This window comes from Eublepharis macularius, chromosome 13 (assembly GCF_028583425.1).
Source record: "Eublepharis macularius isolate TG4126 chromosome 13, MPM_Emac_v1.0, whole genome shotgun sequence".
NCBI classification, from domain to species: Eukaryota; Metazoa; Chordata; class Lepidosauria; order Squamata; family Eublepharidae; genus Eublepharis; species Eublepharis macularius.
In genome coordinates this window covers 56298665-56365632 of record NC_072802.1, presented here as the reverse complement: position 1 = coordinate 56365632, position 66968 = coordinate 56298665, and the positions used below count along the sequence as shown (strand labels likewise).

Genomic DNA, 66968 nt, shown 5'->3' with positions numbered 1-66968 from the left:
AATCCAGAGTTGCAGAGGCAGGAAGTGGTAAACCACCCCTGTTAGTCTCTTGCAATGAAAACCCCAGCAGAGGTCGCCTTGAGTCAGCTATGGCTTGAGGGTGCTCTCCAATGCCACCATTCAAAAGAATTCCTTAGTACAAAACTTCATCTTGGTATTGAAAACTGGGTTGGGGATTAAAGCCTGGTTTAAACTAAGCTCTTGTTTTGTGTTTTGTATATAGAAATGTTGCAAACATGTACAGGACACACAGCTCTAAATCATCTGTGGCTGAGTCAGGCATGGGGAGAGAGAGAGATGAGAGAAGGACACAGCTCCAGTTGAACAAGCTGGCCCCCAGTCCACCAGTGAAGATACAACACATTTCTTCACCTGACCCCTTCAGTTTCAAACAGGCAGAAGTTTTCAATTTTATTTCTTCATCTTTTAAGTATCCAATCTCTTCTACTGGATTCGGGGGTGGGGGGGGGACATAATTTAAAAAGATTTCTGAAAGCAATCCCAGTTTCTTTTTTATTATGCAGTAGAACCAGTGGAGTATAGACTGTTAGAAGGACTAGCAGCCTTCGGGTAAATTGAACTGAATCTAAAAGCCATTGTCGTACATTGTAGGGGAAACAAAAATGGAGTCTGGAGGAGGGGAGGAAATGTTATGTGTTATCCATGAAAGGAAGCAAACCATAGCATATCCATACACCATTAATTGTATACCAACAAGTTTATAGTTATCATAGAGCAACAAATGTACATCGAGGATATACTTCAGGCTACTCCTTATTTTAAAGCCCTGCACTTAGAAAGCTAGCATGACAGGGAGAAGGGGTTTAATTTAGCCTCCCTGTCGAGGTAAGGATGCAGAAGGATTTGGGGGAGTTATGGGGGAGCATGTGATCACTTCAGCCCTGATGGCATCCTGAAACAGCGCAGCCCAGGCAGAGGTGAGAACTAAAGCAGTAGAATGGCATGTGTTCATTAGACTCGCTGCTTTGCAGAATGGGCAAGATGTAACACAAGTTCATATGTGCAGGGGGAAGCTACTTTGAAAAGGCTGCAGAAATGAAGAGGAACTAAAATTATAACTTTTGCACACAGAGCAGTTGGATGCTGCCCAGCCGTATGATCCATAGAGAAAGAGCCCAGCAGGTTAAAATTAGGAGAATTCTGCCTCTGTGTGCAGAAGGCATCACTTTCCTGGAGTCATATGCATTACTGCAGTTCTTTCTGACCCCAGGAAATGTCGGTCTCGCTACAAGTGACATTTTACATGTGAAGAGACAGAGAAAGCCTACGGCAACAGCAGCTTTTGCAAATCGTCTTGCTCGGGGAGGAGGGGGGGAATGCTCTGGAGAAAGCTGAGAAAGTTGCAGCTGCCCGCCCCCAAAGATCGTTGAGAGCGGGCTTGTGACTGGAGGAACGATTTGCAAAAGATGCTGTTGCCACAGGCTTTCTCTGACTTTTCAGGCAGCAATTCTAACAGAGAGGGGAAGGACACTAGGATTCACCGACATGTCAGCTTTCTCCAGAGCATCTCCCACTGCCCAGCAAGACAATTTGCAAAACCTGCTGTTGCCATAGGCTTTCTCTGTCTCTTCAAGCAGCCATTCTAACAGAGAGGGGAAGGAACAGAAGGAAAAGGGGTGGGGGAGAGGGACTTCAGTTCCCAGAAAGACTTGCGAAAATGATCAAGTGCCCTTCACACGTAAAATGTCACGTAGCGAGGCTCTCAGAGTCACAGGGCTTGCATGGAGGAATAGTCACTTAGGTGAGAGAGCAGGGCTGGAGAGAGAAGGGAGAAGGAGTTGAAATTTCTCCCCTTTCCTGTTTGGCAAGTGCTTCTCTCCTGAGGGGAGTAGACAATTTCATCCATTCCTCCAGCTCCCTTTAGTACATTTAAGGTTGCCAACCTCCAGGGGAAGCCTGGAGTTTTCCTGAAATTGCAACTGGGCTACAGAGATCACTTCCCCTGGAAGAAAAGGCAACTTCAGAGGATGTACTCTATTACAGCCTTGCTGAGCTCCCTCCACTCTTCAAACTCCGCCCTGCCCAGGCTCCCCTACCAAATATTCTGCAATTTCCCAACCTCAAGTTGGAAACCCTAACAGTGAGACTCATGGCTGCTCTCCAGCATTGATCCTGCATCCCAGGAATGCTCAGGACCGACTTCAGAAGTGCTCCTCCTGCCCCATGGTTCTTTCAGTGTTTCAGACATCAAAAACAACATGGGGAAGAAGGCAGGAATTCCTTCTCCTCTTGTTAGCCAAACTGCCACAAAGATGGGGAATTAACAGGCAACTGGCATATATTAAGGGATCGACCTGTGTATACTAGGGTCAGAGATTCTGGAGTACACTCAACAAGAGACTAATACGTTGAAATGAATCAAGGCTTAAGAACTCTTCAAGCTTACAGGGTCTAAGAATCATACACACCCATTCAATGCAAGGCTAGGAAATAAAAGGGTGGAAAACATATAGAGACAGTTGCATTAGCAGGAATATCATTGTTGGGCAATATGCACCTGTCCTGACGAGAAGCAGAGATTCAGCAGCGAGGGTGCTTAGTGTAATGGTCTGCAGTACACTAGGTTGAGCAGAGCAGGAGCGAGACAGAGGGAGAGATGGGGAGGGGAGGGTTAGGGTTAGGTTAGGGGTCTGAGCATCTCCCTTAAATAGCCAATTTCTATCCTGAGGCAAGACCAGTGGTGGTGTTCATGCCCCATTGATGGTTCTCAGGAAATTTAACAAAAGTTATTAATGTGACACTTTAACAGGGCACAAGATATCTGGGATGGATAATTTGGAATCTAATGTTTTCCTTTGTGACACTTCAAGAGAGACAGGAAAGTAGGCGGGGAGAAACCAATTGGGGGTGACTGAGTTTTATGATAGTCCATGTTGACACTTCCAGAGGGATGAAAGAACAGGGAGGAAGAGCAGCTGGAGAATGATCTGCCTTTTACAATAGTCCATGGCTTGATGAATGGAAGCCATTATCTTGAGGTGGGCTTTCCCAAGATCGGAGGCGCCTTATCCCACAGTCTTGGCTTCTGGCATCTGCACATCAAAAGGTACAACGTGAAAACAGTTGGTGATAGCAGTGCTGGAAGGTTATGGCATCCACAGGAAAATAGTTGTCCTTTTAAAACTGCTTCTGGAACATGGCTTCTCTTTCACTGCTAGTCCTGGTTCCTGCAGGAATCTCAGCAGTAGCTGGCATCTTGGCAAGCAGGCACATCTATCTGGGTGTAGAGTGGCCACTCCAGAGTGTTTGCAGAAAGGGCAGCTTGTGGGTGCTGATCAGGGAGTTGCCCTGCCAGTCCCATGACGTTCCCCTCTTTAATATTGGCCTTAGTACCAAGTCCTGCTTAGTTCATACAAAGTCCATGTTCAGGTTGTGAGAGAGTGCTCTAGGCAACACTCTAGTGGACTGGCCCATATCCTAATTTGGCCCTGCTGCTCTTTTACTCTTCAGAGCCAACAGGAACTAGGAGATACAGTATAGTTGCAAGCCCCAGCAGCAAACTTGTGCATTTGTAACATCTAGTTAGGCTCAGAGTAGGGTTTTATCAAGGGAGAACTTGCCTAAGTCTGACTGGTTTCAATCTCTGAGCCTGAGTCAGCAGGAAAGAGACCAAAAAGAGAGGTGCTTCCACTGAACAATTTCCTGTTCTGGAGATTGGGCAAGGGCTGCCCAATAAATTAATGCTAAAAAATGTGAAGAAGATGGACCACCATCTCCCCCGGACGGACAAAGGAAGAAGAGTCAGGATGACCATAGCTTGTGTGAAACATTTCACCCATCAACACTGACAATTGTACAAAGCATTGACCAGATCAGAAATGAATACAGGATGTTTATTCAAGCTGCATTCTGAATTCATTCAAGCTACAGATCTGAATTCAGGTCAACCTGTGTCCTTTTTTTACAGATAGGATTTCATCCACAACTTGTTCATGCCTCCCAGGCTGCAATGCTAAGCGTGCTTCCTAAGGAGTACGTCCTGTTGAACTTGATGGGATTTGATTCAGAGAACGCATGCCTAGGATTGCGCCGCAATTGTCCTCAATTAACCTGAGAGGTGCTCTGAAAATAGTTGATGAAGTAACAGAGAGGACCAAGAAAGCAAAAGCTTCCTTTCCATAGCAGAGGTTTCGTCTCAGTTCCCCTTCTAAATGTATCACTGTGACTTACCAACTGCTAGTACCTACACCACAGTAATATGCAGCCTCATCTTCTGGCTGCACTCCAGTGATGGTTAAATAGCGATCACTGCCCGATTTGGAACCAGAGAATCGATCTGGGATCCCACTGGGTCTGCTGCTGTCACTGTACACCAGAAGCCGAGGAGCCTGCCCCTCTCTCTGCTGATACCACCCCACAACATAGCCCTCAATGCCACTGCTCAAACGGGCCGAGAGTCTCACTGTCTTTCCAAGCACCACGGACTCTGAGGGCAGCTGGGTCAGTGAATGTTGAGTGCTGACACCTGGGAACATAAAGATAAGTGTGAATAAGAGGACTGGGTTTGCATTTTAAAGCTGTAAAAAGAAACTCTTCTCTGCACACCTGAGCAGTGGGAGAGAAGGGGAAGGAGAATGGCCCACAGCATGCTGGAAAACATGAACAGCACTGCGGCTTCCTGTGGAAATGTCACTTAGATGAGCATCTTCTCTTTCTTTCTTAAACTGATCCAGGGCTTGAGATCTGCCCTCTATGCAAATTCATTGCTTGCTCATTGGTTACAGAAGCTGCTGGAAGACCCTCCTCTTTTTGCTCCAGAAGAGCAAAACTGGATTTCTGTACATCAAACGATATTGCAGAGAATCAGTTCATCCCGTTCAAAGAAAAACCATTTAAATGTATTCCACTTAGAACAAGAATGTGGTGTTCATCATAGCGAGGAAGGGAAATGTCTTTTTTTTAAAAAAATACGTGTGTGTATGAACAGGAGGTTACTCAGCTATGTTCCAGGGCTTTTCAAATATTTAACCACCCACTGTAATTGCCAGGCAGCAATTTGGCCCTGTATGCTTGATGGTGTATTTGAAGGACAGCATTACAATATGCCCATGCTCATATTTTAAAGCATATTGAATACAAATTTGGTGACATCCAGGGGTCATTTCGTAGAAAAAGAACTGGAGGAACTCATTAGCACAACTCATTAGCATAACTCATTAGCATATGCCACACCCCTTGACATTGCTGGAAATGTGTCATTAGCATAACTGATTTGCATATGCCACACACCCCTGACATAACTTATTCTGGCTGTTTTGGACCTAATCCTGGCCATTTAGAGCTGAAATTGGGCCAAAAACAGTAAAAAGGGGCTGAAAATGGCCAAAAAGGGGCCCAAAATGGTCAGGATCAGGCCGCTGCTGAGCGGGAGAGTGATCCACCACCCATCAGAGGCCCAATCTGGGCCGTCTCAGCCCCAATCCAGGCCAAAATGGGCCCAAAATAGCCAAGAGTCGGGTGGGCGGGGCCACTTGACATGTCACCTCTTTGGGGAACTACCAGAACTGCGTTCCTGCGCGTTCCCCCTCAAAATGAGCCCTGGTGACATCATTGCTAAATGCAATACTTTCTACTTTGGTATCATGTTTGATTACTTGGTACATGCAAGTTTTGGGTATCAGTACAAAAGAACGAGGATGCAACGATTGCACACTAACTCGCCAAGAGCAGAGCAGTCTTTGTGTTCTCCAAATGACTTTCATTTTAACCCATGAAATCAGCATCTCAAGGGAGGGCTCCAGACCTTTTCATCTAGAACTGCCTCTTATTATTCTTCATGCAGAGAAATGGCTGGGGTGGGGAAGCTGCGTGCGTTAATTAGACTTGGTGCTTTGCAGAAAGGGCAAGCTGAGCACGACTTCTTATGTGCTGGAGGAGGCTACTTTGAAAGAGATTCCAAGGAACGCAGGAAAATGACTCCTACCCACAGTGTGATTGGATCCTGGCCAGCCATATTACCCAGAGAGAGATATTTCTACAGATTGTAATTGGTTTAAGAGAGTTCCGCATAATATCACAGGGTAGTATGTTACCACTCTGTGTGCAGGATGTGCCCCTTTTCTGTCTTTCTCTGCATTGCTGCAGCTCTTTATAACTCCTGGGAAGATCAGTTCCGGGTCATAAGACCTGTGTGGAGGAACTGCCTCAAGGGTTGGGGAGGTGGCTGGAGCGAGAAGGGACAGAGAGTTGGAATTGCTCCACCTTCCTTTTCAGTTAGTGCTGCTCTACATAGAGTCTCTCTACATGTTACTAAGTACCTAGGGATGCTTAAGTGCAGGATTGTATGTCTAGTCCTCAATTCACGTGCAGGCTGTTCTTGCTCGATGCACCTGAATGCCAATTTCACAGGAGCTCCTTTTCTGTGACTGCATGTGCAAGTGATTCCGGAGGGCAAAGCACCAATTCAGTTCTGTTTTCCCTGTGAGAACAAGTACTGTAGGCTCCTTTGAACTGCCAATTTACATTTCTTTAAGGTCTAAGAAAGTGACAAGATCTCTTTTCAACGAGTGGAAGTGGGGGGAACTGGGATACTTTTAGCAGTTGAGGAGGAACTGATCAAACACCTACACAGAGCAAACTGAAGTGTGACTGTGCGATCGAGTGCATGGAAAGATGAAGGGAGAACACATGAAATGAGATTCACTTGAGCATCCCTAGGTACTTAGTAACTGAAAAGATCACAGGGGGAGAAGCCAGGAATTCCTTTATCTCCTGCATAGTGGCATAGATTGGAATTAACATTAACACACATGTTGCAACCAGGAAAAGGCAGCTACAGTACTGCTGAAAGTCCCTGTGGTGAGCTTGTGTTGCTTGTAATGTCTAGTTAGGCTCACAGCAAGGTTTGATCAGGTGCAAACTTGCCTAAGGCTGACTGGGTTTTATCTCTGTGCCTGAGTGAGCAGGAAAGACCCTAAAAGAGAACATGCTTACAGTGAACAACTTCCTGTTCCACAGGTGGGCAAGGGCTGTCTGTGATAAATTGAAGCTAACAAATGTGAAGAAGGTGGACCAACACCTCCCCCTGGAGGCCAAAGGCAGAAAAGCCAACATCACATCCTTGTGTGAATCATTTCACCCATAAAATCTGACAGTTGTACAAAGCATTGGCTGCATCAGAAATATATTTAAGATCTCCATCACAAACTTAAAGGTCATTCAAGGGGCAAATCTTGAATTTGTGTCATTCTTTGTGCAATTTTTTAAAAATGGCTTTCTTGGATTTCTTTTTGGCCCATTTCCAGGTTACTTTGATATATGGGAACTTGAAAGATTGGCATTTATGAATCCAATATTTGTATGCATAGTAAAAAAAATCTAGATGTAAAGTGCATTCCCTCCCATGTGAAAAGACATTTTTGAGACAATCCCATATTTCAGAATCTTGGTTTGTTCAGCATTCTCTTTGTTCGCTTTTTTTGCACTGTTCATGATAACCAGAAATGTTTATTGTCTATAAAGATGAGCTGGTCAGGAGGTTGTTCTTGCCTTGGAGATAAGATTTGGGCTTGGTGAATTTCCTGTCCTTCCATCTCTTTGAGCAGAGATCAAATTCAGTTCTATAAAGATTTGGTTTCTGCACTGGAAAATATCAATAGCACTGGTGCTTCCTGTGGAAATGTAACTTGGATGAGCATCTTCACTTTGTTTCTTAAGCTGATCCAACCTTGACCTAGGAAGACTCATCCCTATGGCTCTTCTTTTGCATTAATCCTGCATCTTCAGGAATGCTCAGGAGCTCTGCCCTCCCTCTCCCTACCTTGGTTTTTCAGCCATCAAAAACAGCCTAGGGGAGAAGGCAGGAATTCCTCCTTCTCTGCTGCAGTTCACAGATGGGGAATGGATTTTGGCTGTTTGTTACAAATGTAAAGGTCATTGAGTAGCTCAGGCTTTGTGAGGAGGTTGATTCTGCAATTGGCCTTCAGGAGCCAAACAGCATTAACTACCCTGCAGAGGCATTTTCAAGCCCAAGGAAGCAGAAGGGTGCCACTGCTGGGATAATAGTAAAGAGTCCAGTAGCACCTTTAAGACTAACCAACTTTACTTTAGCATAAGCTTTTGAGAACCTCAGTTCTCTTCGTCAGATGCATAACTGCTGGGATAAAGCGTATGATTGGACCTTACAGATAGAAGTCTATCCATGAGCATTTCGTGCCTTCAGGGTTGAGATCACACACGTATGGAGTAAGTCTCATCAAATTTGGTGGGATTTGCTTCTGAGAACGCATGCCTAGGATTGCACTGCAATTAGACTCAATTAACCCTGAGAGGTGTTCTGGAAATGGTTAATGAAGGAAGACAGAGGACTGAGAAAGAAAAAGCATTCCCTCCTATTCCAGCAGAAGTTTTTGTCTCAGTTCCCCTTCTAAATGTATCACTGTGGGTTACACATAGCTACTGCTACTACCATGATATACACCACAGTAATATGTCGCCTCGTCTTCTGGCTGCACCCCAGTGATGGTCAAATAGCGATCACTGCCCGATTTGGAAACAGAGAATCGATCTGGGATCCCGCTGGGTCTGCTGCTGTCACTGTACATCAGAAGCCGTGGAGCCTGCCCCTCTCTCTGCTGATACCACTCCACACCATAGCCCTCATAGCCACTGCTCAAACGGGCCGAGAGTCTCACTGTCTTTCCAAGCACCACGGACTCTGAGGGCTGCTGGGTCAGTGTAGGCTGAGAGCTGACACCTGGAGACATAAAGATATATGTGAATAATGGGATTGAGTTTTAATTTTACAGCTGCTGAAAGAAACTCTTCTCCACACACCTAAGCAGTGAGAGAGAAGTGGAAGGAGAATGGCCCACAGCATGCTGGAAAACATGGACCGCACTGGGGCTTCCTCTGGAAATGTCGGCCTGATGAGCATCTTCTCTTTTGTTTCTTAAGTGTGATCCGGGGCTTGAGAGCTACCCTGTATGCAAATTCCTTGCTGGAGGACCCTCCCCTTTTTCCCCCTGAAAAATATCAAAAGGGCCGGATCTCTTTACATCAAACAATATTGCAGAGCATTTAGTTCAACCAACTCAAAGAAAGAAAATATTTTAATGCATTCCCACTTCAACGAAAAAAAGGGTTGTTCATCAGAGCAAGGAGACAAATGTATTTTTAAAATGCCTGCATATGAACTGGAAGATACTCTGGTATGTTCCAATGGTTTTGAAATATTTTACCAGCCTTGGCAACTGCAATTTTATACTTGGAGACTGGTCATTTCCTCTTTCCAATAATCTAAGAAGAGTATATTGGTGCAAGAAGCTCAGTTCCATCCCAGAATGTTGAGAGGCAGCAAGAGCCAGATCTTGGTACATTTTGAAATAAAACAATGGCAATATTACCCCCACCGCCCTAATCAGCGTTTCCTATGTGGAGGGAGAAGAGGAGACTTTTTCTAGTGCAGATAGTCTGAGCCAGGCAGCAATTTGGCCCTGTAATGCTTTCTGATGTATTTGAAGGTCAGCTTTACAATATGCCCATGCTCATATTTTCCAGTATATTAGATAGAAATTTGGTGACATTGCTTCTAAATGCAATCCTTTCCAGTGTGGTGTCATGTTTGATTACTTGCTACATGCAAGTTGTGGTATCCATCAGCATGCAAGAACAATGAGGATGTAACTATTACACACTAACTTCCCAAGAATCAGAGCAGAATTTTGGGTCTCCAAATTACTTTCATTTTAACCCAAGGAATCTGGAGCTCAAGGGAGGGCCTCAGACTTTTTCATCCAGAAGTGCCTGTTGGTCCTCAGGAAGAGAAATGGCTGGGGAAAGCGGAAGAATTGCATGTGGTAATTCAACTCACTGCTTTGCAGAATGGACAAGATGTAACACATGTTGGCAGGGCTTTTTTTCTGGGAAAAGAAGTGGTGGAACTCAGTGGTGGAACTCAGGACTGCACAATGATGTCACTTTGGGTCAGCTGGAACAAGGGGGGAGTTTTTTTAAAGTTTAAATGGCCCTCAGCGAAAATGGTCACATGGCCGGTGGCCCTGCCCCCTGATCTCCAGACAGAGGGGAGTTTAGATTGCACTCCATGCCGCTCAGCATGGAGGGCAATCTAAACTCCCCTCTGTCTGGAAATCAGGGGGCGGGGCCACCGGCCATGTGACCATTTTCAAGAGGTGCTGGAACTCCGTTCCACCACGTTCCTGCTGAAAAAAAGCCCTGCATGTTGGTATCTGCAGGAAGAGGCTACCTTGAAAGAGCTGCAGAAACGCAAGGGAATTAAACAATACCTTAAGCATACAGAGCTGTTAGATATTGCCCAGTCATAATTGTCCATGGAGTGGGAATCCTGCAGGTTATAACTGAATTAGGAGAATTCTGCCTCCATATGCAGTTGGTATCATTTTCACATGTTCCTCTACATTGCTGCAATGCTTTCTGACCCCAAGAAAGGTCAGCCTCAAAATCACAAGACCTATGAGGAGGAGCTGCCTTGTGGCTGGGGGCAGGGCCCAACGAGAGAGACAAAGATTTGAAATGGCTCCGCCCTCATTTTTCATAAGTACCCCTTTTAGAGGGGAGGGGCCATTTCATCCCCTTGCCCCTCCCACTTCAGTACACCATCTGAGGTTGCCAATTTCCAGGTGGGGCCTAGAGTTCTCCTGGAATTATAACTGACATCCAAACAACAGAGGTCACTTCCTCTGGAAGAAATGACAACTTCAGGGGGTGGATTCTATATTCCATCCCTGCTGAACTCCCTCTGTTGTCCAAACTCAACCCTTCCCATGCTCCAGCCTCAATTAACCCTGAGAGGTGCTCTGAAAAATGGTTGATGAAAGAAGACAGAGGACTGAGAAAGCAAAAGCTTCCTTCCCCAGCAGAGGTTATTGTCTCACTTCCCCTTCTAAATGTATCACTGTGGGTTACACAAAGCTACTGCCACTGCCATGATCTACACCACAGTAATATGTCGCCTCATCTTCTGGCTGCACTCCAGTGATGGTCAAATAGCGATCACTGCCCGATCTGGAACCAGAGAATCGATCTGGGATCCCACTGGGTCTGCTGCTGTCACTGTACATCAGAAGCCGAAGAGTTTGCCCCTCTCTCTGCTGATACCATGATACAACGTAGCCCTCATAGCCACTGCTCAAACGGGCCGAGAGTCTCACTGTCTTTCCAAGCACCACAGACTCTGAGGGCTGCTGGGTCAGTGTAGGCTGAGAGCTGACACCTGGAGACATAAAGGTAAGTGTTAATAACGGGATTGAGTTTTAATTTTAAAGCTGCTGAAAGAAATTATTTTCAGCACACCTAAGCAGTGAGAGAGAAGTGGAAGGAGAATGGCCCACAGCATGCTGGAAAACATGGACCGCATTAGGGCTTCCTCTGGAAATGTAGCTCTGATGAGCATCTTCTCTTTCATTCTTAAACTGATCCAGGGCTTGAGATCCACCCTCTATGCAAATTCCTTGCTGGAAGACCCTCCTCTTTTTGCTCCAGAAGAATAAATTTATAAAGAGGACTGGATTTCTTTTCATCAAACAATATTGCATAGCATTTAGTTCAACCCATTCAAAGAACGAAAACATTTTAATGCATTTCCACTTAGCCGGAAAAAAGGGTTGTTCATCAGAGCAAGGAGACAAATGGATTTTTTAAATGTCTGCATATGAACTGGATGCTCATGTATGTTCCAATGGTTTTCATATATTTTACCAGCCTTGGCAATTGTAATCGTATATTGGAGGTGGAATGAAACAACTCTGGTCGGTCTTGAATGTATCTAGAACCATTTTTAAGGCACATTTTAGCCCTCCCTAAGGGCTCGCCGGCTGCCCTGATGAGAGCTGAAACTGGAATTCCCTCTATCAGGGCATGAGCCCATTTAATTATCATAACTTTCTGGAGAAGAAACAAAAACACTAGAGTTAACACCCTTAGCCAACGATCCATAAACATGTTACTATCTAAAAATCCTCAGCGTCTTATGTTTCATGACAGTATATGTTCCAGATATTCTATCCCAGATGACTTTTTGGGCTCGGCAACTGATAATTTTGAAATCCAGAACTGGATATATGATTTTGAGGCAAAGATAGATAGCACATCAATTTTAAATTCAAAGGCAGCACCATGCTACAAATTATTTAAACACAATCACTCTAGAGCTGCTTATTTAGTTAATATCTCAAAACACACAGACTATCGTTTACTTCCTTACGTTGCCCATGGCAATTTTGGATGGCTGCTTCAACCATATCCTGCCAGCTCAGCATGTTTGCATAGGCAGCTCTAAAGAAATAGAGGATCCACCCCACTATATCCTCACCTATCCACTGTACTGTACCCCTAGAGTCAAATTCCAGGCAGCAATTTTAGATAATTTAAAGCAGTACTCAGAAGTCAAGAACATTTCTATATTGCTACCTAATATAGATGCGGATGTGTCTTATAAAGTCTCTCTATTGCAGCAAAAAAGATAAGAGTATCTGTGGTAACTAGAGGGGAATCCGGATAAATATTTCTATATCTTATGGCCCTAGGGTATTACTTGCTGTACTTGTACTTTGTAGTCCTTGGAGTTTATGGAGTATATATAAATCGTATATTTTATTTGTTAATTGTAAATTTTCTAATTACAATTGCTAATTACAATAAACTTACTATCTATACTTGGAGACTGGTCATTTCCTCTTTCCAATAATCTTAGAAGAGTGTATTGGTGCAAGAATCCCAGTTTTGTCACAGAATGTGACAAAAGGCAGATCTTGGCACGTTTTGAAATAAAACAAGGGCAATATTCCCCCTACCCCACCCCATCCCAGTTAGGGTTTCCTGGCTACGTAGGAGGGTGAAGAGGAGACTTTTTCTAGTGCAGATAGACAGTCTGAGCCGGGCCGCGATTTGGCCTCGTAATGCTTTCTGATGTATTTGAAGGTCAGCATCACAATATGCCCATGCTCATATTTTCCAGTGTATTAGATACAAATTTGGCAACATTGCTACTAAATGCGATCCTTTCTGGTGTAGTGTCGTGTTTGATTACTTTACATGCAAGTTGTGAGTATCCACCAGTGCGCAAGAAAAATGAGGATGCAATGATTGCACACTAACTTCCCAAGAAGCAGAGCAGACTCCAAATTGCTTTCATTTTAAAGAAAGGAATCTGGAGCTCAAGGGAGGGCTTCAGACTTTTTCATCCAGAAGTGCCTGTGGGTCCTCAGGAAGAGAAATGGCTGGGGAAAGTGGAAGAATTGCATGTGTTAATTCAACTCACTGCTTTGCAGAATGGACAAGATGCAACACATGTTGGTTTCTGCAGGAAGAGGCTACCTTGAAAGAGCTGCAGAAATGCAGGGGAGTTAAACAATACCTTCAGCATACAGAGCCGTTAGATACTGCCCAGTCATAACTGTCCATGGAGCAAGTGGGAACTCTGTAGGTTAAGTCTGGAGAATTCTGCCTCTGCGTGTAGTACGTATCGTTTTCACATGTTCCTCTACATTGCTGCAGCTGATAACCAGAAGACAGAGATCACTTCCTCTGGAAGAAATGACAGCTTCAGATGTTGAGCTCCCTCAGCTCTCCAAACTCCACCCTGCCCCTGCTCTACTGCCAAATATCCAGGAAATTCCCAACCTGGAATGGCCGCCATAATTCCAACCCACAGGACTCTTCTGCTGCATTGATCCTGCATCTTCAGGAATGCTCAGGAGCTCTGCCCACCCCACTCCCTTGATGTTTCAGCCATCAAAAACAACATAGGGAAGAAGGCAGGAATTCCTCCTTCTCTGCTGCAGTGGCCTGGGTGCATGTTTACTCATGAGTTGCCACAAGAACAACCCACTATACAGTATAGTTGCAACAAATCCCTGTGGCAAACTTGCGCAGTTGGTAACATCTAGCTAGGCCGAGACAAGGGTTTGATCAGGTGCAAACTTGCAGTCTCTGTGCCTGGGAGACCAGGAAAGACCCCAAACCAGAACACGCTTCCAGTGAACAATGTCCTGTTCCACAGGAGGAGATTGAGCAAGGGCAGTCAGTGATAAATTAATGCTATGAAATGTGAAGAAGGTGGACCAGCATCTCCCCCTGATGGCCAAAAGCAGAAGTTCCAGCCTCACATCCCTGTGTGAAGCATTTTGGTGTAGTTTGGTGTAGTGGTTAAGAGCACGGGACTCTAATCTGGAGAGCCGGGTTTGATTCCCCACTCCTCCACGAAGCCAGCTGGGTGACCTTGGGCGAGTCACAGTTCTCTGGAGCTCTCTCAGCCCCACCCACCTCGCAGGGTGATTGTTGTGGGGTAATAATAACACTTTGTAAACCGCTCTGAGTGGGCATTAAGTTGTCCTGAAGGGCGGTATATAAATCGAATATTATTATTATTATTATTCATCCACAAAAAACCTGACACTTGTACAACATGTTGACTGGATCAGGAATGGATTCAGCCTGTTTGCTACAAATGTAAAGGTCATTGAGGAGTTCAGCGTTGGTGAGGTTGAACTTGCATTTGGCCTTCAGGGGACAAACAGCATTAGCAACCCTCAGAGGCATTTTCGAGTCCATGGAAGCAGAAGGGTGCCATTGCTTGGCTAAAACATATAATTGGAGCTTTCAGAGAGAAGTCCATCTATGAGCTTTTCATGCCTCCAAGGCTGCAATCATACACATATGGAGTAAATCCCATTGAACTTGGTGGTATTTGCTTCTGAAAACGCATGCCTAGGATTGCATTGCAATTAGCCCCAATTAACCGTGGGACAGTGTTCTGAAAATGGTTGATGAAAGAAGACAGAGGACTTAGAAAGCAAAAGCATTCCTTCCTTCCCCAGCAAAGGTTTTTGTCTCACTTCCCCTTCTAAATGTATCGCTGTGGGTAACCAGCTCCCACCAGCTACCCCACAGTAATATGTCGCCTCATCTTCTGGCTGCACTCCTGTGATGGTCAAATAGCGATCACTGCCCAGTTTGGAACCAGAGAATCGATCTGGGATCCCGCTGGGTCTGCTGCTGTCACTGTACATCAGAAGCCGAAGAGTTTGCCCCTCTCTCTGCTGATACCATGATACAACGTAGCCCTCATAGCCACTGCTCAAACGGGCCGAGAGTCTCACTGTCTTTCCAAGCACCACAGACTCTGAGGGCTGCTGGGTCAGTGTAGGCTGAGAGCTGACACCTGGAAACATAAAGATAAGTGTGAATAAGAGGACTGGGTTTTAATTTTAAAGCTGCTGAAAGAAATTCTTCTCCACACACCTGAGCAGTGAGAGAGAAGTGGGAGGAGAATGGCCCAAAGCATGCTGGAAAACATGGACTGTACTAGGGCTTCCTGTGGAAATGTCACTCTGATGAGCATCTTCTCTTTCCTTCTTAAACTGATCCAGGGCTAGAGATTTGCCCTCTATGCAAATTTATTGCTTGCTCATTGGTCATAAAACCTGCTGGAAGACCCTCCCCTTTTTCTTCCTGAAAAATATCAAAAGGGCCGGATTTCTTTACATCAAACAATAATGCAGAGCATTTACCTCATCACAGTCAAAGAAAAAAATTGAATGTGGTCCCACTTAGAACAAGGATGGGTTGTTCGTCATCGCAGAGAAAAAATGACCTTTTTAAAAAGTGTATGTATGGAGCAAGAGAAGTTCAAATATATTCTAAGTGTTTTTAAATACTTTACCATCTGCTGCAACTGCAATTCTATCCTTGGAGACTGGCCTTATTCCCTCCTTCTAATAATAGTAAGGGAGTGTATCTGCACAAGCAGGCTCAGCTGAACCTCTCACAGAATGTTCAGTACAAACAAAGCAGCAGAATCTGGCATATTGGGCAAGGAAAACAATGGCCATACTCTATCCCCCTGTCAGTATTACAATATACCCATGCACTCATATATTAAAGCACATATAATAGAAATTCAGTGACACCATCACTACTAAATGCAATTCATCCCAATCTGATGTCATGTCTTATTGCTTGGCACGTACAAGTTGTAGGTATCCATCAGTATAAAAGAACAATGAGGGTGCAACGAGTGCACACTAACTCACTAGGAGGCAGAGCAGACTTTGTAGTCTCCAAATTATTTTCAATCTAACTCCAAGAATCTGGAGGTCAAGGGAGGTCACTTGTCCTTTTCCTCCAGTATTCACAGTTAGTTGTCAGGATCAGAAATGGCTGGGCAAAGTGGGGAAACTGTATGCGTTCATTCATTAGTCTCTCTGCTTTGCAGAATGGGCAAAATGTATGTGCAAGAGGAGGCTATCTTAAAAGAGCTGCAGAAATGCAGAGGAGCTAAAAGTATACAGTCTGCATTCAGAGCAGTTAGATATTGCTCAGTCATAATTGTCCATGGAGTGGGAACTCTGCAGGTTAAGTTAGGAGAATTCTGCCCCCTTATGCAGAAGGTGTCGTTTCCACTACATGTTCTTCTACGTTGCTGCAGCTCTTTCTCACCCCAGGAAAGATCAGTCCCAGGATCACAGGACCTGCATAGAGGAGTGGCTTTATGGCTGGGGAGAGGGACAGAAGGAGCTGGAATGGCTCCTCCTTCCTTTTTGGCAAGTGCCCCTTTGCTGAGGGGAGGGGCCATTGCATCCCCTTGTCCCCCCCCCACTTCAGCACATTAACCGAGGTTGCCATTCCCCAGGTGGGGCCAAGATTTCTCCCAGAATTACAACTGACATCCAGACTATAGAGATCACTTCCTCTGGAAGAAATGACCTCAGAGGGTGGACTCTATATTACATCCATGCTGAGTTCCTTCTGTTGACCAAACTCTGCCCCTCCTATGCTCCAAACCCAAATTTCCAGGAATTTTCTACCCTGGAGCCGGCCACCATCATTCCGACCCTCATGACTCTTCTGCTGCATTGATCCCGCATCTTCAGGAATGCTCGGAGCACTGCCGCCGCCCCCACTCCCTTGATGTTTCAGCAATCAAAAACAACATAGGGGAGAAGGCAGGAATTCCTCCTTCTCTACCAGTGGCTCGAGTGCATGTTTACTTACGAGTTGCCATCAAGAGCAACCCAGTGTACAGTATAGTTGTAAGTCCCTGTGGCAAACCTGTGCAATTTGTAACACCTAACTAGGCTGAGAGCAGGGATTGGTTAGGTGAAAACTTGCCTGAGTGAACAGGAAAGGCGCCAAAAGAGCAAATGCTTCCACTGCACAATTTCTTGCTCCACAGGAGGAGATTGGGCAAGGGCCATCTGGGATAAATGAATGGTAACAAATGTAAAGAAGATGGACCAACTTCTCGCCATGATGGCCAAAGGTAGAAGTCCGTGCATGATCATTTTGTGCCTCCAAGTCTGCAATCTTAAGCATATGGCGTAAGTCCAAATGAACTTGGAGATATTTGCTTCTGGTAACTGCAGGCCAAGTATTGCACTGCAATTACCCTTAATTAACCCTGAGAGGTGCTCTGAAAAATGGTTGATGAAAGAAGACGGAGGACTGAGAAAGCAAAAGCATTCCTTCTCCTAGCAGAGGTTTTTGTCTCACTTTCCCTTCTAAATGCATCACTGTGGGTTACACGTAGCTAGCTACTGCCACTGCCATGACCTACACCACAGTAATATGTCGCCTCATCTTCTGGCTGCACTCCAGTGATCGTCAAATAGTGATCACTGCCGGATTTGGAACCAGAGAATCGATCTGGAATCCCACTCTGTCTGTTGTTATTACCATACACCAAAAGCCGAGGAGCCTGCCCCTCTCTCTGCTGATACCACTCCACACCATAGCCCTCATAGCCACTGCTCAAACGGGTCGAGAGTCTCACTGTCTTTCCAAGCACCACAGACTCTGAGGGCTGCTGGGTCAGTGTAGGCTGAGAGCTGACACCTGGAAACATAAAGATATGTGTGAATAACAGGCTCAGGTTTGAATTTAAAACTGCAGAAAGAAATTATTTTCAGCACACCTAAGCAGTGAGAGAGAAGTGGAAGGAGAATGGCCCACAGCATGCTGGAAAACATGGACCGCATTAGGGCTTCCTCTGGAAATGTAGCTCTGATGAGCATCTTCTTTCTTTCTTTCTTAAGCGGATCCAGGGCTTGAGATCTGCCCTCTATGCAAATACCTTGTTTGAAGACCCTCCCCTTTTTGCTCCAGAAGAATAAATTTATAAAGAGGACTGGATTTCTTTCCATCAAACAATATTGCATAGCATTTAGTTCCAACACATTGCACACCAAGTCCCCAAGAAGCAGAGCAGATTTTGAGGTATCAAAATTACTTTGATTTAAACGAAGGAATTTGGAGTACAAGGGAGGGCTTCAGACTTTTTCATCTAGAAGTGCCTGTTGGTAGAGAAAGGGCTGGAGAAAGCAGAAGAATTGCATGTGGTAATTCGACTCTATGCTTTGCAAAATGGGCAAGATGTAACATCTGTAGGTATGTGCAGGAGGCGGATACCTTGAAAGAGCTGACGAAATGCAGAGGAGCTAAAACTAGAACTTCTGCATACTGAGGAGTTGGATACTGCCCAGTCATAATTGACCATGGAGTGGGAACTTGGCAGATTATAATTATGTTAGGAGAATTCTGCCTCTGTATGCAGAAGGTGTTCTTTTCACCTGTTCTTCTACATTGCTGCAGCTCTTTCTGACCCCAGAAAAGATCAGTCCCACAGGGCCTGCGTAGAGGAGCTGCCTTGTGGTTGGGTGTGGGGCCGGAGTGAGAGAGATCAGGAGTTGAAATGGCTCCTCTTTTGTTTTTGATAAGTGCCCCTTTTCGAGGGCAGAGGCCATTTCATTCCCTTGTCCCTCCCACTTCAGTACAGCAGCCGAGGTTGCTAATCTCCTGGTGGGGCCTAGAGTTGTCCCGGAATTACAACTGACATCCAGCTGACAGAGATCACTTCCCCTGGAAGAAATGACAACTTCAGAGGGTGGACTCTATATTACATCCCTGGTGAGCTCCTTTTGTTGTCCACACTCAACCCTTCCTATGCTCCATCCCCAAATATCCAGGAATTTCCCAACCTGTAGCTGGCAACCCTAACACCAACCCTCATGATGCTTCTTCTGCATTAATCCCGCATTATCAAAAATGCTCAGAATCAACCTCAAGAGCTCTGCCCACCCCCACCCCTACTCCCTTGTTGTTTCAGCCATCAAAAACAACATAGGGAAGAAGGCAGGAATTTCTCCTTCTCTGGTGCAGTGGCTTGGATCTTAATTTGGCCTAGCTGCCTGTTTCCTCATGAGTTGCCACCAAGAACAGCTCAGTATATAGTCTAATTCCATGTCCCTATGGCAAACTTGTGCAGTTCATAACATCTAGCTAGCCTGGGAGGAGGTTTTGATGAAATACAAACTTGCCTAAGGCTGGCTGGATTCAGTTTCTATGCCTGAGTGAGCACAAAAGACCCCAAAACAGAACATGCTTATAGTGAACAATTTCCTGTTTCACGGGTGGAGATTGGGCAGGGGCTGTCTCTGATAAATGAATGGTAACAAATGTGAAGATGGTGGACTAACATCTCCCCCTGAAGGCCAAAAACAGAGAAGCTGGTATCACATCCTTGTGTGAACCATTTTGTTACCCAAAGAGAAGGTCTTCTTGAGAGTTGGGGGGAATTAGCAGCACGAAAAAGGCAGCCGGGGGGGGGGGGGTAACTGGGATCTTTTGTGCCTTAACACCAACCCTCATGGCTCTTCTTCTGCATTGATCCTGCATCCTCAGGAACGCTCAGGATCAACTTCAGCAGCTCTGTCCCCCAATCCTATCTTGGTATTTCAGCCATCAAAAACAATATGGGGGAGAAGGCAGGAATTCCTTGTTCTCTGTTGCAGTAATCTGGATATTAATTTGGCCCAGGTGCATGTTTACTCATGAGTTGCCACTAACAACAACTCAGGATACAGTGTAACTGCAAGTCACTATGGCAAACTTGTGCAGTTTGCAACATCTAATTAGGCTAAGAGCAGGGGTTGATTAAGAGAAAACTTGCCTGAGTGAGCAGGAAAGATGCCAAAAAGAGAAAACACTTCCACTGTACAATTTCTTGCTCCACAGAAGGAGATTGGGCAAGGGCCATAAATTAATGGTAACAAAGGTGAAGAAAATGGACCAAAGGTAGAAGAACTGGCATAACATACTTGTGTGAAACGTTTCACCCATCAAAACTTGCAGTTGTACAAAGTGGTAACTGGATCAGGAATGGATTTAGCCGGTTTTTTACAAATGTAAAGGTCATTGAGGAGCTCAGCATTTGTGGGGAGGTGGATTCTGCACTCGGCCTTCAGGGGCCAAACAGCATTAGCAACCCTGCAGAGGCATTTTCAATCCCAAGGAAGCAGAAGGGTGCCATTGGTGGGCTAAAGAACATGACTGGAGCTTACAGACAGAAGCCCATCCATGGTCATTTCATGCCTCCTAGATTGCAATCTTATGGAGCAAGTCCCATTGAACTTGGTGGGATTTGCTTCTGAGAACGCATGCCTAGGATTGCACTGCAATTAGCCTCAATTAACCCAAAGAGATGCTCTGAAAATGGTTGATGAAAGAAGACAGAGGACTGAAAATGCAAAAGTATTCCTTCCTTCCCCTAGCAGAGGTTTTTGTCCCACTTCTCCTTCTAAATGTATCACTGTGGGTTACACATAGCTACTGCCACTGCTATGATCTACACCACAGTAGTATGTAGCCTCATCTTCTGGCTGTACCCCAGTGATCGTCAAATAGCGATCACTGCCCGATTTGGAAACAGAGAATCGATCTGGGATCCCGCTGGGTCTGCTGCTGTCACTGTACATCAGAAGCCGAGGAGCCTGCCCCTCTCTCTGCTGATACCACTCCACAACATAGCTCTCATAGCCGCTGCTCAAACGGGCCGAGAGTCTCACTGTCTTTCCAAGCACCACGGACTCTGAGGGCTGCTGGGTCAGTGTAGGCTGAGAGCTGACACCTGGGAACATAAAAATATACGTGAATAACAGGATCAGGTTTGAATTTTAAAGCTGTAGAAAGAAATTCTTCTCCATACACCTGAGCAGTGGGAGAGAAATGGAAGGAGAATGACCCACAGCATGCTGGAAAACATGGACTGCACTGAGGCTTCCTCTGGAAATGTTGCTCTGATGAGCATCTTCTCTTTCCTTCTTAAGCTGATCCAGGGCTTGAGATTTGCCCTCTATGCAAATTCATTGCTTGCTCATTGGTTACAAAAACTGCTGGAAGACCCTCCCCTTTTTCTTCCTGAAAAATATCAAAAGGGCCGGATTTCTTTACATCAAACAATAGTGCAGAGCATTTACCTCATCACAGTCGATGAAAAAATTGAATGCCGTCCCATTTAGAACAAAGATGGGTTGTTCGTCATAGTAAAGAGAAAAATGTCCATTTTTAAAAAATGTATGTATGGAGCAATTGAAATTCAAGTATATTTCCAAGTGTTTCCAAATACTATACCATCCACTGCAATTGCAATTTTATCCTTGGAGACTGGCTTTATTCCCTGCTTCCAATAATAGTAGGAGAGTGTATCTGTGTAAGAATGCTCAGCTGAACTTGAACCTCTCACAGAATGCTGAGAGCAAACCAGAAGGCAGATTCGGGCACATTTTTGCACGGAAACGAATGGCAATGCCCTTTCCCTTTGATGTCTGCCTGGCCATGGAGGAGGGAAGAGACTTTGTCTAGTTCGGATGGACAATCTAAACCAGGCAGGAATTTTGATTGCTGCTTGCTGTTGTATTTGAGAGTCAGGATTATAATATGCCCATGCTTGTATGTTTAAGCATATTGAACAGAAATTTGGTAACATCGCTATTAAGTGCCGTCCTTTCCATTATAGTGTCATGTCTTATTCCTTGCTGCATAAGGAAACAATATAATTATGTAATCAAAAGTAATCAATTTCTAGTGCATTTGCTACTCAATATTATGAATCATATAGACACAGTTCAATAAAGATAGTCCAGGACTTCCACCGTTGTGTGTGTGTATTCTTTTGTCACAACGTTCAGAAGAATCTTCACAAAGACTTCTATTGGAAAGAAATTGGATAAGGTACTGTTGTATCTTCTTCTGCGTGTCGTCTAATTAACCATATAGGGCTTAAGTACCACCCTCAATATGCTCTACTTAATGAACCATATTAAATTAAAGAAAACAATTTAATAAAAGTTCAGTATTTAGACCTGTTGGTCTAATTGTCTGTAGAGTGACAATCCAAAACGCTTCCCTTTTTAATATATTATTTTGATTTACCTGTCCCTTTGTTAAGACCTCAAGTACCGAAACTTTAAAAGTCTCATCATGTTGATGTTCAATAAAGTGGGAAACTAATGGTGCCTCCATTACTTGTGTCTGATCCTAGACATATGTTCTAGTATCCTCATTTTTAAAGGTCTTATTGTGCAACCAACATAAAATAAGGCACAAGGGCATTCAATCAGATATATAACTCCTGGTGTGTAACATGATGCGAAATGTTTAACAGATATCTTAGCCGGCCCCAGATTGGGCGTGGCCGTATATTTCGTTGGAACAGTACCTTATCCAATTTCTTTCCAATAGAAGTCTTTGTGAAGATTCTTCTGAACGTCATGACTAGGGGTGTGCAAGCCAAAAATTTTCGGCTATAGCCGAAAGTAGAAAGCCGAAAGAAGATTCTCTATCGTTAAAGCCGAAAGCCGAAACAAGAATCTCTTTCGGCTTTCGGCTTTCGGGATTCTTTCGGCATTCTTTCGGCATTCTTTCGGCTTTTTTCTATGGGAAAATGCCTCCGTCTTCCAGGACGCCTGGAGGAGGCATTTTCCCACCGAATAAGCCCAAAATTGGTGGGGACCTTCCTCTAACCCTTCTCTAACAACCACCCAAGTTTCAGACAGATTGGACTTTGGGGGGCCATGTTATGGCCCCCCAAAGCAGGTCCCCCCATCCTCCCATAAGAAAGCGAAGGAGCAGCATATTGTTAGCATGCTGCTGCTCATCTTTCTTCATTATTTCCTATGGGGAAAAAATGAAGAGGCAGGCTTCCTTTGCCAGGGGTGGCATTTTGCATGCAAAATGCCCCCTCACCCTCAGGGGCCCTTCTCCCACCCCTCCTCCCACCCCCCACCAAGGCTCAGCCTGCTCCCACTTGGGGGGGCCATTTCATGGCCTCCCCAAGTAGGTGCTCTTTTCTCTACCACTGACAGCTGGGGAAGGCTTGTCTTGCCAGGGGTGGCATTTTGCATGCAAAATGCCCCCCAGCCCTCTGGGGCCCTTCTCCCACCCTTCCTCCCACCCCCCACCAAGGCTCAGACTGCTCCCACTTGGGGGGGCATTTCATGGCCTCCCCAAGTAGGTCCTCTCAGCCCCTAAAGTCCACCCCTTACAGCCCCACACAAACCCAATTCCCCCCCAGCTGCCACACACAGACCCAAATCCCCACATTAGCCCCTCACAGACCCAAATCCACCCCCACCTGCCCCACACCCATAACCCCAGGAACAGGCTGGCAAAGGCCAGCCCTCTCCCTTTGTTCCCTATGCTGGGAACTTCTAAACTCTCTTTCCCTGGGCAATTCTGCACAGCCCAGGGGTGCCACAATGGTGGGCACACTTCTGAGTGCCAGCTGGTCCCTGTGAAAGAGCACCTGAACCACAGACACCCTCCCTCAAATTCCCCCACCACCTACAGAGATGGCTGGCCAGCCATCCCCATTGTTCCCTATGATGGGAACCAACTGCACAACAAAGAATAAAACAAGAACAACACAAAATAAAGTTTTAAAAAAATTATTTTCTCCCTTCCAAAGTACAAGTAGGCAAAGCATTATGACACGTTACACCAGCAGTCCCCCACACAGAAAAATTAAAACAAAACTCACTTAACATCAGAGAATCACAAAACACGATTCCTGTCAAAAACACTTTATTTCTTGAACAGCTTTAGGTTACACAGCAGGGGGGAACACCAAAGGGCATGGCAGCACTATCTTACACAAAAATAACACAACTCACTTAACATCAGAGAATCACAAAAACACAATTCCTGTCAAAAACACTTTATTTCTTGAACAGCTTTAGGCTACACAGCAGGGGGGGAACACCAAAGGGCATGGAAGCAGTATCTTACACAAAAATAACACAACTCACTTCACATTAAAGAATCACCCCAAAAAATTGCTGTCAAAGGCACTTTATTTCTGTAACTGCTTTAGGTTACACAGTAGGAAGGCACCACAGAGCAGGAAAGCAGTGTACTACACAAAAATAACACAACTCACTTCACATCAGAGAATCACACAAACACAATTGCTGTCAAAAACGGTGAAGTGGGTTGTATTATTTTTTGTAGTACATTGCTATCATGCCCTGTTGTGCCCTCCTACTGTGTAACCTAAAGCTGTTCAAGAAATAAAGTGTTTTTGCCAGGAATTGTGTTTTTGTGATTCTCTGATGTTAAGTGAGTTGTGTTATTTTTGTGTAAGATAGTGCTGCCATGCCCTTTGGTGTTCCCCCCTGCTGTGTAACCTAAAGCTGTTCAAGAAATAAAGTGTTTTTGACAGGAATTGTGTTTTTGTGATTCTCTGATGTTAAGTGAGTTGTGTTATTTTTGTGTAAGATAGTGCTGCCATGCCCTTTGGTGTTCCCCCCTGCTGTGTAACCTAAAGCTGTTCAAGAAATAAAGTGTTTTTGACAGGAATTGTGCTTTGTGATTCTCTGATGTGAAGTGAGTTGTGTTATTTTTGTGTAAGATAGTGCTGCCATGCCCTTTGGTGTTCCCCCCTGCTGTGTAACCTAAAGCTGTTCAAGAAATAAAGTGTTTTTGACAGGAATCATGCTTTGTGATTCTCTGATGTTAAGTGAGTTGTGTTATTTTTCTGTGTGGGGGACTGCTGGTGTAATGTGTCATAATGCTTTGCCTACTTGTACTTTGGAAAGGAGAAAAAAATTTTTAAACTTTATTTTGTGTTGTTCTTGTTTTATTCTTTGTTGTGCAGTTGGTTCCCATCATAGGGAACAATGGGGCTGGCTGGCCAGCCATCTCTGTAGGTGGTGGGGGAATTTGAGGGAGGGTGTCTGTGGTTCAGGTGCTCTTTCACAGGGACCAGCTGGCACTCAGAAGTGTGCCCACCATTGTGGCACCCCTGGGCTGTGCAGAATTGCCCAGGGAAAGAGAGTTTAGAAGTTCCCAGCATAGGGAACAAAGGGAGAGGGCTGGCCTTTGCCAGCCTGTTCCTGGGGTTATGGGTGTGGGGCAGGTGGGGGTGGATTTGGGTCTGTGAGGGGCTAATGTGGGGATTTGGGTCTGTGTGTGGCAGCTGGGGGGGAATTGGGTTTGTGTGGGGCTGTAAGGGGTGGACTTTAGGGGCTGAGAGGACCTACTTGGGGAGGCCATGAAATGCCCCCCCCAAGTGGGAGCAGTCTGAGCCTTGGTGGGGGGTGGGAGGAAGGGTGGGAGAAGGGCCCCAGAGGGCTGGGGGGCATTTTGCATGCAAAATGCCACCCCTGGCAAGACAAGCCTTCCCCAGCTGTCAGTGGTAGAGAAAAGAGCACCTACTTGGGGAGGCCATGAAATGGCCCCCCCAAGTGGGAGCAGTCTGAGCCTGGGTGGGGGGTGGGGGGAAGGGTGGGAGAAGGGCCCCTGAGGGCTTGGGGGCATTTTGCATGCAAAATGCCACCCCTGGCAACACAAGCCTCCCCCAGCTGTCAGTGGTAGAGATTAGAGCACCTACTTGGGGAGGCCATGAAATGGCCCCCCCAAGTGGGAGCAGGCTGAGCCTTGGTGGGGGGTGGGAGGAGGGGTGGGAGAAGGGCCCCTGAGGGTGAGGGGGCATTTTGCATGCAAAATGCCACCCCTGGCAAAGGAAGCCTGCTTCTTCATTTTTTCCCCATAGGAAATAATGAAGAAAGATGAGCAGCAGCATGCTAACAATATGCTGCTCCTTCGCTTTCTTATGGGAGGATGGGGGGACCTGCTTTGGGGGGCCATAACATGGCCCCCCAAAGTCCAATCTGTCTGAAACTTGGGTGGTTGTTAGAGAAGGGTTAGAGGAAGGTCCCCACCAATTTTGGGCTTATTCGGTGGGAAAATGCCTCCCCCAGACGTCCGGGAAGACGGAGGCATTTTCCCATTGAAAAGCCGAAAGAAAGCCGAAAGAATCCCGAAACGTTTCGGCTTTTTTCTTTCGGCTACCCGAAACGTTTCGGCATTCCCCGAAACGTTTCGGCATTCCCCGAAAGAAGCCGAAACACTTTTGTTTCGGCATTCTTTCGGCATTCTGAATGCCGAAACGCACATGACAAAAGAATACACACACACAACGGTGGAAGTCCTGGACTATCTTTATTGAACTGTGTCTATATGAGTCATAATATTGAGTAGCAAATGCACTAGAAATTGATTACTTTTGATTACATAATTATATTGTTTCCTTATACTGTGACTCCCGCGAGTTATTCTCTCTTTCCCATGCAGCTTGTACAGGAGTAGCCTCTCTTTTATTCCTTATTCTTTGCTGCATGCAAGTTGTGGGTAGCCATAGTTAAAAAGAACAATGAACAGGGCTCATTTTGAGGGGGAATGCGCAGGAACACAGTTCCAGTAGTTCTCCAAAAAGGTCACATATCAGGTTGCCCCACCCACCTGACTTTTGGCCATTTGGGGCCCGATTTGGCCTGGATCGGGGCCAAAACGGCCCAATTCGGGGCCCCAAATGGCCAGGATCAGGCTAAAAACAGACAGGATTGGTCCTGAAATGGCCAGGATCGGGCCTCTGATGGGGCTGGTGGATCACTCTCTCGCTTAGCAGTGGCCCAATCTTGACCATTTTGGGCCCCTTTTCGGCCATTTCCAGCCCTTTTTTGCCATTTTGGGCCCAATATCAGCCCTGAATGGCCAGGATTGGGTCCAAAACAGCCAGGATAGGTGATGTCAGGAGGTGGGACATATGTAAATCATTTATGCTAATGACACACTTCCAGTGATGGCAAGGGGTATGGCATATGCAAATGAGTTATGCTAATGAGTTCCTGCAGCTCTTTTTCTACGAAATGACCCCTGACAATGAGAATGCAATGATTATGCACTAACTCCCCAAGAAGCAGTGCAGACTTTGCGGTCTCCAAGCTACGTTTATTTTAAGCCAAGGAATCTGGAGCTCAAGGGAAGTCATGCTGGTCCTTTTCATCCAGAATTGACAGTTAGTCCTCAGGGTCAGAAATAGCTGGGCAAAGTGAGAGAATTGCATGTGTCCCTGGTTTGCAGAATGGACAAGATGTTACATGAGTTGGTATGTGAAGGAGCAGCTGTCCTGCTTCAAGCAGCTGCCGGGTCTGCAAGCGCTGCTGACAGGTAACAAGGTCCAGCTGGCCAGGCGTGGAATGTGCAAAGTCCGTAAATCAAGGGAGTAGTCAAGGACAAGCCGGGTCAGAGGTCAGAGAGACAGTTCCAAGGAGCAAGCGCAGGCAGCACAGTAGCAGCTCAGAGAACTCGTTGAAGCCACGCTGAAAGGAGCCCTCCCTCTGGCTTTTATACTCTGAGAGCATTTGGTCAGCTCGCACAGCTGCTTCAAGTCTCCTCCTCTGAAGCCCCTCCTTCCTCTGAGAAGGCTGGCCTGTTCAGAGCCCTGAGGCGTGCAGATGTGCAGATTGACATCGGGTCTGTAAGTCTCTTCTGTCCCTGCTACACCGACGTTGCTCTCGATAGTCTGGAGATGCTGGAGGGGATAAGGAAGCTGGCTGCATCTGGGCTGGTGGCTCTGGGTGGGGAAGGGGAGCTTCTGGCTGGGATTCAGCATCTGACCGTTCAGCTGTGGTTGGCTGCTGGGAGACAGGCTGCTCCTCCTCAGGAGGAGCAAGGCTGTCAGCAAGCGTCAGTGTTCCAGCTCCTCCTCCTCTGAGGACTCGTCAAGCTCAGGCTGTACTATGACAGCAGGCTACTCTGAAAGAAATGCAGAGGAACACAGAAAAACAACTCCTTCTGCTCAGAGTATGGCTGGATACTGGCCAGTCATATTATCCACTGCGGTGGGACTCTGAAGGTTATAATTAGTTTAGGAGACTTCTGCCTCTCTATGCAGATGGTATCGTTTTCACGTGATCCTATCCATTGTTGCAGCTCTTTCTTACCCCAGGAAAGATCGGTCAAAGGGCCTGTGTGGAGGAACAGCCCCGTAGGCTGTGGGGGTTATAGTAAGAAAAGTCAAAGAGTTGAAATTGCTCCTATTACTCTTTGGTGAGTGCGGCTCTGCTGAGGGAAGGAGACCTTTTCACTGCCTTGTCCCTCCCACTTCAGCACACCAACCCTCCAGGCTGTTCCTCTCTGCATGGATCCTGCCACCTTAGGAAGAATCGTTCCGAGAGTCGGGGTGCAGTAACTGAGAAGAAGGAAGGGAACTGTGTGCCTTCCAAGCACAGATGGTAGGATGGGTCCCACTATGTATAAGTATCCTTAAATTCTGGAGCGGTTTGTCTTATTTGGTATGTATTACATAAAAAGTTTCAGAAAGTTTTTAATAATTGTAAAGTTTGAGGAAAGTTCTGAAAAGTCTTTTTGAAGTTTGTTTAAAGTTTGTAATTAAACATATTAGTTTGATACAATTATTTTTAACGGGGAAAAGAAATCCCAGTGAAACATTTGACTTTATGCATTCATTTATATCCAACCTTCTGCTGATTCCATATTTGAGGATGTGCATGAATGGAGGTCAAGGACTGGTTCAAACAAAGATGGAAACATTAAATGGGCAGTATTGTCACCTGCTGAAATGTTCTTTTAAAGGTAGCTTTTAACAATACAGGAATTCTTTCTGGGTCCAATTTACAATCTTCTCCTACTATATAAAAGGCAAGCCGTATTAGCAACGACTCACTTGTTATCCTTGCCCGGGCACATTGCCAACAACTCTGGTCTCAAGACCACTGCGAAGTGCTCACTTGCTTCCAGTAGGAGGCCCGCTGAATTGATGGTCTAAGCTCTCCTCCCTGCATCTCCCCTCATCGCCCTCCTACTCTGACCTCCAGGCCATTGTGAAGCACCTGCTTGCTGCTGGGAGGGAACCTGCCAAATCAGATTTCTAGAGCCCGTTTTTTTCCCACACACAATGGACATGGTTGCTTGTCATGTATAAATTCTGTTAAGATAAACTTCCAATCACAGCCTAAGATTGTTCCTCGGTTATGTGATGCAATAAGCAGACAGTATTAAAAGGGACTGTGGCATTTAACAGGCATTTTGATTAAGCCAAGCAACTTTTTAAAAATACTGCCTCATTATTTACATCATTTCTTCTTATTTATAGTCTACTTCCAATGCAATGAAAACAAACCCTATACTTTGCTTTTAAATTAGTTCAGGACAGGCTGTTGCAAAGAGGATGAGTAGAAACAGAGAAGAGTTTGGGGCAACGTGTAATTATGGGGAGGGGAGACTCAAGAGGTGAATTTAAAATGGGGCAGTCCAACTACACATCAGAGTATCCCTATTTTCATACATTAAAAGGTACAGACAGTGCAGCAGCCGGCCACCTGCAGAGGCATAACAAGATCATGCATGAAAGACTTGAGCAGGCAACAGAAAAACGAGGTTTTTGTCCCAGTTCTTCATCTGGCTGCATCACAGTGTACACGGTACCCCCAGAGGTCCATACAAGACAATAATAGTCTGCCTCATCCTCTGCCTGAGTGTTGGTGATGCTTAAGTAGCAAATTGTATTGGAGGAATCCTTGGAGGCAGAGAAGCGGTCCGGGATGCCAGAGCCATGATGCTTATCGGAGTCTTTGTTGTATCTCAGCAGGTACCTCGGCTTCTCTCCAGTTCTCTGTTGTAACCAGACGACACCTCCTAATGTGCCCGCACTAGAAAGAGTGCAGGAGAGCTTCGCTGGGCCTCTGAGAGACACCGAAACTGAGGGCGGCTGACTCAGCGTGACCTGGCCGAGAGAACCTGGGGAGAAAGCAACAGGGTGCGTGAAATGCTGCTCCACATCCAGCTGCATTGAAACCAATGGAAGTTTTGCCTCTCTTTTCGTTGAGTGGATTTAAGCCGAAAAACGAAATAAATGTTTATTTGGTTCAGAGAGCCAAAAGCTTTTGTTTACCTGTATAATAACTTAACAGCATGAGCAGCAGCAATGGCCAGGCCATGTCTTCAGTTCCAGATAGTCTTGGTTTCTCTGGGAAAACAGCCTGCCAGGACTTTTCAATCCTCCCATACAGCACATGCAAATTTGTGATCTGCTAATTGGCTGCCATTGGACCTGCCCCTCCTCTGAAGTCATGTGCTACCTTCCTCCCGCCCCCAAATATAGAGGTTATAAGAGTTTTTCCTGATGATTAAACAATCCTGAAGTTTTATTATCATAATATTCAGGTTCAGAACACATCCACACTTAACAGTGGAAACCAGTTTGCAGCTAATTTAACTATGCTAATGTCTAATTTTAAATCTAAATGTAATTTTATAAATCTAATTTTATATTTATAAAGGTACTGCTGATAACTTTCTTTTTGAGACTATTAGTCATCCACTAGGGGACCTGAGTGATGTAGTGGTTAGCGTGGGAGGATCTGGGAGACCCAGGTTTGAATTCCTGCTCTGCTATGGCAGCTCACTGGGTGATCTCAGGCCAGTCACATACTCTCAGCCTAACCTACCTCAAAGGGTTATTGTGAGGATAAAATGGAGGAGTGGAGAATGATGTAAGCCACTTTGGGTCCCCATTAAGGAGAAAAGGGTGGTGTAAGTAAATAAATAGTAAAACATAACAAAAATACAGCTCTCAGAAATGAACAGGAAGTATGAAATTAAACATGTTTTAAAACAGTTTCTAATATAGATATGAGCTGGGATGTGTCTGTGTTCCTGCTGCCCATTGTACTAGCCTAGTTTCAAAGTCACTTTAGGGGAAACTGCAAAAATCTTAAAAGTGAGAGGTTTGGGGGCGGTGTTCTGAAGAATTCAGAACCCTTATCTTCTTGACATTTCATAGAATCATAGAATCATAGAGTTGGAAGGGACCTCCAGGGTCATCTAGTCCAATCCACTTCACAAGGCAGGAAATTCACAATTGCCTCCCTCCCCCCACACAGACCCAATGACCCTTGCTTCACGCCCAGAAGATGGCAAAACACCTCCAGGATCCCTAGCCAAACTGGCCTGGGGGAATCCCAAGAGGTGGTTTATTCCTGCAAACTCCCCCTTCTTCCACCTTTGCTTGAAAAGACAAATATGACTGCAGAATCCATCTTGGTCTAAGACATTTTGCACAAGGAAGATAAAGGATATTTTAGATTTTCTCAAGGAACACCAACGGAGATGACAGACAGGAGATGTAATATGGTAGAAGTGGTTTCAATGCTCGTTCACTGCTTGTAGGACAAATATTTATTCTCTTCCACCACAATCTAGATGATAGGAAGCAACCTCAATTCTACATTTCAACCATATATGAGGCCAACAGAAAGCAGTCAAGTGTCCAGCCTTCATGTCTGGATCCATCTCAGCTGAGAATCTTTTTCACACACACACACAAATTGAACCCACTTACCATTGTTCTTTGTATTGGGTTTAGCCTTTGGTTGAGCTGTTTTAGGAACCCATTTTGGCTGGAAATTGGAATAATAACAGAATGAATAAAATATGGGAGTCTAACCAATGTATGGATTAAGGGTACAGATCTCACCTCCTGACCCTGCCTTCCAACTTCCATGGGTTGTTCTAAACATCTGCACAGAACATGTATGCCTACAAAGAAGTAAGAATCTCTTCCTGTAATGCAACCAGCACCTTGCAAAGACGACTTTGATGCAAAACGTTTCAGCGTTACCGGGTATAATTCTAGGAGCTAGCCCAGAGTTCTGACTTTTATGCAAAACATAACTGACAACTGTCACCGATGTCAGTCAATATAATTCTTTTTTCTCATTGACTTGCCATCATGCAGGTCTATGTGGATTTGAGGAGTGGAAGTAAATCAGAAGAGAAATGTCCATCCACCTTATCAAATGGAGCAAAAAGCATGAAACTGAAGGGGGAAACAGGGGCGGGGATCAATATTTGATTGACAGTGTTTGGTCTTTGCATGAGTGAGCAGGAAGGACAGGGTTGGGAGGGGGGAATAAGAATTTGCACTGAACAATTTCCTGCTTAACTTCACACCAAGGATGTAGGTTGGGCAACGGCTTTCTAAAATTCTTTAATGCTAGCAAGTCATAGGAAAGGTGGAGCAACATCTCCCCCATCAGGCTTAAGGCAGAAGATCAGGTAGCCAATATGCATAACCGTTTATACACAACCTCTGACTTTTTAAAAATGTGGAGCTGAGATGAATGTTGAGTTCAACATGCCTTTCCTTATGAACAGTCATGCGAGCTGCAAAGATGAGTTTGTGGCACTGCATGTAAAGACTTTGCAAATGGTTTCCGGCCTTCCTTTCTTTTGGGGGCCTTCCCAGGTCACACTTGATAACTGGCAATTGGTGAGTTTGAAAGACAGAAATCCAAGAGTTCTCTGCAAAATTTTCACTGTCGTGATTGTCTTTATGCTCTCAGACCTGACTTCAGAAAAGCCAAGAACCACAAACCTCACTGAGCAATTTTATGGTCTGCCAATTCGGTAACATCTCTCTTGGTAGCTGTGTTCATGTTTGTTTGTTTGCTTGCTTATCCTGTAATCCACCTTGAGTTTCAGTGAAAAAGGTGGACTATTTAAAAAAAGTAAATAAATCTTTATCAGTAGTCAAGCTTTGAGGAGGTGTTGCTATTCTTGGTATCTCAAGAAGTCTGTTTGAAGACCTCCTGAAGGACAATTAGCTCATGTGTGTACATACAGAGAATTAGGCCGTCCCTGTAATAAACTATGATGCAAAAAGGAGGGAGGTGAATCTCACAGGGAACAAAAGAATCAATTTCATGCCATTTATAATACAATGAGTCAATTTATAAGTGCAATTGAAAGTGCAAAGTGCTGACAATTCATAAATATTACCACAATATAACAAATTCATAAATATCCATTCACAAATGTCCATACAAGTCCATACAAGGCAACATTTCATATATGAGCATTCTCCAAATAGTCCATAACTTCCGGGTAAATCCTTGATGAAACAGTTTTTTACTTTCTTTCCAGATCTTCTTTCTTATGCATTCATAAATATAAAGTAGAAAGGCTTTCCTGCCATGAGGTAAGTTATAAAAACAACAGTCAACCTCACCCCTGCAAAACTCTCGTGGGGTGAGTTGTAAAGGCAGCAGTAAATCTCATTTCTGCGTAACCTTCTCCTGTATAACAATAATGAGGTCAGTTGTAAAAGCAGCAGTAAACCTCATTCCTGCATAACCCTCAATCTGTGGCCGGCTGCAAGCAGATTTCGCGCTTGCTTCTTCAGGAGTCTATTTCCTAAATAGAACATAAGTCCCATCAGTTTACCAATCAAATGGATTTAACAAAAATTCTTCAAAATATTTTCTTTAAGGTGCATTTATACTCACAAAGCCCCCATGGGGAACACCCCTAAGCACTTAAATCACTCAACCCGGACAAGGCGGCGATGTTTCTTCACGCGCGCCTAACAAAAAGGGCGGTTCTCTTAAATAAACAAACTTCATCTGTCTCTTAAAGATATACTGTCACATTACAGCCATACGGTTTCCTCCACCCTATTACAAATAGCAGCTCAAAGACAATTCATTATTCAGCCCTTTAGGTTTAACTGATCCCAATCTAAAAATCCAGAATGCTTCTCTTTGAAGTAGTGCTGTTTGTGCAGATTCACGATCTTTCCTATGCATAACCTCCACAATCGTCACCTTAAAGTCATTTTCTGCATGTCCCTGCTCCCTAAAATGCTGAGTCAGGGGTGCCTCCTGGATGTTGTTACATATACGCGATATGTGTTCTAAAATGCGTACCTTGATGGGTCTTAACGTACAACCTACGTATAGCAGTTTGCATGGGCATTCCAAGCGCGAAATCTGCTTGCAGCCGGCCACAGATTGAGGGTTATGCAGGAATGAGGTTTACTGCTGCTTTTACAACTGACCTCATTATTGTTATACAGGAGAAGGTTACGCAGAAATGAGATTTACTGCTGCCTTTACAACTCACCCCACGAGTGTTTTGCAGGGGTGAGGTCGACTGTTGTTTTTATAACTTACCTCATGGCAGGAAAGCCTTTCTACTTTATATTTATGAATGCATAAGAAAGAAGATCTGGAAAGAAAGTAAAAAACTGTTTCATCAAGGATTTACCCGGAAGTTATGGACTATTTGGAGAATGCTCATATATGAAATGTTGCCTTGCATGGACCTGTATGGACATTTGTGAATGGATATTTATGAATTTGTTATATTGTGGTAATATTTATGAATTGTCAGCACTTTGCACTTTCAATTGCACTTATAAATTGACTCATTGTATTATAAATGGCATGAAATTGATTCTTTTGTTCCCTGTGGGATTCACCTCCCTCCTTTTTGCATCACATGTGTGTACATAGCCAATCATTTCAATCTTTCTAAGAAGCCCTCATCTGCCCCTCTCCCTTGTCTTTTCCAGGAGCAGAACCACATATTTGGAATACCTTCACAGGAAAGGTCTGCTAGTATCTAGGTGCCAAACAATGATCATTTTCTTCTTTGGGTTGGTTTTTTGGTCTGTCTTGTCTTGTTTACTCAGGTCTTCTATTGCTGTGAGAAATGGGTTCTCTGCCACTTTTTTATTTTACACTGAGCTATTTTTAATTCATCAGTTTTATTGTTTCTATGAGTCAATTTAAACAAAAATAATTTACAAGTGAGATATAATAACCTTTAGTAAACAAAGTATTTCAAGTCAGTTATTGGGTCAATTTAAGTCATGACTATCACATTCAAAGCCTTTCATGTGTGGCTGCCTCTCTTCCTATGTTCCACCACAGCAGCTTCGCTCATCTGGTCGGGGCCTTCTGGAGATACTGCCTGCAGATGGGCAAAATTAACAGCTGCCTGCACACGTGCTTTCTCTGTGGTGGACCCACCTTGTGGAATGGCCTGCCTGAGGTTGTCAAGAAAGCCCCCACTCTCCTGGCGTTCTGCAAACTATGCAAAACTGAATTATTCAGGAGGGCTTTCTATCTGAATTACAGGACTGTGTCATAAGAAATAGTTCAGAGAGATGTCTTGATAAGGAAAAGGACTAAACTCTACACTATTGGGTACTCTCTGCTGATGTAGATATGCACCTACTAGGGAGTTTTCATGCTGCTAAACATGCTATGGAAATTAGTTGTGCTTTGTTTCAGATAGATTTCATCTCTGGGCTCAGCTTTATGTTTGTATAAAAATTTTCTGCTTCCATTCCCTACTGTATCTCTTTCACTGAATATCCTAACTGTTGTTCATTATTGTAATTTGCTCAATGAATGTCCTAGCTGTTGGATAATGTATTTTTACTTGCATTGATGTAATCTGCCTTGGATTTCAGTGCGAAAGGTAGGCTATAAATAAATAAACAAAGCATTTTTGAGCATGTTGCTTAGCAAACTTCCTTCTTTAGTAACCTTGCCATTTGCTTTTGTCAGCCAGCAGGTAGCCTGGATGAGAAATGATCTCTGTGTGGTCAACAAGAAAGAAAGAAAGAAAGAAAGAAAGAAAGAAAGAAAGAAAGAAAGAAAGAAAGAAAGAAAGAAAGAAAGAAAGAAAGAAAGAAAGAAAGAAAGAAAGAAAGAAAGAAAGAAAGAAAGAAAGAAAGAAAGAAAGAAAGAAAGAAAGAGCAATGCATACTCTTTCTTGCTTCTGGAGGATTTTGTCTCAGTTCCTCATTAACTTTTACCATAGGGGAACAGGCTACCACTGCCATCCCAGGCACCACAGTAATAATCAGCCTCATCTTTAGCCTGGATGTTGGTAATGGTCAAATAGCGAATGCTGCCAGACTTGGAGCCAGTGAATCGATCTGGAATCCCATCTCCCCGGGTGCTGTCACCATACCATATGAACCGAGGAGCCTCTCCTGCCCTCTGTTGATACCATGCAACAGCATAGCTACTATGCGCACTGCTCAACGTACAGGACAGCTTCACCGTATTCCTGAGGGATGCTGATGCCGAAGGGGGCTGAGTCAGGACGGGCTGTGAATTTGCACCTGGAAGACAGACATGAATGAATCAGTTCTCCTGGCATCAATTTATACAATGTTTTATAGAGCATCAATCACACTCCAGAAAGCATGTTAAATAATAGTGGTCATGTCATAATGTATAGTGCATTGAAAACAAGACAGGATCCTAAAAACTCAGTGAAAGAAAACTTATGTATTTAACATTTCTATATCAAATGTGCATATTTAATAAGGAGGTATTATTGCCCCCTCCCCACCTGAATAAGAAGTGACCAATGAGAAGAGAAGAAGAGCCCAGGCCATGGTGGGAAATGCAGATCAAGTCAGATGCCTTTAAAGGTAAATGGCCAAAACTCTTCAGTTCTCTTTTAAGTATCAAGGACGTAGAAGAATTTACCCCTTCTATGCAAATATAGGTCCTGTTGATTGGCTGCTGCCAGTACCTCCCACTTTGTGCTTCTGAGAATGAGGAATAGGCTTTTTAAAAATGGGAATATAATTTACATACTCATAAAAACAAAAGAAATTAAATACAGTTCACAGTGATACAGGCCCGGCAAATGAATCAATTGCGTTAGGAGAGGAATAAGCAACGGAGATCTGGTGTACAAATCCAGCCCTGCAAATTTTCATGTAATCCCAGAAATAATCTCAGTGATCCCACCAGTGAACACACATAGGCCATTTCCACACACGTTGAATAATGCACTTTCAATGCACTTTCGCAATCCTTTTGAAGTGGATTTTTTGTTCCTCACATGGAAAATCAGTTTCAAATGTTCACTAAAGAGTACTGAAAGTGGATTATCCAACGTGTGTGGAAGCAGCCATAGTCTTCTGCACCCTCAGCCTGAGATGCATGGACCACTAGGGACTAGGGAGTGAGTAGCGGAGTGTAAAAAACTGGCAAATCAATAAGCTACATGAGCAGACCTGAACAGGGCAAATTGTGGTGCCCCAAGTCCATTTCAGATCAGACAAATGACACTGAGGGGGGAGACTTCATTCCCCCCCTCCCACGTGCCATACTCTTAATCCAAATTGAGCCTTGCACATCTTTCTGCATTTCCAGTTGGGAACATGCTAAATAGCGACTGAAAATCCTTGTAGCTACCTCAGAGAGGACCATAACATGCAGTGCAGCCCCCGGGTTATATTCTTGGCCAGAGAAAGATGTGCAAGAGCCCTACACTCAGTCATGAAAGAGTTAAATTGTGTCACTCTGTTTAGTCAGATAGCTGGTTAGCATAGGACCACTTAGGCTTCAAGAGAAGTTACCGCCAGAGAAAGTGGGAGTCTTTAGTCTTAATGAGGGAATCCAGGATTGTCTATTGGATGGGCTGGTTTATTGGGGGGCAATTAGCTAGCAACATATAGAGGCAGTATATCTTTGAATCCCAGTGCCAAGAGGCATCTTCAGAGGAAGGCCTTGTCCTCTTTGCACTGTTTGGCCCTCCTTGGCAACTAGTTGGCCACTGTGTGAAGCAGGATGCTGGACTAGATAGACCACAGGTCTAATCCAACAGGGCTCTTCTTATGTTCTCTGAGGAAGAAAAGTTAACCATTTTCCAATGGAGAAAATCATTCTTAAATAGAAGAAGGACTTTGCATCAGGGAGTCATTGGATCCAACACATTATTCATATTCTCCTATTGAAGCTTAAAAGAGCTTTATCTTGGCTGGGTCACGTGCCTGAACATTTTAAAAAGATGTTAACTAGGTCAGCATTACATAATGAATTCCACACAGAGGCTTGATTTAATCAGCTGTGTGTTCAACAGGCAGTCCATGAAGCCAAAGTAGTAACCCGCCAGCTTCTTTTCTAGGTGAGGCTGGCACATTTCCAGGAACAAGAGTTTTAAAGTAATGAATGGTCAATGACTTCCTTGCATCTACTTCACAGAAATTTCAATAACCTTGTCACAAAGCTCAGGAGTGTATTGTAATATATAGGAAATATATAGGAAATATGCACTTTCATAATGATACAGGGATCCATATCCTAGTATAAGGGTAAGGGACTATACAAAAACAACCAATAAAACTAGAAAACAGCTTGTTAATCAATTATGTTAAATTCCAAGATGCTTTGCAGCTCCTTGAACTTTTGCAAAAATGAAAGGTCAGGTTTTGAACTAGTGCTCAAATGACATGGTGACACCCTGACTAAGCAGTGTTTCAGTGGCATCTCTACCACATGTAACATTTAATTTGGACTAGACTATTTGGTGACAATGATAGAGTCCAGGATGTTCTTGGAACTGTGTATTTCTGTTGCAACATTCGGCAATTCAAGAGATGGCTTGTGAGGATGGATCAGTTTGGACCCGATAGGTGGATTCTCCTGTCTTGGAGAAGTAGGTGGAACTAGATGGCATTTTTGCAAATTCCAATAGCACCATTCAAACAACTTCAAGGTCATGTCCCATTTAACTCTGCAGTCATTTTTGCTTCCTCTGTCTGGGGGGGAAGAATGCAGGTTTTTGTCTCAGTTCCCTATCAGATTTTACCACTGTGAAGCTGGCTACCCCCACCAGGCCACATGTAACAGTAATATTCTGCCTCATCTTCGACCAGGAGGTTAGTGATGGTTAAATAGCCAGTGTTGCCCGATTCGGAAACGCTGAACCGATCAGGGACCCCAGTTCCTCTGCGGCTGCCATAGAAGAGAAATCGAGGGGGCAGACCAGATCTCTGTTGAAGCCAGCCAAAGTGATATTTGTCACTGCTGACAGCGCAGGAGAGTTTAGTTGTTTCTCCAGGAGATACAGATTGTAAGGGAGGCTGAGTCAAGGTGGCTTGCGAAGACACACCTTTTTCCAAAAAGAAAAAAAAAAGGTCAAATCATGAACTTGTTTCTATTTCTGTGCTCTGAAATATCACCAAACATTGTCGTTCCATGATAGAAACATAATATTGCTTCCTTTCTTATTGACTTTTGTCAATAAAACACACCTTACCTGAGCAATAGCTGAGGAGTGTGAAGAGAAACACTGTCCAGGCCATGGCGGAAGGCAAAAGGAGTTTGAATGTGTGAAGTTGGAGCTAATCTAGTTGAAGCCCTCTCTTTTCTTTCTTAAATCCCCCAGGATCTGAAGAACGGCTCATCATGCAAATATGTCCACACCCACTGGCTCCTCCTAAATTGCTAGCCCTCCTCTAGAGAGAGAGCTTCCACTGTAGCCAAGCCCATGAGAACACATCTGTATAAAGAGATTTTTTTATCAAAGAAGAAAAATTCCCTTACTTTTTCCAGGGTGAAAAAAGATGCCACAGCATGGAAGGCAAAGAAGGGGGACTGTGGAAAGAAAGCCATTACCTCAGCAAAGTTCAGTTTCTCTAAAAAGTGGAATGAGGATGGATGAATTTGCAAGAGAATACTTGGGGAAACAACAAGAATCCATCTAATATCTAATTTGTCCTGTAGTTCCCATCTACCCACCACATTTCTCCGTGGCCTGGAAAAAATGCCCTCTTCTTTAATAGAGGCTTAGTGGTGGGAATGCACAACTAAAGCTTTTCATGGCATGGAGGTTGGCAAACCTAGCCTCTTGTCATTTTTTTCTTCTCAGGCTGGGGTAAAAAGTAGTAAATGTGTTTACAAGCTTCATGTTTCAGGTTTGTAAATTTGAGCTGTACTTTGAGGGAAGAATGACTTTTAATAAAATAATTCCTGTTTTACTTGGAATATAATCCTTGCAAAGAAATGCAAAGAAAACTGGCTGCTAGCCTGAAACAAACAAATGTAGAAAAAGGGTTTTCTTTCCAGTCAGCTGGCAAACCTCCATGCTTAAAGAATAAAAATCTGGACTGAAGAGGGACAGAGAACTGCAGAGCAAGCAAAACTGGACAGGAGCAATGCCACCATTGGCCTGAGGTTGTCAGCGGGAATCAGATTGGGGTAGGGCTAATGAAATCAGAATGATAGCACAGTGGCCAGTTGGATTTGGCATCTGCCAAAGACTACTGGGGTTTAATCTTCTGTATCAGTGTACAGGAGAAACCAGAAAATACATTTCCTTTGAACAATTTCCTGTTCCCGTTCAGGTGCAGGCTGGACAAGGGCTGTCAAATAATTTAATTCTAGCAAATGTGGGGAAGATAGAGCAACATCTCCACCTTCAGGCCAAAGGCAGAAGAGCAGGTGGGCAGGGCAGGTCTCAACCTATTTAGCCCTCTTCCCACTCCTCCTCTGTGAGGATCTGAACATGTTTCATGGACCAACCTCTGCAGCCTGTCTTGGGCCTGGGCAATAATTCTGGGGGAAAGGGTCTTCTTCTGCTGCCCTGTAGCCAGCTATCAGTCCAGGTCTGAGAGGCACAAGCCATGCTTGTTGCCTCCTCTGGCCTTTGGTGCCCCAAGTGGCTGCTTGGCTGTCTTGGGTGGTAAACAAGCTGTATGGGCAGACCTTTTGTGCTTAACATTTTTGGCAGCAAAACTGGCTGTCATGATCTGGCTGTACCAGGAAGGCCTAGCAAGGCCTCAAAAGCCTATTAGCAGTGGGATTAGGCTTGCCTACGATTCCCAGGAGCCCCAGGGCCGTTTTGGCGCAATTTTGGCCAATCAGAACACAGGGGGCTAGTGCTATACAAGTCTGGGAGGGAAAAAGCCTGTGTTCTTTCTCCCAGGGAGCAGGCCAGAGGAGGTTTCTGCTAGGGAGAGAGGCCCTCGTCCAGGTAGGGTAAGAAGACAGGCCTGGCAGACAGAGGGACAGGGAGTTCGGTCGTGCTAGGGCCTTTTGGTTATTTTGCTTTCACCCATCGATTGTTGCTAAGGCACCTTGTTTGCTTGATGTTTGATTAACTGACCTCCTTGTAAATACATCCTTTTGTTTGTTGTTACTCTGCTGGGTCCTCATGTCAGTTTATTGGCCAAGCTGCGGAGGTCAAAAGGGTTGGGAGGGCACTCTGGGCCTTCCCAAGGGACCCTAAATCCCAGAGTGGTGGCAGCGTAAGGTGGCTCACCCTGCCTGAGGCATGACACTGGCCATTCATAAACACTGTGAATTAGAGATGAATATTGTATTAAACATGATTTTTACAAATGTGATTGTCTTGCAAACTGCGAATTTAAATTCCTGTTTGCAATAAATGATTTCCAGTGTCTTAAATTTCTCCTCTATTTCCAATTGACAGTTTGATATCTGAAATGCTCTGAGTGTATGAAACCCAGTTTTTATTCCACTGCAAACATTTCACTGGGCTGACTGTGTATAAGGCGGTCATCAGAAACAACCAAGCACAACTACCTCATTAACCAGGAGTCTTGAAAACAATTCAGAATCATTACCCATCCTCAACATTTCTTGAATAATATGATTAGAAATCTGAATATTCTTGCACATTAATTGCTGTGGGTATATGAGGAATTTTTTTAAAAAAATGTGTGTGCAGCTCACTGATCCCATTGCTACCTATAGAGTCTTGAATGTAATATTTTAAGTATCAGACTACAGTATCACTAACAACATGACAGAGAATCTTTCTGAGTTCCTTGTCATACATTTCCAGAGCTCCATATATTAAAGGAATGTCCACACAAGAAACTCGTGTTATTTCCCCCCAGTATCAGAAATAGGCGACCATCAGGACCTGTAGGAAAGCCATAGATTTGTTTTTTTATGACTCATGGAAGATTCCTCCTGTGTCAGTTCAAACAAATATCTGCAGTGTTGCGTGTGTCTGCTTATGCAGACACAATCCTTGCACAGATGCTCCTGTTAGCCAAACTGCTCTAAAGATGGGGAATTAATAAGCAGTAGGCTAGTATTAAGGGATCAAGGCCAGTGTATACCAGAGTCAGTAATCCTGGTGGCCGCCCAATAAAGAGGAGACTAATACTTCAATGAATCAAAGACTTTACTTAATAACCTTGAGTAAAAAGTACATGAGAACCACACACACATTCATTACAAGACTAGGAAATAAAAGGTGGGAAATATGGAGACTGTTTGCATTAGCAGAAAGGTCATTGTTTGTGTGATACTCACTTATCCATGGAGAAGCAGAGACTCTAGCAGCGAGAGTGCTTAGAGTAGTGGCCAGCACTAGGTTAAGCATGGTAGCAGTGAGACAGAGGAAGAGATGGGGGTAGGGTCTGGGAGGGGTCTGAGCATCTCCCTTACATAGCCAAGTTCAGCCCCCAGGTAATGTAACAAAAGTAAATAATGTGCCACTCAGGTGGGATAAAAGAGATCCAGGCTGAGTACTTTGGAGTCTTAATGTTTGTGTTTGTGACACCTCAAGAATAACAAAAGGGACAGGAGGAAGAGAAGATGAGGGGAAGGGCGGATGAAAAGTGATCTGCATTTTATGATTGTCCATTGCTTGATGGGTGGAAGCGATTATCTTGATGGTGGGATTACCAGGAGATCCTGAAGGCCCTTTGTTCCTGGCATCTCCATATCAAGAGGCCCATCTGGAAAACAGTTCATGTCGAGACACTGACATATTATGGCTTCCCACAGGAAGAAGAGATAAAACTAGCTCTGGGAAGATGGCTTCTCTCTCTTTCACTGCTAGTCTTGGTTCCTGCAGGCACCTCAGCAGTGGCTCAGCACTTTTGCAGAGAGGGGCCACATGGATGTTGGCTCAGGAGCTGCTCTGCCAGTTCCTTGGCTCTCCCTTCTTCATGCATTTCATGGGCCTCACCACCGAGTTATGCACTGTTCCCACAAAGTCCATGCCCAAATTATAATGAAGGGGGCTCTGGGCAACACTCCTACCTTCTGCTACCCAGGAAAATGGGACCAAAATACACCAGAACAGGACATCAGGATAAATGCTTAATCAGAAAGTTCTATTTTCCACCAATCCTCCTTGATCTGTCTTGCTGGCCTTGGGAAGGCTTTTCATATAACCCTGGATCCTGGCTGCCCAAGCTATTGTGTTCCTTCAGCTACAGGCAAGCTAGGCTAACGAACCAAAGAAAAGAAAGAGGCTGCTCCTGTTCAAAACTGCAGGGGCATTCTATCAGGTATATCACCCATGATGTATAACATGATGCAAAATGTTTGATTGGTATCCTCCGATCCTTGACTGAAATTTCCCTTCCCTCCTGCATTAATTTACATATGCTACAACGTCCACATTTATAATTACCAACAGGTAATGATGATTGCTGTGGGGCAGATCGCATTTTAGCATGCCTTTGCAGTCTGGTTTATGTTGGTTGCACAGTAAGACCATTAAAAACAAGGATATTAGAACACATCTCTAGGATTAGACATAAAGTGCTGGAGGCACCAATAGTTTCCCATTTTCTTGAATATCATCATGAGGAAACCTCCTTTAAAGTTTCGGTACTGGAAGTTTTAATGAAGGGTCAGCTAAATCAAAACAACTTATTAAAAAGGGAGGCATATTGGATTGTGACTCTACAGTCAATTAGACCTTATGGCCTTAACACTGAGTTATTGTTAAACTGTTTTCTCTAATAAGATACTCTACTTTAAAGTAAGTTAAACACACAGTGGATGTTATTTAAACTCAGTATGGCCAATTAGATGACACGCAGGAGAAGACACAACTGCTGCCGTCCAGGTGCTGGGGGAAAAATAAGCGTCTTTGCCAATTGAAATTGAATAATAGTGAATGGAACAGGTCTGTCTTTTACAATGTAGTGTAAATTTATTTGGTTGTGATGCCTTGTCATGGGTTTATGGATTTAAAAAAAGGACTTTTGGCATTCTGTAACACTGTATAAAAGACCTACATTGCTGTTTTATAATACATTTACTTATGGATACTGTATAAACCACTAAAGTGGGGTTACCATTGAATGTAACACAAAATTAATTTTTCATTACAGTTATGAACCACGCCCCTGAAGAAGGGGACGAAATCTGAGTTTAGCCGGCCCCAGATTGGGCGTGGCTAATTTCTAATTTGCTTTGGAACCTGTTCCATACCTGGTAATTTTTCATTTGAGAAGACTTTGTGAAGACTCTGCTGTTCCTCGTGGCCAAAGAACACACATATATACGCGATGGAAACCCTGGACTAACTTTATTGAATAGCTCATATATGCTTTATAATATTGAGTAGTAAATGCATTAATATATTTGACTGTGATCAATAACATTGAGTAGTAAATGCATTAATATATTTGACTGTGATTATATATTCAAATGGGTTTTGAATAGTGGCTCCTGTGAGTCTCTTCTCTCTATATATACAGGCTAACGAACCAAGGCAGGACAAATGAGAAATTCAGATATAGAGGTACTTTCCCCCCACCCCCAATACGAAGGCAACATTCAGAACCCAGTAGGGAGACCGTGCAGGAGACCAAGGGAAGTAATCTGTATTTGCTTCAGCGAGAGAGCAGGCTTTTCTGTGGTCTGTAGGGTGAACAGGCAAAACCAAGTGAGAGCGCAAGAAGATTCTGTAGGTGATCAGTACCATGGAGAGCTCATTGCAGTGAAACGTAACCAAAGAGCCTGGAAAGTTCTTCCAGCAAATGCTTGCAGCATGTCTCCTGTAGAGAGACTCTAAGGAGGACTACTAGAAGTGAGTTTCGAGGACTGCCTCCACGGAACTAACCCAGGTTGTTGTAAGTGCCAGGTCAGTTCTGCTGCAATGCAAACAGGCAGGGTTTCAGAGACATCTGCTGTCCCCGGACTTGGTGGGAGCATACAGAAGCATCCACCTAGGTATCCGGCATGACACCCATGTTGTCCTATTCATTTCACTCAAGTCCCCCCTCCCCAAGCCATAAGGTTTATTTTTCCAAAGGAGTGGAAGACATCTGCCATGGTGGTTCTTGAAACATAGGGTAGCCCTAACTGGGATCTATCATTTTCAATAGCTCTTCCCAATCTTCACCATTGTTTCCTTCTAGGTTACAGGGGAACTGTAATTTTCATGGCTTTCCAAAATGCACTGGAAGATAAGAAAATTGCTATTTCCATCATCTCCAGCAATGCATCTGTTTTGAGCATGATCTGGAAATGGGCTCCCAACCCAGTGCTTATGTGATGATGGGATACGGCCTGCACTCTAATCCCAGTGAAGGGTGGGAACTACAGGGAGAAGATCCACACCAGCCAAGGAAGCCTTCTTCATGCACTGCAGAATGAATGCTTGGAAGTAACTTCTACCAGATGTGCACCAACTCAGGTGGCTTTAAGAAAAGAGCAGACAAATGACCAAAGAGCAGATGCCTAATGATGGCTAGTCATGCCAACTAAATGAAACAAAACATCAGGGACATGGTTCTTTTGACAGACAGGTAGTGGAAGACATGAGGGGTCAGCAATAAGGAAAGTTCTGAGATCCTTCTGAGAGACCAGAGAGGATCCAGATCTCGAATTTTCTCCACACTCTTAATTTCATGTGAAATCAACCATGTGCCACCTCCCCTATCCAGTATCCCTCCTCCGGTTGTACTTAGTCCTGGTAGGGCTCCCTGGAGTCAATTCTGAGAGGTCCAGGAGCTCAATATTTATTTCAGGTCTCCCTTTTGTTCACATTGCACCCCACCTTCATGTCATTCTTATCTCATGTGATTTTTTTCTGGAATACACATGCATGAGACAATGGTAGCTTTCTCAACCATCACAGAGCATAACCATGGTGACCTCATACAGCCTTGGGCACCTTCTGATTGGATTGGCTGTATAGATCACCCTGGTGCTGGGAAAGGGATGCTTCTGCCTTGGAGCGGGGACAAGACTGAAGGGCCTTTCTTTTCTTTGAACATTGCAATTCAGATATCATGAGGCTCACATTGTATTTCGATGTGCAGTTATGCTTGGCTCTGCACTCTGGGGAGGAAGAGTGCAGGTTTTTGTCTCAGTTCCCCATCAGATTTTACCACCATGCCACTGGCTACCCCTGCTGTACCACATGTAACAGTAATAACCAGCCTCATCTTCAGCCTGAACATTAGCGATGCTTAAATAGCCAGTGTTGCCCGATTCAGAAACGCTGAACCGATCGGGAACTCCAGTCCCCCTGTTGCTGCCATAGAAGAGATATCGAGGGGCCTGGCCAGATCTCTGCTGAAGCCAGCCAAAGGAGTTTTTGTCACTGCTGACAGAGCAGGAGAGCCTCGTTGTTTGTCCAAGAGACACGGACTGGGAGGGAGGCTGAGTCAGGGTTGGCTGTGAACTGGCACCTTGACAAAAAGACAAAGACAAAATGATCCTTCTGTCCTCTGAAACAGCACATAACTATCTTTCTCTTATAAATGCACAACATGAAATCAATTTCTTTTTTGGCTGATGCTAATTAGAGAATACCTTTACCTGAGCAATAACCAAGGAGTGTGAGGAGTAACAAGGACCAGGCCATGGTGACAGCCAAACAAGGTTGAATGTGGAAGGCAAAAGACTCTCTAGCTCGGACCTTCCACCATCTTTATTAACCCCCCAGGAACTGAAATATTGCCTCATCATGCAAATGTGTTCTTGCCCATTGGCTTCACGGGAAATCTCACACAACCAGGGAACACATGAGGCATCCAATCTGAGCTACTGATCAGAGAGCAAATTTGCATGCAGAGGAGTTTAAGAAAAGAAGAGAAAAGTTTCCTTTGTCCCATGTGAAAAAGATGCCACAGAAGGAACATTCGCTTTGGTCACGAAGGTTCACGGAGCCTTCAATGCAATGGAGGTTAGCTGAATCAGCGATAACTGGTGAGAGAAACCAGAAGGAAAATTCACTCTGGTGAAAGCAGTCATCACGAAGAGAAGTGGAATTAAATGTGAATTTGGCAATGGGTTCTCATCCCAGCTCTTTAGCCTGAAAAAAAATCCACTACATTTAGTGGCAGGCCCCCACTTGTACTGTATTTTCTCAAGAAAATGTACACGTTATTGGCATGTCAGAACATGAATATAGGATTGTATCCAGTGTTCACCCTGCCTCCGCCACTCATTCATCCACGGAGTGACTGCAAATATAAACAGGATACTCTAAAATTCTGTGTGAGTGATCTTTAACCCCTCCTGCCAGTCAATGTTACTCAGAACATTTCAAAACAGACAGCATAGGTTTGGGAGGTAGGAGATGAGATGAGAGTGTGGCATGAAGTCCGAGATGGGCCCAGCTAAATGCCAGCTTGCCTAGGACTGTCAGGAGGGTTACAGGGACATTAGATCCAGGCCTCACAGGCCTTTTCAGATTTCCTCCATAGTTTATTCATTCACGAACCTTCCAGAAGAATTAAAAAAGGCCTCTTCAGTCATTTCTGGGTGTTTCGCTAGACGTGTGTGAAAAAAGGAAGGAGCATTTCAGTGGCTTCCCTCCCACATTTAGCACTTCTGAAACAATAATGGACTTGATAGTCTTCTTGGAGCTGCATATTATTTAGCCATTTCCTGTGGTGGCCTTGTGATAATTGTAGAGAGGTGGCTTGTGGGTATGGTTCAATTTGGGACCAGGAGATGAGTTCTCCTGATTCGGAGAAGGGGCTGGGACTGGATGGTATTTTCTGGTTCTTCATCAGCACCTTTCAAGCAACCTCAGGCCGACATCACATCTAGCTCTCTAGCTGTTCTTGCCTCTTCTCTCTGGGGAGCGAGAGTGCAGGTTTTTGTCTCAGTTCCCCACGAGATATTACTACCGTGCCACGGGCTACCCCCGCTGGGCCACATGTAACAGTAATAACCAGCCTCATCTTCAGCCTGGAGATTAGCGATGCTTAAATAGCCAGTGTTCCCTGATTCAGAAACACTGAACCGATCGGGGACTCCTGTTCCCCTGCTGCTGCCATAGAAGAGATATCGAGGGGCCTGACCAGATCTCTGTTGAAGCCAGCCGAAGGGATTTTTGTTACTGCTGACCGTGCAGGAGAGTTTAATTGTTTGTCCAAGAGAAACGGACTGTGAGGGAGGCTGAGTCAGAGTTGGTTGCGAAGACACACCTTGGCAAAAAAGGAAAAAAGGCCAAATCATGAGCTTGATTCTATTTCTGTACTCTGAAATATCACCAACTTTCTTTCTTGTTGACTTGCGTGAACCAAACCCACCTTACCTGAGTAATAGCTGAGAAATGTGAATAGAAACACCACCCAGGCCATGGTGGAAGGCAAAAGCAGTTTGAATGTGGTTGGAGGTTGTCTAGCTGAAGCCCTCCCTTCTCTTTCTTAAATCTCCCAGAATCTGAAGAATGGCTCAGCATGCAAATATGTCCACACCCCCTTGTTTCTCCTGAAATGCTACCCCTCCTCTGGAGACAGCTTCCATTGCAGCCAAGCCCCTGACTACAGAACATCTTTGTAGGAATAGCTCTTCTGTCAAAGAAGAGATTCCCTTGTTTTGTCCAGGATGAAAGAAACGTAGCAATACTATAATTCATGGAGGGGAATGCTAAGAAGAGAAACTGAGATATCCATTTCCTCAGCAAAGATGTGATTCTCTAAAAGAATTACGAGGATGGATGAATTTCCAGGGGGATACTAGGGGCAAGAACAAGAATGCTTATTCCATCCAGTTTGGTTTAGTGGTTAGGAGCGTGGGACTCTAATCTGGAGAGCCAGGTTTGATTCCCCATTCCTCCACTTGAAGCCAGCTGAGTGACCTTGGGCTAGTCACAGCTCTCTGGAGCTCTTTCAGCCCCACCCACCTCACAGGGTGTTTTGTTGTGGGGACAATGGTAACATACTTTGTAAACCGCTCTGAATGGGCATTGCATTGTCCTGAAGAGTGGTATATAAATCGAATGTTGTTATCATCATCATCATCATCATCATCATCCAAGGGCTACCCCTTTGAAAAAAATTTGCAGCATGAAATTCATCTCCTGTTTTTTTTCAGTCAGTGTTTCCCATAGTTGCAACTCATCCACCCCATTTAAGGATGCCAAGAGTCCTGACAAAAATGACCCATCCCTTTAATTGAGGCTTAATTTGTGGAAATAGGCAGTTGATGTTTTTCATGGCATGGAGACTGGCAATCCCTCCATCATTTTTTCCTTTCCCTTTCAGTGTCATAGCTGGATGGGGTAAATGGAGTAAATGGGTTTAAAAGCCACATGCTTCAGCTCAGTAAATTAGATTTTTACCTGGAAAAAAGGCTTTTTATAAAACAATTCTTCTTTTTCTTGTGAAAAAAGTCCTTGCAAACAGTTCTGAAATGCAAAGAAATTCAGCTGCTAGCCCCTCCCCCCCCCCAGTCATACCACTGTGGCTTTTTCCGATTCAGCTGGCAAACCTCCATGTTTAGAAAAAGAAAAAGCTTCACTGAAGGGAGGCAGGAAAGAGCAGATCAAGTAAAACTGGACAGAAGCAATACCACCTTTGGCCTTAGATTGTCGAGGCATATCAAACTGGGGGAGGGTTAATAAAATAGGAAAAAGAGCACACAGGCAGGCTAGACTTGGGCACCTCTGCCAATGGCTGTTGGGGTTCAATCTTCTGCATCAGTGTACAGGAGAGACTAAAAGAGAGTCACATTTCCTTTGAACCATTTCCTGTTCAGCTGCAGGTTGGGCAAGGGGGATCTATTAATAATTTAATTCAAAGAAATGTGGGGAAGATAGAGCAACATCTCCCCCTTCAGGCCAAAGGCAGAAGAGCAGGGGGTCAGGGCTGGTCTGAAGTCATCATTAGCCACCCAAAGCACCCTCTTCCCCTGCCTCCCCCGTGGGATCCTGTACAGGTTCTTTAACCCATGTTGGACCTGGGCAATAGTTCTGCTGTAGGGGCAGCATACAGAGTCTAGAATATAATATTTTAAATATAACACTAGAGAATCACTAACAACACAACAGAGAACTTTCCTGAGTTCCTAGTCACATATTTCCAGAGGTGCGTATATTGAAGGACTGTGCACACAGGAAACTCAATCTTTTCTTCCCTCAATGTCAGGACTAGGCAAACAACATTAGGAAAACCATGGATTTATTTTTGATGACTCATGAATCATGGAAGTTTCCATCTCTGAGAGTTCAAACAAATATCCTCAGTACTGCTGCATGTGTCTGCTTATTCTGAGCCACACACTGCACTAGACAGTCCTGCCTTATACTACTTACTAAAACAGAACTAAGATACACTGGAATAAGATGCCAGAATAACTGACCAATCATCAGAAAGTTCTATTTTGCACCAATTCTCATTGCTCAGTCTTGGTGGCTTTGGGAGAGCTTTTCATATATCTATGGATCCTGGCTGCCAAAGCTATTACTAGTTTTCCTGGGGCTGCATGCTAGCTAGGCTAACAGACATATTTCCTGTGTCCACTTTAAGGCAGGGCAAATAGTGAATAAAGATAGATACTTTCCCCCTCCCCCAATAGGCAAGAAACACCCAGATCCCAGTAGGGAGACCCTACAGGGGACCAAAGGAAGTAATTTGTATTTGCATATTTGATTTAGTAGGCTTTTCTGTGGTCTGTATGGTGAATCTGCAAAGCTATGGAGAACAAAAGGATGCCATTGGTGACTGGGACCATGGACAGCTCAACGCAGCTCTACATAACCAAAGAACCTGAATAGTTCTTCCAGCAAATGTTTGCAGCATGAGGCTTAAGTAGGTCTGCTGGAAATTATTTTCCCAGATCTTGCCTCATTGGAAATAACTTTAGGTTGTTATAGGTGTCCTGGTCAGTTTTGCAGCTGTGCAAACAGGCAGGGCTTCAGTGCCACCTGCTGCCTCTGGACTTGGTGGGATCATTCAGAAGTGCCCTCCCAAGCATCTGACATGACACCCAGCCAGCCACACATAATGAGGTGTTGTCGTATTCCACTTGAGTCCCCCCTCCCCAAGCCACAAAGTTTATTTTTCCAAAGGAGTGGAAGACATCTGCCATGGTGGTTCTTGAAACACAGGGCAGCCCCTAACTGGGACCTAGCATTTTAAATAGCTCCTCCCAGTCTTCTTCACCATTGCTTCCTTCTAGGATACAGGGGAATTATAATTTTCATGGCTCCCCAAAATGCACTGGAAGATAAATAAATTATTTCCATCATCTCCAGCAATGCATCTGTTTTGAGCATGATCTGGAAGTGGGCTCCCAACCCAGGGCTTATGTGATGATGGGATATGGCCTGCACTCTAATCCCGGTGAAGGGTGGGAACTACAGGGAGAAGATCCACACCAGCCAAGGAAGCCTTCTTCATGCACTGCAGAATGAATGCTTGGAAGTAACTTCTACCAGATGTGCACCAACTCAGGCAGCTTTAAGAAAAGAGCAGACAAATGACCAAAGAGCAGGTGCCTAATGATGGCTAATCATGCCAACTAAATGAAACAAAACATCAGGGACATGGTTCTTTTGACAGACAGGTAGTGGAAGACATGAGGGGTCAGCAATAAGGAAAGATCGGAGATCCTTCTGAGAGACCAGAGAGGATCCAGATCTCGAATTTTCTCCACACTCTTAATTTCATGTGAAATCAACCATGCCACCTCCCCTATCCAGTATCCCTCCTTCGGTTGTACTTAGTCCTGGTAGGGCTCCCTGGAGTCAATTCTGAGAGGGCCAGGAGCTCAATATTTATTTCAGGTCTCCCTTTTGTTCACATTGCACTGCACCTTAATGTCATTCTTATCTTGTGTGATTTTTTTTCTAGAATACACATCCATGAGACAATGGTAGCTTTCTTCATGGTCCCAGAGCATAACTACGGTGACCTCATACAGCCTTGGGCACCTTCTGATTGGATTGGCTGTATAGATCACCCTGGTGCTGGGAAAAGGATGCTCCTGCCTTGAACGGGGAAGGAGAGACTGGAGGGCCTTTCTTTTCTTTGAACATTGCAATTCAGATATCTTGAGGCTCACATTGTATTTCACTGTGCAGTTATGCTTGGCTCTGCACTCTGGGGAGGAAGAGTGCAGGTTTTTGTCTCAGTTCCCCATCAGATTTGATCACCGTGGAGCTGGCTACCCCTGCTGTACCACATGTAACAGTAATAATCAGCCTCGTCTTCAGCCTGGAGATTAGCGATGGTTAAATAACCAGTGTTGCCCGATTCAGAAACGCTGAACCGATCAGGGACTCCAGTCCCCCTGTTGCTGCCATAGAAGAGAAATCGAGGGGCCTGGCCAGATCTCTGTTGAAGCCAGCGAAAGGAGTTTTTGTCACTGCTGACAGTGCAGGAGAGCCTTGTTGTTTGTCCAAGAGACACGGACTGGGAGGGAGGCTGAGTCAGGGTTGGCTGTGAACTGGCACCTTGACAAAAAGACAAAGACAAAATGATCCTTCTGTCCTCTGAAACAGCACATAACTATCTTTCTCTTATAAATGCACAACATGAAATCCATTTCTTTTTTGGCTGACGTTAATTAGAGAATACCCTTACCTGAGCAGTAACCAAGGAGTGTGAGGAGTAACAAGGACCAGGCCATGGTGACAGCCAAACAAGGTTGAATGTGGAAGGCAAAAGACTCTCTAGCTCGGACCTTCCACCATCTTTCTTAAACCCCCCAGGAACTGAAATATTGCCTCATCATGCAAATTTCTTCGTGCCCATTGGCTTCACTGGAAATCACACACAACCAGGAAACACATGCAGCATCCAATCTGAGACACTGATCAGAGAGCAAATTTGCATGCAGAGGAGTTTAAGAAAAGAAGAGAGAAGTTTCCTTGCTTTGTCCTATGTGAAAAAGATGCCACAGAAGGACAATTCACACTGGTGAAAGCAGTCGTCACAAAGAGAAGAAGAATTAAATGTGAATTTGGCAATGGGTTGTCAACTCAGCTCTTTAGCCTGAAAAAATCCACTACATTTAGTGGCAGGCCCCCACTTGTACTGTATTTTCCCAAGAAAATGTGCACGTTATCGACACGTCAAAACATCAATGTAGGATTTCAACCAGTGTTCATCCTGCCTCCTCCACTCATTCATCCAAATCCACGGTGTGACTGCAAATCCTACTATATAATTCTCTAAGCGGGTTTCGGACGACGCACATTTTTTAACTGCGCACGCGCAGGTGCGGGGATAAAAAGCGCTTCCCGGCAGCACGCCTTGCCTTCTGCTGCCATTACAGCTTCTTCGGAGGCCGCTCCCTGCGCTGGGTCCAAAGCCGGGAGCCAAGCGGGCAGAACGCACCAAGCAGCGGGCTTCCAGGAGGAGCTGCTGTGCGGGACCCTCCAGCATGGGCCCCTCAAAAGGCTCGCAAGCGGCGGCGCTGCCCCTGCACGCGAGGAGGCCGACTGGGAGCCCACGGGGCAAGCGAGGAGGGAGGCAGACTGGGAGCTCGCAGGCACACTCGCGGGCGTAAAACCCACGTCTCGGCAGCGCTCCTTGCTTTCTGCTGCCAGGACAGCTCCCTCGGGGGGCCCCAGGAACGCCACCGCTCCCTGCGCCCCTCTCCAGCAGCCGGGAGCCGAGCGGGCAGGGCGCCCCAAGCAGCGGGTGTGGAGGAGGAGCTGCTGAGCGGGAGCCTCCGACGCGGGACCCACAGAGGCCTCGCAAGCGAGGAGGCCGACTGGGAGCTCGCGGGGCTTCAGGTTGCTGGGCCTTAGCGGGAGGCCAGGGAAGGCCAGGAGCAACAGGGCTGGGATTTGTCGGTGCCCCCGCGAGGGCAGCGAAGCCTCGGCAGTGGAGACGGAGTCGCAGGCCACCCCTCTCCCACCAAGCGCTGCCAGGGCTCCAGCATGAGAACCAGGCAGCCGGCACCCCCCTGAGCCCACCGCACCCCGCAAGTGCTCCAGAAGGCCCTCAGGTTGCCACCTCCAGGTTAGAAAATTCCTGGAAATTTGGGGGGGGTGGAGAGAGTGTGGGTTGAGGAGAAGAGGGACCTCAGCAGAGTGTAATGCCGTAGTCTGCCTTATAAAATAGCCATTTTCTCCAAGGAAATGGCTCTCCATGGCCTGGAGATCCACTGTAATTCTGGGAGATCTCCAGCCACCAGCTGAACGTTGGCAAGCCTACAGGTTGATGCTTCCCTCCCAAACTCGCACTCTGCAGGGTTCCAGTCAGCTTAGAGATGTAGCCCAGTTCCGGCTCATTTCTCCAAAGCCCCCCTTGAGCTTCATAAACTGGGGATTGGGGAGGGGATTTACCAAAAGGAATAACAAGATTGCCTGTTAGAAATAATGGGAGAGGCTTGAAGGCCCATTGGAGAGAATGGGAGCCAGAAATGCCAATTTACTTGCATGGACTCCATTGAAATACATTACAAGCTGGGGTCTGTCATTCCAGTCAAAGAATGCTTCTGCTACTCCCAGGGGCTGTCATTCCACTCTGGGGGCTGTTATTCCAGTCCCCAGAATAGGCTGTCTGCAGCCAGAGACCTTAATGGGAAATCCATTCCACATTTTCTTTGTAACTTTTATTGTGCTGTAATGTGTTTCAATGGAACCTGTTCAAGTAAATTGGCATTTGTTGCTCCCATTATCTCCACTGGGTCTTCAAGCCTCTCTCATTAATTCCAGTGTCATTCCTTTTAGTACATCCCCATACTGGGACCCAATGACAGCTCAGCTGCAGAAGGGCCAGGCCAAAGGGGCTGCTTCCCTCCCCAGCTCTGGGACAGCCAGAGCTTGAGACTTGCATGGAGTTGAGCATGGATATTAGAGTTGCCAGCTCCAGGTTGGGAAATTCCTGGAGATCTGGGGGGTGAAACCTGGAGAAAGTGGGGTTTTAGGAGGGAAAGGACCTTGGCCTAGCATAATTGCATAGAGTCCACCCCCCAACGTAGCCATTTTCTCCAGGTGAACTGATCTCTGTGGCCTGGAGACCAGTTGTAGTTCTGGGAGATCTCCAGCCATTACCTGGAGGCTGACAACCCTAATGGATATATTCATTACATGTTTTATTGAAATGGTCTTTGATATTGACTGGATTGACCCACACTGCGTAATCTGCCTTGAGTCCCAGTGAGAAAGGTGGACTACAAATATCTTACTATATAAAAGGCAAGCCGTATCAGGCCGGTATAAACCACAGGAACACTGAATGTGAGGCTATCAGTCTGATTTCCACCTGTTTGAGGCCAAGTCAGGCTGGTGCAGGGCAGCATGCCCTCACAAGGTCCAGCTAGAGCCCGTTGTATTGTTAAACACAACAGGCTTTGTTGCTAGTATAAACAGGATACTCTAAAATTCTGTGTGAGTGATCTTTAACCCCTTCTGCCAGTCAATGTTACTCAGAACATTTCAAAACAGACAGCATAGGTTTGGGAGGTAGGAGATGCAATGGGAGTGTGGCAAGAAGTCCGAGATGGGCCCAGCTAAATGCCAGCTTGCCTAGGACTGTCAGGAGGGTTACAGGGACATGAGATCCAGGCCTCACAGGCCTTTTCAGATTTCCTCCATAGTTTATTCATTCACGGACCTTCCAGAAGAATTAAAAATTGCCTCTTCAGTCATTTCTGGGTGTTTCGCTAGACGTGTGTGGAAAATGGAAGGAGCATTTCAGTGGCTTCCCTCCCACATTTAGCACTTCTGAAACAATAATGGACTTGATGGTCTTCTTGGAGCTGCATATTATTCAGCTGTTTCCTGTGGTGGCCTTGTGTTAATTTTAGGGAGGTGGCTTGTGGGTATGGTTCAATTTGGGACCAGGAGATGAGTTCTCCTGATTCAGAGAAGGGGCTGGGACTGGATGGTATTTTCTGGTTCTTCAACAGCACCTTTCAAGAAACCTCAAGCTGACATCAGATTTATCACTCTGCCTGTTCTTGCTTTTTCTCTCTGGGGAGCGAGAGTGTACGTTTTTGACTTAGTTCCCCATCAGATTTTACCACCGTGGAGCTGGCTACCCACGCTGGGCCACATGTAACAGTAATAATCAGCTTCATCTTCAGCCTGGAGATTAGCGATGCTTAAATAGCCAGTGTTCCCTGATTCAGAAACGCTGAACCGGTCAGGGACTCCTGTTCCCCTGCTGCTGCCATAGAAGAGATATCGAGGGGCCTGACCAGATCTCTGTTGAAGCCAGCCGAAGGGATTTTTATTACTGCTGACCGTGCAGGAGAATTTAATTGTTTGTCTGAGAGACCCGGCCTGTGAGGGAGGCTGAGTCAGAGTTGGTTGCGAAGACACACCTTGGCAAAAAAGGAAAAAAGGCCAAATCATGAGCTTGATTCTATATCTGTGCTCTGAAATATCACCAACTATTGTCTACTTTTTTTCTTGTTGACTTGTGTGAACCAAACACACCTTACCTGAGTAATAGCTGAGAAATGTGAATAGAAACACCACCCAGGCCATGGTGGAAGGCAAAAGCAGTTTGAATGTGGTTGGAGGTTGTCTAGCTGAAGCCCTCCCTTCTCTTTCTTAAATCTCCCAGAATCTGAAGAATGGCTCAGCATGCAAATATGTCCACACCCCCTTGTTTCTCCTGAAATGCTACCCCTCCTCTGCAGACAGCTTCCACTGCAGCCAAGCCCCTGACTACAAAACATCTTTGTAGGAATAGCTCTTCTGTCAAAGAAGAGATTCCCTTGTTTTGTCCAGGATGAATGAAATGTAGCAATATTATAATTCATGGTGGGGACGTCTAAGACGAGAGATTGAGCAAAGAAATCCATTTCCCCAGCAAAGATGTGATTCCCTTAAAAGTAGTCAGGGCTGGTGCAAGTGTTTCTGGCTGGGCTGGGAGGCTGCCCACTCAGCTGCCCCATGCTGCTTCCACTAGCATGCACTCCTGACCAGGTGCAGCAGCTGCAGGCCAGGTGCAGCAGGCAGCCGGGGCGGTGCGTCTGCATCCTCCCAGCCCTCCATCTCAGTTGCTCCGTGCACCACCCTGGCCGCCTGCCACGCCTGGCCCGCAGTTGTGTGACAGTGGTGGCAGTGGCGGCGGCAGCACAGAGTAACTGAGCGGGAGGGCTGGGAGGCTGCCCACTCAGTTGCCCCACGCTGCCGCCGCCAGCACACACTCCTTGCCAGGCACAGCAGCACAGGACAATTGAGTCCTGTGGCATCCACCCCCTCCCCCGGGCTGGTGCCCACTCCAGCGGTCTCAATGGGTGCACAAGCCCTGAAAGTAGTATGAGGTTGGACAAATCTGCAGGGGAATATCTGAAGATAAGAACAAGAATGCTTAATCTATTCGATATCTACCCATTGGAAGGGATCTGCAGTGTGAAATTCTTCTCCTGTTTTTCTCCAGCCAATCTTTTCCATCATTGCTACTCACCCACCACATTTAAGAATGTGAGGCTATCATACTTTGGTCACATCATGAAATGATAAGATTCTATGGAAAATTCAATAATGCTAGGAAAAGTGGAAGGCAGTAGGAAGAGAGGAAGGCATAAAATGAGATGGTTGGACTCCAATAAAAGAAGCCACGTTCTCCAGTTTGCAGGATCTGAGCAAGTCAGTTGACAGTAGGACGTTTCAGAGGTCTTTCTTTCATTGGGTTGCCATAGGTCAGAGGCGACTGGACAGTACATAACATGCACACACACACACAACAGTCCTGGAGGAAAATGACCTGTCCATTTAATAGAGCATTAATTAGTGGAAATGAACAGCTGAATCTTTTCATGGCATGGAGGCTGGCAACCCCTTTGTCATTTTTTCCTTACCCTCTCAGTCGTGCAACTTGCTGCGATAAAAGGAGTAAATGTGTATACAAGCCACATGTTTCAGCTCTGTAAATAAATGCTTTTTATAAAATAATTATTGTTTTGCTTGGGGGGTCTCTGCAAACAGCTCAGAAATGCAAAGAAATTCAGCAGCTAGCCCCAAAGGGGGGGGAATCACTCTGTTTTTTTCCCTTTTCAACTACCAACCCTCCATGTTCAAATAATGAAAAAGCTTCACTGTAGGGAGGCAAGGAACTGCAGATCAAGTAAAACTGGAGAGAAGCAATGCCACCATTGGCCTAAGATTGTCAGGGTGTATCCAATTGGGGAGGGTTAATGAAATGAGAATGGTGGCACACTGATAGGCAGGACTTGGGCACAGCTGCCAATGACTGTTGGGGTTCAATCTTCTGCATCAGTGTACAGGAGAGACATTTCCTTTGAACCATTTCCTATTCAGCTGCAGGTTGGACAAGGGGAACCTATTAATAATTTAAGTCAAAGAAATGTGGGGAAGATAGAGCAACATCTCCCCCTTCAGGCCAAAGGCAGAAGAGCAGGGGGTCAGGGCTGGTCTGAAGTCATTTAGTCACCCCAAACACCTTCTCTTTACCAGTGCCTCCCCTGTGGGATCTTGTACAGGTTCTGTAAAGAGCAGGTGCGCCCTCTGGCCCCGTGCTGGGTGCTGCTAACAGCCACCCAGGTTCCAAGAAGCACTTAGAGGAGTAATTTCACCTGCTTCACACGAGACCCGCCCGGAGTCTCTGGGTTCTTAGCCTGGAGGACCCTGCACACAGCAGCCAGACACTCGAGCTTTAGGCAAATAGTTATTTATTAAATCAATAAAAGCCACTCTAAAAGCAACAGCAATGGCAATAAATAACAAAAGGAAAAGAAAACCCAAATCTAACTTGGCTAGCACTAACCAACAGATGAGTACAAAGCTTGTCCTTGCCGTCGACCAACCAGCTCCTCCCCGCCCACGCCAACCCTTTATCTTAATGAGGAAGAGGAACCACCTAATCTCGGCACAGCCCAGGTGCATTCAATTTGCTAACTAACTGCCGTTCTAGACATCCCCCCCCCAATTCTCCAACAAGGCTATACAGGACATGGTGGAGAATTCACTTGAGTAGGGTATCATCCAAGGGTCTTACAGTCAGCATATAACAGATGACAATTCTATATACTGGTTACACAGCCTATTAGTCAGAAATAACAAGTTTTAGCAACAGCATAACAAACGTACACTTGTATACACCAAGGTTCAAATAAATTACAGATATAACATCTCACTGCATCATAGAAGTTGCACTGCTCACTACAGCCTTAGTCATCTTCTTCATGACACCTGGACAAAGCATCAGCTAAAATGTTATCTTTCCCCTTGATGTGTATTACATCAAAGGAGAAGTCTTGCAGGCTTAAAGCCCACCTCATCACCCTGGAATTTGTCTCCTTCATCCTGTCGATGAATGTAAGGGGATTATGATCTGTCTCTAGATGGAAATGAGTTCCCCTTAGATATGTTCTCAATTTATTAATTCCCCAGGTTAAGGCCAATGCCTCAATTTCACCCACACTGTACCTCTTTTCTCTGGGTAGAAGTTTACGACTGAGGTACACTACAGGATGAAGACAATCATCTGAGCCCTTCTGCAACAACACCACACCTAACCCATTCCTTGAGGCATCAGTTCTCACAATAAAGGGTTCAGTGTAGTCAGGAGGTTTTAATACAGGGGCATGTGCTAGATATTGTTTAATGGCCTCAAATGCTTGTTGGCAAGCAGGTGTCCACCGAATTCTGATTGGAACGTCTTTCTTACACAAGTCAGTTAAAGGAGCTGCCAGATCACTATAGTTGGGGATAAAGCGACGATAAAACCCAGCAGCACCTAAGAAACTCTGGACTTGTTTTTTAGTGATAGGTGAAGGCCAGTTCATTATGGCATCAACCTTTGCTTTATGGGGTGCTATTTTCCCACCCCCTATTTGATGTCCCAGATATAGCACGCTACTGCTGGCAAGTTGACATTTTGGGGGCTTTACAGTAAGTCCTGCTTGCTGGATCCTCTGGAGCACCATATCCAAGTGTCTCAGGTAGGGATGTGCGTTTCGGCATTCAGAATGCCGAAAGAATGCCGAAACAAAAGTGTTTCGGCATTCTTCAAGAATCCCGAAACGTTTCGGGGAATGCCGAAACGTTTCGGGATTGCCGAAAGAAAAACCCGAAACGTTTCGGGATTCTTTCGGCATTCTTTCGGCATTCGAGAATCGCCATTTTGATTTTGCTAGCCGTTTGCCTTAGCAAGCGGCTAGCAAAATCCTGCTGGAAGCAAAGGCTTCCTGCAGGCTCTTAGCAGAGGGGAGGGGGGGAGAAGGAGTGAATCACTCACTCCTTCTGTCACCCCCCACCCCTCTTGCAAAGGAGGATAGGGAATCCTGCTTTGCCTTGCAAATGCAAGGTGCAAGCATTGCATTGCACTTTGCATTTGCAAAGCAGCAGAGATTCCCGCCAAAACTAACAGGTAGGGGAGGGGGAGCAGGAGGAGGGTGGCTCTTGGAGTGTGGGTGGGGAAAGGCAGGGGACTGGGGACTTTAGGAGTCACCAATCCCACTGCTGCATTCTCATGCCAGCCAATAGATTTAAATCTTTGGCTGAGGCTGCAGCAGGGGATTTAAATTTGGAGCAAGACTGTCTGGAACACTTCTGTTGCTGCTGCTGCTGAGCTGTGACCGAGAGAGGAGAAGAAGAGAGACTGCACCTGGAGCCTGGAGGACATCTGCCTGGAGGATCAACTGTGCTGGACATCCTGAGAGGACACCTGGTAGGCCTTTTTAAAATTTTTGTAAATTTTTTTGATGCTGGGCAATGTGCTGCTGTGGCCTGCCTCTGCAAAAAGGTGTTGCAGTTTATTCTTGGCATGGCCTGGGGGACAGGTTGGGCAGACAATGTTTGATGGTGGGGTGGGGGTTTCAGCATTGGTTGTTGTGCTTGCCTTCTTAAAGCTTGATCCACTGTTTTAAGATTAAAACAAGAGTGTGCCAGCTTTGGGCCTACACAGGCCAGAAGCCTTTCTTCTGGCTGGCTCTCACAGTTGTGCTCCACAATCTGGAATGGTGTGGCTTGCTTTTCTGTGTCTGGTCCCCTGCTTGCAAGGATTCCCAACAGGCTCCGTCCTGATCAACTGTGCCAGCCTGTGGGCCACACACAGGTATGGCCTGGGGGACAGGTTGGGCAGACAATGTTTGATGGTGGGGGGGGGGGGTTCAGCATTGGTTGTTGTGCTTGCCTTCTTTAAGCTTGATCCACTGTTTTAAGATTAAAACAAGAGTGTGCCAGCTTTGGGCCTACACAGGCCAGAAGCCTTTCTTCTGGCTGGCTCTCACAGTTGTGCTTCACAATCTGGAATGGTGTGGCTTGCTTTTCTGTGTCTGGTCCCCTGCTTGCAAGGATTCCCAACAGGCTCCGTCCTGATCAACTGTGCCAGCCTGTGGGCCACACACAGGTATGGCCTGGGGGACAGGTTGGGCAGACAATGTTTGATGGTGGGGGGGGGGGTTCAGCATTGGTTGTTGTGCTTGCCTTCTTTAAGCTTGATCCACTGTTTTAAGATTAAAACAAGAGTGTGCCAGCTTTGGGCCTACACAGGCCAGAAGCCTTTCTTCTGGCTGGCTCTCACAGTTGTGCTTCACGATCTGGAATGGTGTGGCTTGCCTTTCTGTGTCTGGTCCCCTGCTTGCAAGGATTCCCAACAGGCTCCGTCCTGATCAACTGTGCCAGCCTGTGGGCCACACACAGGTATGCTGCTTTGGCCAAGGTAACCCTTTTTGGTTGCTGGCCTGGCACTCACAGTTGTGCTCCACAATCTGGAATGGTGTGGCTTGCCTTTCTGTGTCTGGTCCCCTGCTTGCAAGGATTCCCAACAGGCTCCGTCCTGATCAACTGTGCCAGCCTGTGGGCCACACACAGGTATGGCCTGGGGGACAGGTTGGGCAGACAATGTTTGATGGTGGGGGGGGGGGTTCAGCATTGGTTGTTGTGCTTGCCTTCTTTAAGCTTGATCCACTGTTTTAAGATTAAAACAAGAGTGTGCCAGCTTTGGGCCTACACAGGCCAGAAGCCTTTCTTCTGGCTGGCTCTCACAGTTGTGCTTCACAATCTGGAATGGTGTGGCTTGCCTTTCTGTGTCTGGTCCCCTGCTTGCAAGGATTCCCAACAGGCTCCGTCCTGATCAACTGTGCCAGCCTGTGGGCCACACACAGGTATGGCCTGGGGGACAGGTTGGGCAGACAATGTTTGATGGTGGGGGGGGGGGGGTTCAGCATTGGTTGTTGTGCTTGCCTTCTTTAAGCTTGATCCACTGTTTTAAGATTAAAACAAGAGTGTGCCAGCTTCGGGCCTACACAGGCCAGAAGCCTTTCTTCTGGCTGGCTCTCACAGTTGTGCTTCACGATCTGGAATGGTGTGGCTTGCCTTTCTGTGTCTGGTCCCCTGCTTGCAAGGATTCCCAACAGGCTCCGTCCTGATCAACTGTGCCAGCCTGTGGGCCACACACAGGTATGCTGCTTTGGCCAAGGTAACCCTTTTTGGTTGCTGGCCTGGCACTCACAGTTGTGCTCCACAATCTGGAATGGTGTGGCTTGCCTTTCTGTGTCTGGTCCCCTGCTTGCAAGGATTCCCAACAGGCTCCGTCCTGATCAACTGTGCCAGCCTGTGGGCCACACACAGGTATGGCCTGGGGGACAGGTTGGGCAGACAATGTTTGATGGTGGGGGGGGGTTCAGCATTGGTTGTTGTGCTTGCCTTCTTTAAGCTTGATCCACTGTTTTAAGATTAAAACAAGAGTGTGCCAGCTTTGGGCCTACACAGGCCAGAAGCCTTTCTTCTGGCTGGCTCTCACAGTTGTGCTTCACACTCTGGAATGGTGTGGCTTGTTTTTCTGTGTCTGGTCCCCTGCTTGCAAGGATTCCCAACAGGCTCCGTCCTGATCAACTGTGCCAGCCTGTGGGCCACACACAGGTATGGCCTGGGGGACAGGTTGGGCAGACAATGTTTGATGGTGGGGGGGGGGGGGGTTCAGCATTGGTTGTTGTGCTTGCCTTCTTTAAGCTTGATCCACTGTTTTAAGATTAAAACAAGAGTGTGCCAGCTTCGGGCCTACACAGGCCAGAAGCCTTTCTTCTGGCTGGCTCTCACAGTTGTGCTTCACGATCTGGAATGGTGTGGCTTGCTTTTCTGTGTCTGGTCCCCTGCTTGCAAGGATTCCCAACAGGCTCCGTCCTGATCAACTGTGCCAGCCTGTGGGCCACACACAGGTATGCTGCTTTGGCCAAGGTAACCCTTTTTGGTTGCTGGCCTGGCACTCACAGTTGTGCTCCACAATCTGGAATGGTGTGGCTTGCCTTTCTGTGTCTGGTCCCCTGCTTGCAAGGATTCCCAACAGGCTCCGTCCTGATCAACTGTGCCAGCCTGTGGGCCACACACAGGTATGCTGCTTTGGCCAAGGTAACCCTTTTTGGTTGCTGGCCTGGCACTCACAGTTGTGCTCCACAATCTGGAATGGTGTGGCTTGCCTTTCTGTGTCTGGTCCCCTGCTTGCAAGGATTCCCAACAGGCTCCGTCCTGATCAACTGTGCCAGCCTTCGGCCCACACACAGGCCTGCTGCTCCGGCTTTGGTAACCCTTCCCGTTTGCTGGCCTGGCACTCACTGTTTTGCTTCACATTCAGGTTGTTTATCGTTGGTGGACCTCTTCTGGACTGGACTGCACTTGGTGGACATCGGCCTGCAGATCTCTGCGTGGAGGGTCAACATTGCTGGACATCTGCACTGGTGGACTGGTAGGGTTGTTGTTAAATTTGGTTTTTGAGCTTATGTCTGCTGCTGTGCCTACCTGCGAGCATATGCTTTGGCTCTGTCTTTATGGCTTGGGCCGGGGGGGGGGGGCATTTTCTGGTTGGGCAAGAGGATATTGTTTGGGGGTTAGGGGGGCCAGCATTGATCGCAGTGCCTGCTTTCTTTCATGTTTCATTTTTCAAGTTTGAGTGTGGGGTGGGCATGAACTGCTGTTTCACAGGACTAAAAAATGAGTGTGCCAGCTTCTGGCCTGCACAGGCCAGAAGCTCTGCTGGGTGGATGTGTTTTGTTTTGCTGCTGGTTGGCCCTAGCCTTTAAGGGGGGGGGGCTGACTTGGCTTGTGCAACGGGGCCTTGAATTTTGGGGTTGCGTGTGCGGCGTGTGGTGTTGACTCTGCTAACATTTCCAATTTTCTTGACAGCATCGTGGAGGAGAGGAGGACCAGCTGCAAGACCGCCTGAACATCGCTGGACTGCAGGACTGGTGTTACTGTGAGCGAGTCCGGGTTCACATTTGGGTGGCCTTGGGGGTGGGTTCTTGCTAGCTTGGGAGGGGGGAGGCTCATCTTCAAAACACCACATCCACACCCCACACCGACATACCACAGATACATCGGTCCCGCTAAATAGTGTCTCTTAGGTAGGTAGGCCAGTTGGTAGGTGATCAGTGGATAATTGCCCTCAACATAATTATTAGGGAAACCGAGCCTAGTTTTTTTTAAAAAACTAAATAGGGACTCAGCAGGGAAAGCATTAGTGAGTGAGTGTTAGGTTTGAATTCTATATATATATATATATATATATAAAAATTTGTAATAGCTGTCAATAGGCTTCCCATTAGTGCCCCCATAACTAGGGTTCCACTGCCCATCTCTGGCACCCGTGGTGGTGCCAGGCCGGCCCGGGCATACTAGTGTGTGAGTGTTTAAGGCTTTGTCACCTGTTATTGGGGTTTAGGGCCAGCTCAATTCCAGAGGAATTCAGCTGATTGGCAGGCTCAGGTTCCCTGACATAAATAGGGTTGCTTAAAAAGGCACTTGATTGTTCATCTCCAAGTCACAGAGCCACTAGAAACACAGATTTATAGCAGGTTAGTTAGGTCTTGAAAACAAAGTTGACCTTTGTTTTCTAAATCTTTTCTGATTAGTTAGGGTTGAATTTGGGAGGGGAAAGTATGTCAGAGAGGAAAGCAGAGAGGGGCCCCGGGGGAAAGGCTAGGGAGAAATCTAGAGGGGAGGAGGGGAGGGGGAGGGGGACTGCTGCGGCAGCCCCTCCATCTGAGCGGAGGAGGCCCTCCCCTGCGCTGCTGCCGTTCACCAGCCTGGCTTCTGGTGACAGGAAGAGGGTTCGCAAGACTCTCTTTCCTGAGGCAGCTGCTGGAGGGCCACCCCCAACCCGGGTGCGTGAGGCAGGGGCTGGCACTGGGCAGGGGCCTGCTGCTGAGGCTCCTCCTCCTCCAGTGGTTGCGAGCCAGCTGCTGGAGGAGGGGCAGCATGTGGTGTCTCCTGGGATGGGCGCGGAGCACATGACTTTCCCTGCGCTCCCGCTCACCCCAGGAACCCGGAGGATGTTGGAGGAACTGCCCGTGAGACCCCCCCTGGGGCGGTCCACCCCAGTTTCCTCTGAGGCCAGCAGCAGGCCTCTCGCGGCTGTGCAGGAGGAGAGGACGCGGGAGGAAGAGGCAGAGACTGTGGTGGAAGAGCCCACATCTCTGCCCCTTCAGCCTCGTCCATCCCCACCTGCCCGGCCGAGAGTGGGACACGGTGTGTCCGGCCAGAGCACCTCACAGGAGGTGCCGCAGGGTGGTCCCGAACGCGCTTCTCCTGGGAAGCGTGGGATGCCCTTTTCCTCCGAAATCTGGAAGCACTTCCAGACAACGGAGGATCCCCGAGCAGCCCTGTGCCTGCATTGTAGGCAGCGCGTCAGCCGTGGCAAAGATGTGTGGCATCTCTCCACGTCTGGGATGAGGTACCATATGAAGAGGCACCACCAGGCGGTGCTTCTTCGGGAGGAGGGTTCGAGTGGCGCCGCACGGCCGCCAGCTAGCCAGAAGGAGGCAGGCTCCTCTGGTGCTCTCCCCCCAAGGGTACCTGCAGGAAAGGGACGCCAAGCCTCTCTCCCGGAGATGCTTGGTATGCAGGGCGCTAGTGTGCCCAGAGAGGGGATCCGGAGGGCGAGCAGGCGCATCACGCGCCACATCGTCAACATGATAGCAGTGGATGGGCAACCGTATTCCGTAGTTGAAGACTTCGGCTTCTCAGGGCTGCTCCAAGATTGCTTTCCCTGGTACGCCGTCCCTGCTCGCACGTCGTTGAGCAGATCGGTGGTGCCCTCGTTTTACAGGGCTGCCAGGGATCATGTGAAGGCACAGCTGTCCCGGGTTGCCGGGAGAACTGTGCACTTCACATCGGACATCTGGACCTGCCCAAGTGTGCAGCAAGCGTACCTCTCGCTTACTGCTCACTGGTGGGAACCCGAGTCGGTTCTGGGTGGGGGCCGGGGGGAGGTGCCTAGCACAGCTAGACAGGGAAGGATGCGAGACCGCCAGGCCGGCTACTGCAAGGCCTTGCTTCACGCCGAGGTGCTCGACGTGTCCCACACGGCGGAGAACATCGCTGCCACCTTAAGGAGACAGTTGGACGAGTGGATAGGCCAGGGACCCGCCACCGTGGGATGCATGGTGACGGACGGTGGCAAGAACATGAGGGCAGCGGCGCATCTAGTGAGCCGAGAGAGCGTCTACTGTGCCGCTCACAAGCTTCACCTAGTGGTGAGAGATGCGCTGGGGTTGGGCTCCTCGAAGGAACCCGTGGATACCCGGACCCGTGAACTCCAGTTACTTGTCCAGAAATGTCGGAGGCTCACGGGTCACTTCTCGCGCAGCGTGAAGGCCACGCACGAACTGCGCCAGACACAGGTCAGGACAGGTGTGCCAGAGCACGCTCTGATCACTGACGTCAGCACTCGCTGGAACTCCACCTGCGCCATGCTTGAGCGCTTGGTGGAGCAGCAGGCCGCACTCCACGCGTGGCTCTCCGAGCACCGCGGTGCGAGTCAGGTGGGTGAGTTCAACCGGGAGGATTGGCTCACCATCACCCAGACAGTGGAGGTCCTGAAGCCCTTCAAGGACTTCACTGTGGCGGTCTCGTCAGACACGGCGACCCTCGGTCTGGTCATTCCCCTGGTGCACACGCTCCAGAGGAATCTGGCCACCCTTGCAGACCGGGTCGCGCCCCGTGCTGACCTTGTTCCAGCGGTGCGCGCATTAGTGAGAAGGCTGCAGCAGGGCATAGCTGCCAGGCTAACTCCTCTCACTAAGGAAGAGTCATACATGTTGGCGACCATGTGTGACCCGCGCATAAAGGGCACTTTCGCCGAGCGGGACGGGAACCTCACCCAAGCCAGAGACGGGCTCTGCTCTTGGGTGAGGCGCAGGCAGGCCAAGAGGGGACGCCTGTCGACAGGGGGGACGCAAGAGGGGCCCTGCCGTGCGGGTCCCTCTGACGCCCCCTCTGCGCAGGCCCCCCCCGAGGCCACCACCAGAGTGCCGATGGAGATGGAGATGCTCCGGTGGGCCCTCGTCCCCTCTGGGGTCGTGAGGACCGTGAGAGAGGATCCGGCGGAGGCGATGGTCAGGGAC

General features: G+C 46.3%; 5 gene segments (V, D, J or C); all 5 read right to left on the bottom strand.

Annotated features, from left to right (window-relative positions):
- Window positions 1–8405: 8405 nt before the first annotated feature.
- On the bottom strand, window positions 8406–9863 carry LOC129340989 (immunoglobulin lambda variable 9-49-like). The segment is given in 2 exon segments: window positions 8406–8716; window positions 9833–9863. Coding segments are annotated over 2 exon segments (342 nt in total).
- Window positions 9864–10901: 1038 nt separating this feature from the next.
- Window positions 10902–11363, bottom strand: LOC129341448 (immunoglobulin lambda variable 9-49-like). The segment is given in 2 exon segments: window positions 10902–11212; window positions 11293–11363. Coding segments are annotated over 2 exon segments (375 nt in total).
- Window positions 11364–14373: 3010 nt separating this feature from the next.
- Window positions 14374–15340, bottom strand: LOC129340988 (immunoglobulin lambda variable 4-60-like). The segment is given in 3 exon segments: window positions 14374–14499; window positions 14835–15160; window positions 15241–15340. Coding segments are annotated over 3 exon segments (552 nt in total).
- Window positions 15341–20591: 5251 nt separating this feature from the next.
- LOC129340987 (immunoglobulin lambda variable 5-39-like) lies at window positions 20592–30095 on the bottom strand. The segment is given in 3 exon segments: window positions 20592–20902; window positions 29563–29874; window positions 30029–30095. Coding segments are annotated over 3 exon segments (669 nt in total).
- Window positions 30096–35732: 5637 nt separating this feature from the next.
- On the bottom strand, window positions 35733–39050 carry LOC129340986 (immunoglobulin lambda variable 5-37-like). The segment is given in 3 exon segments: window positions 35733–36055; window positions 38542–38844; window positions 38992–39050. Coding segments are annotated over 3 exon segments (672 nt in total).
- Window positions 39051–66968: the final 27918 nt, after the last annotated feature.